Source organism: Nicotiana tomentosiformis, chromosome 5 (genome assembly GCF_000390325.3).
Source record: "Nicotiana tomentosiformis chromosome 5, ASM39032v3, whole genome shotgun sequence".
In the NCBI taxonomy this organism is placed as follows: domain Eukaryota; kingdom Viridiplantae; phylum Streptophyta; class Magnoliopsida; order Solanales; family Solanaceae; genus Nicotiana; species Nicotiana tomentosiformis.
The window spans coordinates 34,469,582-34,541,670 of NC_090816.1; the positions used below are offsets into that span (position 1 = coordinate 34,469,582).

At 38.3% G+C, this 72,089-nt stretch overlaps 1 protein-coding gene across 2 annotated transcripts; it reads right to left on the reverse strand.

Moving 5' to 3' along the window:
• Positions 1-13,821: 13,821 nt before the first annotated feature.
• Positions 13,822-34,819, reverse strand: LOC104120003 (laccase-7-like). Of its 2 annotated transcripts, none has more exons than XM_070174817.1 (7): positions 34,609-34,819; positions 17,206-17,357; positions 16,294-16,538; positions 15,972-16,100; positions 15,557-15,859; positions 14,476-15,132; positions 13,822-14,158 (listed from the first exon to the last, which is right to left on the reverse strand). In XM_070174817.1, the coding sequence occupies exons 1-7, from the start codon at positions 34,648-34,650 to the stop codon at positions 14,019-14,021; spliced, it is 1,668 nt and encodes a 555-aa protein (XP_070030918.1). In that variant the 5' UTR covers positions 34,651-34,819; the 3' UTR covers positions 13,822-14,018. The 2 variants fall into 2 exon arrangements, with proteins under 2 accessions (XP_070030918.1, XP_009629941.1); XM_009631646.3 differs by lacking the exon at positions 34,609-34,819 and adding an exon at positions 18,119-18,252.
• Between the last annotated feature and the right edge of the window lie 37,270 nt (positions 34,820-72,089).

Genomic DNA, 72,089 nt, shown 5'->3' on the forward strand with positions numbered 1-72,089 from the left:
TAGGTTACATATGTCTCACGAGTCTTGAGCGAGTTTAGTAGAGTCTTGCGGATCGATACGAAGACGTCTGTACTTATCTTCGAGAGGCTGCAGAACCTTTAGGAAACTCCACATTCTTGAATTCTTGTCGTGTGAATCTGTTGATTCTAGTAACTAAACATCTGTTGTTTCATTCTCTCATAGATGGTGAGGACTCATGCTACCGGACAGGAGGGTCAGCCACCAGTACCACCAGCCAGGGCCGTGAGAGGCCGAGGTCGTGGTAGAGGCCATGGTAGGGATAGAGGTACAGCCCGTACAGTAGATGGGGCAGTACCTGCAGATCCACCGGTTGTCCCAGATCAGGACCAGGTTCCAGTTGTTGATGCAGCAGCTCAGGCACCACCTGTGCCTATTGTGATTCCAGGCCTTCAGGAGGCCCTAGCTCAGATTCTGACAACGTGTACTGGCCTTGCTCAGGCGGTCTCTATTTTGACGGCCGCAACCACTTCTCAGGCTAGGGGAGGCACTCTGACTCTCATCGCTCGCACACCCGAGCAGATTATTCAGGGACTTCAGACACTAGAGGCACCACCAGCCCAGCCAGTTGTAGTTGCTCAGGATTATGTGGTTCCTGCTATGCCTGAGGATGATCAGCGTAGGTTGGAGAGGTTTGGGAGACCACCACCGTTCAGTGGCACAGAGAGAGAGGATACTCAGGACCTTTTGGACAAGTGTTAGAGGATACTCCGTACTGCTGGTATTCTGGAGACTTGTGGGGTCTCATTCACTACCTTTCAGTTTTCTAGGGCTGCATTCAAATGGTGGGAGACTTACAAGAGGCGTAGAGGCATAGGCCTGTTGGCACAACACCCCTTACTTGGCAGCAGTTCTCCGTGGTCTTTTTGGAGAAGTTCGAGCCTCGATCCCACAGAGAGGAGCTGCACAGACAGTTTGAGTGGCTTCGCCAGGGTGATATGTCTGTGACACAGTATGAGATGTGGTTCTCTGAGTTGGCCCGTCATGCGATCTGGTTGGTTCCCACGGACAGAGAAAGGATCATGAGGTTTATTGATGGTCTCACTTATCAGCTACAGTTGCTCATGACCAGAGAGAGGGTTTCGGGTGCTACTTTTGATGAGGTTGTCGACATTGCTCGGCAGATTGAGATGGTTCGTGATCAGGAGAGGGCTGAGAGGGAGGCCAAGAGGCCTCGTGGTCAGGGTGGATTCAGCGGTGCTCCTTTTGTGGGTCAGTTCCAGCACGGTAGAGGTCATCATTTCAGACAGGCTTAGTCAGCTCGGCCATTTCATCGAGGTGCATCATCTGGCCATGGTTCTCACAGTTCTTAGCAGGGCCACTCATCACTTAGTGCCCTTCCAGCTCAGAGTTCGCCCCGTGCTCCACCTGTTTAGGGCTCTTCCATGCCAGGTTCTTCTACCAGTCATCCCGGTGCTAGGGGTTACCTTCAGTTCCCGCCACCCGCACCAGGGAGTTGTTTTGAGTGTGGGGAGCTTTGGCATATGTGGAGGCAGTGTCCTCATCTTCATGGAGGTCTATCTCAGCAGAGGAGTCAGCCTCCGACTATAGCACCAGTTACCTCAGCACCCGCCTAGTCAGCTCGGGGTGGAGGTCAGTCAACTAGGGGTCGCCCTAGAGGGGGAGGCAGATCATGGGGTGGTCAAGACCGTTTCTATGCTCTCCCTGCCAGACCAGATGTTATTGCTTCAGATGTTGTGATTACAGGTATTGTCTCAGTTTATCACAGAGATGCCTCTGTATTATTTGACCCGGGTTTCACGTATTCATATGTTTCCTCGTATTTTGCCTATTTTCTGGATATGCCCCATGAGTCTTTAGTTTCATCTGTGCATGTATCTACTCCTGTGGGTGATACTATTATTATAGACCGCATATATCGGTCATGTGTGGTGACTATTGGGGGTCTGGAGACCTTAGCGACTCTATTATTGCTTAATATGGTTGACTTTAATGTGTTATTGGGTATGGATTGGTTATATCCATGTCATGATGTTCTATATTGTCACGCTAAGACGATGACGTTGGCTATGCCAGGAATTCCGAGGGTTGAGTGGAGCGGTTCTGTAGATTATGTACCAAGTAGGGCGATTTCATATTTGAGGGCTCAGCGCATGGTTGAGAAGGGTTGCCTATCTTATTTGGCTTTTGTGAGGGATATTAGTGCAGAGACTCCTGTCATTGATTCTGTTCCGGTGGTACGTGATTTTCCGGATGTGTTTCCTGCAGACCTGTCGGGCATGCCGTCTGATAGGGATATTGACTTTGGTATTGATTTGGTGCCGGGCACTCAGCCCATTTCTATTCCACCGTATCATATGGCACCAGCGGAGTTGAAGGAATTGAAAGAACAGCTTTAGAAACTCCTTGATAAGGGGTTTATTCGGCCTAGTGTGTCAACTTGGGGTGCACCGATTCTATTTGTGAAAAAGAAGGATGGTTCCATGAGAATGTGTATCGATTACAGGCAGTTGAACAAGGTCACAGTCAATAACAAGTATCCTTTGCCTCGTATTGATGATTTATTCGACCAGCTTCAGGGAGCGAGGGTGTTCTCCAAGATTGATTTGAGGTCCGATTATCATCAGCTAAAGATTCGGGATTCAGACATTCTTGAGACAACTTTCAGGACCCGATATGGCCATTATGAGTTCTTGGTATTGTCTTTTGGGCTGACCAATGCCCCAACAGTGTTCATGCATTTGATGAACAGTGTATTCCAGCCCTATTTGGACTCATTCGTTGTTGTATTCATTGATGACATCCTGGTGTACTCTCGTAGCCAGGAGGAGCACGCTCAGCATTTGAAGATTGTATTACAGAGATTGAGGGAGGAGAAGCTTCATGCAAAGTTCTCCAAATGTGAGTTTTGGCTCAGTTCAGTAGCATTCTTGGAGCACGTGGTGTCCAGTGAGGGTATTCGGGTGGACCCGAAGAAGATAGAGGCGGTACGGAGTTGGCCCAGACCGTCCTCAGCCATAAAGATTAGGAGTTTTCTTGGTTTGGCGGGTTACTACCGTCGCTTTGTGGAGGGATTTTCATCTATTGCATCACCCTTGACCAAATTGACCCAAAAAGGGGCTCCATTCAGGTGGTCGGATGAGTGTAAGGAGAGCTTTCAGAAGCTCAAGACTACTTTGACCATAGCTCTACTGTTAGTTCTTCCATTAGCTTCAGGTTCTTACACCGTGTATTGTGATGCCTCGAGGATAGGCATTGGTTGTGTTTTGATGCAGGAGGGTAGGGTAATCACCTATGCCTCGCGCCAGTTGAAGACCCATGAGAAGAACTATCTTGTCCATGATCTTGAGTTAGCAGCCATTGTTCATGCCTTGAAGATTTGGCGTCATTATTTGTATGGGGTTCATTGTGAGATCTATACTGATCACCGAAGTCTGTAGTATCTATTAAAGCAGAAGGATCTTAATTTGCGTCAGCGGAGATGGTTGGAGCTTCTTAAGGACTATGATATCACTATTTTGTACCATCCGGGGAAGGCCAATGTGGTGGCCGATGCTTTGAGTCGCTGGGCAGAGAGTTTAGGGAGTTTAGCATATCTTCCAGCAGCAGAGAGACCTTTGGCATTGGATGTTCAGGCCTTAGCAGGCTAGCTTGTCAGATTGGATATTTCGGAGCCTAGTCGGGTATTGGCTTGTGTGGTCTCCAGGTCTTCTCTTTATGACCATATCAGGGAGAGTCAGTATGATGACCCCCACTTGCTCGTTCTTCAGGACAAGGGTTCGGAGAGGTGATGCTAGGGATGTGACTATTGGTTATGACGGCGTACTGAGAATGCAGAGCCAGATATGTGTGCCTAATATAGATGGGCTTCGAGAGTTGATTCTTGAGGAGGCCCACAGCTCGCGGTATTCCATCCATCCGGGTGCCACAAAGATGTACCAGGATTTGAGGCAGCACTATTGGTGGAGGCGGATAAAGAAGGATATAGTTGGGTTTGTGGCTTGGTGTCTCAACTGTCAGCAGGTTAAGTATGAGCATCAGAGACCGGGTGGCTTGATTCAGAGATTTTAGATCCCAGAGTGGAAGTGGGAGCGGATCACCATGGACTTTGTAGTTAGGCTCCCACGGACTTCGAGGAAGTTCGACGCTATTTGGGTTATTATGGATCGGCTGACCAAGTTCGCGCACTTCATTCCAGTTGGTACTACTTACTCTTCAGAGCGGTTGGCTGAGATTTACATCCGAGAGATCGTTCGCCTGCATGGTGTCCCAGTTTCCATCATTTCAGATAGGGGTACTCAGTTCACATCGCAGTTTTGGAATGCCGTGCAGCGAGAGTTGGGTACTCAGGTTGAGCTGAGCACAGCTTTTCACCCTCAGACGGATGGGCAGTCCGAGCGCACTATTCAGATATTGGAGGACATGTTGCATGCTTGTGTCATTGACTTTGGGGGTTCATGAGACTAGTTTCTGCCACTCGCGGAGTTTGCATATAATAACAGTTATCAGTCGAGTATTCAGATGGCTCCGTACGAGGATTTATATGGGATGAGGTGTAGATCTCTGGTTGGATGGTTTGAGCCGGGTGAGGCTAGGCTCTTAGATACAGATTTGGTCCAGGACGCATTAGATAAGGTGAAATTGATTTAGGAGTGGCTTCGCACGGCGCAGTCTAGGCAGAAGAGCTACGCGGATAGGAAGGTCTGTGATGTGTCTTTTATGGTTGGGGAGAAGGTCTTGCTGAAGGTATTACCCATGAAGGGTGTTATGAGGTTTGGGAAGAGGGGCAAGTTGAGCCCCCGGTTTATTGGGCCTTTTGAGGTGCTTCAGAGGGTAGGAGAGGTGGCTTATAAGCTTGCCTTTCCACCCAGCTTATCGAGTGTGCATCCAATGTTTCATGTTTCCATGCCCCGGAAGTATAATGGAGATTCGTCCCATGTTTTGGATCTCAGCACAATTCAGTTGGAGGGTGATATGACTTATGATGTGGAGCCGGTGATTATTTTGGATCGGCAGGTTCGAAGGTTGAGGTCAAAGGATATAGCTTCAGTGAAGGTACAATGGAGAGGTCAGCCTGTGGAGGAGGCCACCTGGGAGACCGAGCGGGAGATGCGGAGCAGATATCCACGCATATTCGAGACTCCAGGTATGTTTCTAGACCCGTTCGAGGATGAACGAATATTTAAGAGGGGAGGATGTAACGACCCGGTCGGTCATTTCGAGAGTTATAGCCCTATTTCCCAATTTCTACTTCGTTTTATATTATTCAGCTATATTATGTTATATCGGGTTAGTTGGTTCGGGACCGGAGTGGTTTCATAGTGAATTGAGACACTTAGTCTCTTAAGTAGAAACTTAAGTTGGAAAACGTCAACCGGATGTTGACCTATGTGTAAACGATCTCGGATTTAAATTTTGATGGTTCCTTTAGCTCCGTTAGGTGATTTTGGACTTAGGAGTGCGTCCGAAATGTGATTTGGAGATCCGTGGTAGAATTAGACTTGAATTCGCAAAATTGGAAATTTGGCGATTTCGGTCGGCAGTGAAAATTTTGATATCGGGGTCGGAATGGACTTCTAGAAGTTGGAGTAGGTTTGTAGTGTCATTTGTGACGTGTGTGAAAAATTTGAGGTCATTCGGATGTGGTTTGGTTGGTTTCGGCATCGGTTGCCGAATTTGGAAATTTAAAAGTTCTTAGGCTTGAATCCGAGGGTAATTTGATGATTTGATGTTGTTTTGAGTGATTCGAAGGTTCGACTAAGTTGGTATGTTGAAATATCACTTTTTGGCATTTTTGGTTGAGGTCCCGAGGGCCTGGGGGTGATTCCAGGTGGTTAACGGATTTGTCAAAGTTGGAAAATGCTGCTGCTACTACTATTTTTGCACCTGTGGAAGAAAGACTCGCAGGTGCGAGGCCGCTGGTGCGCGTGGGGAGTGCGCAGGTGCGGGCGATGCTGGGCTAGACAGGTTGTGCAGGTGCAAGTTGGAGGTCGCATCTGCGAGCCCGCAGGTGCGAAACCTGGGGCGCAGATGCGGAAAGTGCAATGCTGGGCAGGCTTCGCAGAAGCAGAGGAAACGTGCAGATGCGCCTTCGCAGGTGCAACGGGTTTGCCGCAGATGCGGAGTCTGGCGTGTAAGTGAGTTGCGCAGGTGAAGCTCCTTGGACCGCAGGTGCGGTCGCACGGGTGCCAGAAAATGGGTAGAGGGTACATATTGCACACTTCGCGAATTTTTGGGCATTCTTCACGATTTCTATTCGGATTTGGAGCTTTTTGGAGAGTTTTGAAGAGGGAATCAAGGGGGATTTCATTGAGGTAAGTTACTTGAGCCTAATACTCGTATATATGATAATTTTCCCGTTGTTTAGTCATTGTAATTAGTGAAAATGAGGGGTTAGGGCTTGGAATATTTGGAGAGTAATTTAAGGATTTGAAGGACCAAACGATGTTGGATTTTGATCAATTTGGTATGGTTAGACTCGTGAGTGAATGAGCTTTCTACTTTTGTAAATTTTGTCAGATTTTGAGACGTGGGCCCGGGGGCCGGGTTTGAGCCAATTTTGAGTTTTGGTCTAATTTTGTAGCTTTTCTTGTGGAATTCATTCCATTAGCGTATATTGATGGAATTGTGCTGATTGTGGTTAGATTTGGAGCATTTGGAGGCCGAGTCCAGAGGCAAGAGCATTGCGGGGTAGAGATTTGACCGGTTTGAGGTAAGTAACGATTGTAAATCTAGTCCTGAGGGTACGAAACCCCGGATTTTGTATCATTTTACTATTTTTAGTGACGTACATACTAGGTGACGGGCTTGCGGGCGTGCACTGTTGGGGATTGTGACTTGGTCCGTCCCGTAACAATTGTAAAGTTGCATATTTTGTTGAAACTATATGATACTTATATGTTTTAGAAAGAGTTTCTGTAAATTGGGTTTAATGCCATGTTTGGGCCTTGCGCCAGTGTTGTTTGGACCCTTAGGGGCTTTTTCTTGCCATTCTCTCATTGTTTTCGATTGAAAATCTATACTCAGTCATGTTTATACTTGTTTACCGCATAACCCAGTTTTATGACTCTATTTTGATGCATATAAATATTTTGGGCCGAATGCCCTGTTTTACTGAAATGCCCGAGTAGCTCGAGAGGTTTATGACTGAGTGAGGCCGAGGGCCTGATTTGTGAGGAAGAGTGTGGATCGGGGCTGCCCGCCTGCAGCATACTTTATTATTATAGCACGTGAGTTATCCGTGCAGCACGTGAGTTGTCTGTGCAGCACGTGAGTTATCCGGGCAAATTATAGCGCTTGGGCTGAAGGAGCCCCTCCGAAGTCTGTACACACCCCCAGTGAGCGCAGGTACCTACTGATTGCGATTGCCGAGTGCTGAGTGACTGGGAGGCATGAGTGATTGTGAGGTATGCCCGAGTGACAAAGAGTGATTGTGAGGTATGCCCGAGTGGCACGAGTGACTGTAAGGTTTTCCCGAGGGGCTGTTTATAATTTCATCATTTTGCTCACCTTTGCATTGAGCCATTGTTTGAAAACTGATGGAAAAATATCTTTAAATAATTTTTACTGGAACCGGGTTTAAACGAGATGATTTGATTCAAACACTGATTTTTAAAGCATGATATACTTTACTGAGATTTCATGATATGAATGCTATATGCTTTATTGCTCGTCACTACTGCTCAGTCTTTATTTATTGTTGTTACTTACTGAGTTGGCGTACTCACGTTACTCCCTGCACCTTGTGTGCAGATTCAGGTGTAACTGGACACGGTAGCGGTTATTGATTGTTCTGGTTGCAGATTTTCTTGGAGATAGCAAGGTAGCTGTTTGGTAATCGCAGCCCTTGCTCTTCTCCCTCTTGTCTTCCTCTAGTTGTATTTAGCTATTTTTCAGGTTGAGTTAGCCTTGATATTGTTAGATAGATTGTAGTAGATGCTCATGACTAGTGACATCCCGATGTCGGACTTTTCCTTCCGCACTTTTATTTTTATTTGAACTCCTTTACGAAGGTTTTATGTTAAATACCATTTAAATTATCTTTGAAATAAAAATATCGGTTTGTTTTGGAAATGAGTCGGCTTGCCTAGTTTCATGATAGGCGTCATCATGACAGGGGTTAGTTTGGGTCGTGAAAAAACTGCTCCAACTAATCCAAAGAAGCAGAAGAAGTCTTATGGACCAAACAACTATCCCAACAAGAAATAATTCAAGGAAAATTTCCACAACTGTGGAAAGTTTGGACACAAAGCTGCGGAATGTCGTGCTCCAAAGAAAGAGAAGAAAAAGGGTCAAGCAAATATGGTTGAAACAAATGATGATATTGATGACTTGTGCGCTATGTTGTCTGAATGCAACTTACTGGAAAATTCTAAGGAGTGGTGGATTGAGTCTGGTGCCACCCGCCATATTTGTGCTGTTAGAGAAGCATTTGCTTCATATGCTCCCGCTTGACCCAACGAGACCATTTTTATGGAAAATTCTGCAACGGCCAAAATTGAAGGTTATGGAAAGATATTCCTGAAGATGACCTCTCGCAAGGTGGTGACTCTGAACAACGTTTGTCATGTTCCTGAAATATGGAAGAACTTAGTTTCTATTTCACTTCTCGTCAAGAACGGGTTTAAGTGTGTTTTTGTTTCAGACAAAGTTGTAATAAGTAAAAACGAGATGTTCTTAGGAAAATGTTACGTTACTGAGGGCCTTTTAAGCTGAATGTAATGGTTGTTGACAATAATAAAATTCCAGCTTCTTCTTACTTATTTGAGTCAAATGATTTATGGCATATACGTTTGGGACATGTCAATTATAAAACCTTGCGAAAAATAATTAATTTAGAAGTATTGCCTAAGTTTGAATGTGACAAATCAAAATGTCAAATATGTGTGGAATCTAAGTATGTTAAACATCCTTATAAGTCAGTTGAAAGGAATTCAAACCCTTTAGACTTAATTCACACAGATATTTGCGACATGAAGTCAATACCATCTCGCGGTGAAAAGAAGTATTTCATTACTTTTATTGACAACAATACTCGATATTGCTATGTTTACTTACTTAATAGTAAAGATGAAGCAATAGATGCATTCAAACAATACAAAAATAAAGTTGAAATGCAACTTAACAAGAAAATCAAAATAATAAGAAGTGATAGGGGCTTTGAATACGAATCTCCTTTTGATGAAATATGTTTAGGATATGGAATTATTCATCAAACAACGGCCCCTTACATGCCCCAATCCAATGGGATTGCAGAAAGAAAGAATCGATCATTAAAGGAAATGATGAACGCTTTGTTGATAAGTTCTGATTTGCCATATAACTTGTAGGGGGAAGCCATTCTTACGGCTAACCGGATATTAAACCGAGTACCCCATAGCAAAACGCAATCCATTCCATGTGAAAAATGGAAAGGAAAGAAGCCCAACTTGAATTATTTTAAAGTGTGGGGACGTTTGGCAAAAGTGCAAATTCCTGAACCCAAAAGGGTAAAGATAGGACCAAAAACTGTTGATTTTGTTTTCATAGGATATGCAAGAAATAGTAAAGCATATCGATTTCTGGTTCGTAAATCAGAAAATCCCGACATTCATAATAATACGGTTATAAAATTAGATAATGCTGAATTTTTTGAAAGTATATATCCGTATAAAAAGGAATTTAATCGATTGGTGAAGGATCTAAATGACTTTGGGAGGAAACAAAAGAAAGTACGCATAATCAGGAGGATCTAAGATGTAGTAAACGTCAAAGAACGTCCACTTCATTTGGACCAGATTTTGTGACTTTCTTATTGGAAAATGAGCCTTGAACATTTAAAGAAGCTATGACTTCTTTCGAATCATTATTTTGGAAAGAGACAATCAATAGTGAAATAGAATCCATACTGAACAATCATACATGGGAATTGGTTGATCTTCCTCCAGGCAATAAACCATTGGGTTCTAAATGGATTTTTAAGAGGAAAATGAAAGATGATGGTACTATTGACAAATATAAGGCAAGACTTGTGGTCAAAGGCTATAGACAACGAGAAGGTCTTGACTATTTTGATACATACTCTCCAGTTACAAGAATTACGTCCGTACGAATGTTAGTAGCATTAGTTGCAGTATATGGTCTTGAAATTCATCAAATGGACGTTAAAACAGCCTTCTTAAATGGAGATTTAGAGGAAGAAATTTACATGGAACAACCTGAAGGGTTTGTGGTTCCAGGTAAATAAAAGAAGGTATGTAGACTTGTTAAGTCACTTTACGGACTAAAACAAACACCCAAACAATGGCATGCGAAATTTAACCAAATAATATTGTCAAATGGTTTTAAGATAAATGAATGTGATAAATGTGTGTACATTAAAAATGTTACAAATTACATAGTCATTATTTTCTTATATGTTGATGATATGCTGATAATGAGTAATGACATTGCCAACATAAATGCGACTAAGCGTATGCTAACTAGCAAGTTTGATATGAAAGACTTAGGAGTTGCCGATTTAATTCTGGGTATTAAGATCCATAAGACTCCTCAAGGCCTGACATCGTCGTAATCTCATTATATTAAAACAGTACTTGAAAACTTCAAGCACTTAGATTTTAAAGTTGCAAAGACTCCAATTGACGTGAATCTTGCACTTGCAAATAACAAAGGCCAAAGCATATCACAATTGGATTATGCTCGTGTGCTGGGATGTATAATATATATTATGAATTGTACTTGATCAGATATATCTTGTGCTATAAGTAAATTTAGTCGATACATGAGTAATCCAGGTCAATCTCATTGGATGGGGATGAAACGAGCTTTGGGATATTTAAAACAGACCCCAAGACTTTGTTTTGCACTATAGTAATTATCTTGCGGTGATTGAGGGATACTGTGATGCAAATTGGATCACCGGTTCAAATGATTCTAAGTCCACAAGTGGATATGTATTCCCTATTGGTGGAGGAGCGGTATCTTGGAAGTCATCCAAACAAACGTGTATTGCCCGCTCTACAATAGAGGCTGAATTTATTACCTTAGATAAAGTCGGTGAAGAAGCTGAATGGCTCCGAAATTTCTTGGAAGATATTCTATTTTTGCCCAAACCGTTGGCACCAATATGCATACATTGCGAAAGTCAAGCGGCGATTGGAAGAGCTGAGAGCGTTATCTATAACGGTAAATCTCGTCATATACGACGAAGACATAAAAGTGTTAGGCAGCTACTCTCTAGGGGGATCATCACAATTGACTACGTAAAGTCAAGCGATAATGTGTCGGATCCACTTACAAAAGGCTTAACTAAAGAGGTAGTTGAAAGATCATCGAGGGGAATGGGACTATGGCCGAGGACAAGTCATTATGGCGGTAACTCTACCTAGAAGACTAGAGATTCCAAGATCTAGGTTCAACGAGATCAAACAAAGTCATTAATGACGGTTCAACATTGTCAACTAAATCTTTGGTCCATTCTAGTGATGAGACAATGTTCAGTACCAAGGATAAATCAGTAAGACTTTTTAATGGTTTCTAAATTTGGTACGGGGTATATAAAAAAAAGTGTATCTACAGGATGACACATTTAGGAATTACCTATGTAAGTGAGAAGTGTTAGTCACTTCAAAGAGAATTTTGCAAGGCCAGTTCTCTATGCACTTATGAAACCAGGCGGTGTTCAGGGCTGAAACGAACACAACAATGAGAACCAAAGACGGTTAAGGGTTGGTTATGTGACTTATGGTTGTCTAGGTATACACCAAAGTTCGACGGTTTAAAAATATCAAATCTACCGATTGATCGAGTATATCCGACATAAGTTCACTACGAAAAGTTCAAAGGAAAATCTACTTATCCAGATGCGATTAATCCTTGCTTATAAATCATACAGTTTTCATGCATATTTCCGTGATATAACCATTTTCCATTCATGTGGGGGATTGTTGGGTTTAAGCTTCTTAGAGCTTAAAAGATAGTGAATAGGAAATGGAGGAAAAATAAAATTTTGATTTTTCCTCTTTGACAAAGGGACATTGTCCCATATTGGAGGAGGAAAAGACTTTTGATGGGTATATATATACAATTGCTCTTCTTCTAACTCTTAAAGAGTTAAGAAGAAGGCAAGCCTCGCGCCATCGTCGTCGTCGCTCGCTCGGCTTCGGCTTCGGATTTGGTCAAATGATTGATTGATTAATTTTTTGGACCAAATTTATTTGTTAATATTAACGCAATATTAATTAATCCAAATTAGACCATTTCTATAACGGTAATTCAATTTTTCTCCGTTTTAATTTTTCCGTTATAATTTGAATTTGGCGGTTTGCATAAATGGTCGTTTTATGAAACAACCATTTTAAGTTGCAACCTTACATAAAGAGTTGTAACTCTTCATTATAACCCAACGTTTTTTTGGCTATAAATACATGAACTCTCCCTCATATTTTTCTTACTAAAATTCTGATTTATCCTTCTTTTTTCTGTAATATTTTAACAGAAAAAAAAAAAGCAGTAATTATGATTTATTACTGCTTTTTGCGTTCGTTGTCACTGGGGTTTGAAATACCGCTATACCAGTGAGGGTAATCTGTTCTATTCCGGAAGAAAATAATCCTAAATCTCGGGTACTAGGAGAGGATTAAGTTCCTTAAGGAAATACTATGAATTAAGTGGGCTCAGAATAATTCTGTTCTTCTACATTTCTGATTTTTTATCGTTTTAATTTTTGAAAATATTTTCGAATACAGAATACTAACTGTAATCTCTGGTGTGCATCTCCCAATCACTTTAGACACCATTCTATCCCTGCCAATGATTCTACTATTTATGGTAGCTACAGTGCAAAGACAGTCCTTCAAATTATACTTAGAGTTGAAAAATATGACAATTTGACAGCATAAGTCTTGTGTCTTGAGCAAATATGTGAGAATCTTCAAAAGGAAAACAAGCAGAAGCAAGGTGTACAAGATCTGAAGGTAAGCAGTTCAAATCTTTCACTGGAGTAGTAGCATGTAAACTCAAGAAAATAAGGTTAAATGATAGTAGAAAAAAAAAAGCCAAAGTTGAGATTTTGAAACCCATTTTTGAGCAATCTTTAGCATATATGGGCAGTTCAAGATTATGAAGACAGAGGAAAACAGAAAGTTTAAGTTAAATGATTAAATGAAGTGTATATATTACTAGTAGCTAGAGATATGTGCAATTCAAGAACCTGGATACCACACCTACCCCACAAAAAAGAAAGGAAAAAGATAAAAAAGAGAAGGAATATTAAGAAGAAAACTTTCTTTTTTAGTCCTAAAGTTATAGCTTATTCCTATTTTGGTCCCTCTATGTTCATTGTTTACACATTTTGCCTCCAATTAATGTAGAAGAAGTATAATTAGTTATTTCTGCTAATAGAGTTAACAAAAATTGAAAAGAAATCTAATGATCTCATAGGTCTTTTTACGCATTAAGCCATTCTAATATACTAGTATAAAATTCTGTGCGTTTCATGATTGCACTCCTGCACTCCCGCGCGGTTATAATTGGCATTTACTAATAGTTTATAAGGTATCCAATCTTTCGTCCACGAACTTGGAAAAATCTAATAGGAAAATGAGAACTCCACCATTTGTAATAATATATATATATATATATATATAGCTATACAACCAGCTATAACCCCCAAAGAAGTAGAGTGTTACTCTTTACCACATATAGAGTCTGTTCGAGTTAGCCGACTCATTATTATAGCGTTTGTTTGGATTAGTCGATTAAAAATAGCCGAAGAGTGAAGATCATCAAATGATGAACAACAATTTTAAGTGGTTACCATCCGAGGTTTATTTTTTACTGCTTTGCCAAAAAGTAGAATAATTTTGAAGTATAGCTTCACAATCTTGAAATAAGAAAGATTCAGTACATTGAACAAAATCTTAAAGAATGATATAGCTACATACAAGTACAACCCTTGTCATGTTGAAATGAGAAAAAGGTAGCTGATCCGACTCTTAGTACAATTGGAAATAACAAGATTGAATAAAATAATAAACTAAGGAAAAAGTAAAACACTATCATGGGGATGAGCATTTTGGTAGATCTGGTGGAGGTGGAGGTAGCCTAGTTGATAGTGTTGGTCCATTCTCAACAACAAATGCTGTTGCTAAACCCCAAGGCAAATGAACATCCAAATGACAATGCATCAACCATACTCCTGTTAATAGCCAAATAAGAAGTTAAAAAAAAGGTCAATCTTCACCAACATGACTCTTGTTATTTATCCCTTTATAAAGTTTAATTAATTCTTATTATGTTAGTTCGTATCTAATGTTTACAGTCAAAGAAAAATTTAATACTCTCTCTGCTGTGCTGCAATGTATCTGGCACAACTTAAGTTGTTTCTAAATATATAAAGATGATTCTTTTTTGGACGAACTAAAAAGTAAAGCGGGAGATGGTAATAAGTTTTTTGATAATTAGATTGTCCCTTTTGCAAACGGAAACAAGTAAATGTTGAAGTGTATATTTTACCTGGATTGTTAGCTCGGAATCTTACAACAGCCCATCCTCCAACGGGGACAGCTATAGTGTTGCGCTCTTGTGGATTAAAAAGGTTAAATTTCTTTCGGTCAATTGTAGGGTTGTAGTTGCCAAAGCCTTGAGCCAAGACATGAAAATTGAATCCATGCAAGTGAATTGGATGGTTTTCTACACCAATCAAAGCAGTATTTTGCATTACAATCTCAACTGTGGCATTGAACTTTAGTTTCTTCACCTTTGTGGACTTTGTAGTCATTATAATAGCAGGATTAAAGCTATTATTAGGATTTGTATAATCAAACTTCAATGGTGGTTGGTCTGGAAAATCAGTAGTGTAAATTCCATTCACATTGTTGAAAAATGCTTCTAACATTGACATTTTAGTGGGGAATTGGAAAGATGCATTGTTCATGCTTGCAGCTAATCGTTGCCCATTTGGGCCTGCACATGTTGCATTTCCTGCTTTTCCACAAGCAACTAGGCCCAATCCAATAGTTATAAACATTTGCTCGTCTACTTGGCGAGGGGGAGGAATCCAAAATGGCCCACTTACGAGCCCAGTCAGATTGGTGAAGAATTTATGGGCTGTTGGTGTGTCGTTGAAGGCTGGCAAGATTGGCATTTTTGGAGTTGATGATGGGTTTGCACCTTCATACAAAAAACAAATCTTAATAAAACAACTCTAAGATGACAAAATTTATTTATTTACCGATGGTTTAGAAAATATTTACAAAATCTGGTCAATTAGAAGACAATTATAGGCTTTCTATAATACTTGAAAAAGGACACGAAGTAGCCTCTCTAATGGGCGGCTATTAGGAATTAACCAATATGTCATGAATTTCAGTTTTTCGGTTCAATTTTCAAGACATTTGTGTCCTGAAATTAAAAGTTTTATTTCAATTTTTCATGACATAATAAGTACTGGCTAATTCTTAAATAGTCCTAAGAATGACTATTTGTATACTTCCCCCAATTACATGATATAACATATTAAATTACGTTAGCAGTTAAAACAATTTATACTGTCAATGTATATAACTTAAATCTTAAAAGATGACTAGATCAATACCTTCATAGACAATGATTCCGGTGGTAGTAGTGTTGTCGAATGGTACCCCGGCGACGCTAACATAGGGATTTGCAGCCATGTAGTAGGATGCAGGTGCTTGATTGGCAGTTAGGAGGACATCAGTCGTTTGGCCAGGTGCAACAACAACTACATCAGTGATATATGGGTTGGTATAAGCAGCATCTATCGCGACAACTTTCATGTTATGATTGGCAATCTTGAAAAAGAGCTGGTTATTGAGTGCAGCATTGATGATGCGAAGGAGATATGTTTTTCCTTGTTTCACTATTAGCTTATATGTTTCTAATAATGGAAATGAAAAACAAAACCCAAGTTAGCCACATTGGAAAAAAAATACTAACAAGATTATGTTCTAAAGAAAATGAAATATTTATTCATGGTATATATTTCTTACTATTAGAAGAGCAAGGGTAAAGATCGCCTGGCTGGCCATTAATGGTGTAAGCATCTGAGTTATTAGGTGCAGCTCCAGTAGCTAGCCCTTCATTCTCCACATCCACAACATTGGAATTCCACCATTCTCCTACAACCACATTTTTAATACATAATTTTTATCAGAAAATAATTTATAGGATCTGATTCAATCAAGTAACATATATAAACTAAATTAACTTTTACGATGTAAAATTGCTTTCAAATGCCCGTGCATATAACTTAAACCCGACATCATATAAGCTAATTAAAAAAAAAATCGGAGTAAAAAAAGGGTTAAGTACCTAAGAGGATGGGGACTTCTCTGTAAGGTTTAGGGAAAGGAAAAGAGCGACCATATTTGGGGCGAATTATAAGGGCGCCATGAACCGTGGCTCGTAGCCATGACACGTGTGCGTGCCACCACAGAGTTCCTTCCTGTCCCGTTAGGTTAAACCTGTACGTGTAGCTTTTCCCGGGTCGGATCGCGCACTGGGTCGCAAACTCGGGTCCATCTGCCCACCCACTCAATAGCTGGAAAACTCCATGCCTACATACGTATAACATACATAAATAAAACAGCTGTTAAAATGTTTTCTTTTTTTTACTATCAAGTTATTTACTATTCATAAAAGTTAATTAACTACAACCATGTTTGAATCAACAACCAGGAAAAGAACCAAAATTGGTTACACAACACTAATATATATAGTTTTATTAAAATCTTTTAAGCATTTAATACATATTAAATTAATTAAATAGTAAGTGATACAAATAAATTACGTCAGTCCATGCATGTAACAAGATAGTACTTTTAAATTTGGTTCTTTTTTAATAGTTTCTTTAACTAACTATAAAGTAAATTATTGATGAGTGACGTTATCTTAGATGGTATTTTTAAATTTCAACACCAAGATTTGATTCCGTGAATCCACCGTGTATCAATGAATAAGATCAGTAATTAATAATATAAATGTTCAAATTCTCCTTGTTTTTACATGTATAAAAAACCAACTACTTTGCACGATTGAGACATCACGAGACCAAAAATTAAAACTGATGGTGAAAAGGAAATTTGAAGGGGAAAAAACAAACAAATTTGACATGTCAAGATCCTTACTGTGGACACATGTTTTAAACTGTAGCAAGTAACTTATTACAACTAGTTAAATTATTTACATTTGGCAAATTTCTTAAGTTAAAAGTGAAGGACAAACCAATGAATGGTGAGATCGTATGGTGATTTATTGAAGACATGAACGACAAGGGTGTCGCCCTCTCGAACACGCAGCGTTGGGCCAGGAAGACTTCCATTTACTGCAGTGATCACTTGTCTACGGCATAACCTGTTTACAGTAAGGTTTTGCACCTACAACAAGGAAACACATAAACATATCATTCAGACAATTTTTACCAAATAAACGCAAAAGTTCCCATATTTTTTCTTTTCCTTTGTACAGTTAAACGAGCCTTGACGTAATTAGTAAAGTTGCTGTCATATGACTAGGAGGTCATGGATTTAAGCCATGGAAACAACAAATGATTGTATTACACCAGGCTGCCCTTTGTACAGTTAAACGAGGTGCAAAGAGTATGACATGTATATTGATGTAACAACAAATGATTGTATATATAAACTGGATGCATGCATCCAAATTAGTATTATGAAGAAATTTTTTATATAGGGTGGAAGAGAAAGGAAAAAAAAAAGCTTTATGAAAGAAATGTACTTATTAAACCAACAATTTCATGCCTAAGATATCGATGCTTCGTATGGTGCAAGGCTAAAAAACCAACATGCCGATCGAAGAAGGCAGTTTTGATTGGAGACAGGGTTTAAGAACTAAAGAAAAAATACTTTAGGCACATATCAAAGGTACCCTTAAAATATGTAATTTTAAACATGCATGACATTTGTATGATGTCATTAAGAATAAATTTTGAAAAAAGTTACCACATATAAAAAGTGTCATCCGTTTTAAAACAGAAAGAGTGACATATAAGATAGAACAAAGGCCAATTTCTGTGAACACAATGTCCAATATTCATGCTTGTTTTCTCAATACCAGAGGATGATCATGAAAAATGGAGAACCTAGTTTGCATGGGAATAGAGAAGAGAATTAGTTACATGAAAAGAATGCTCGATAACTTCAGAAGAAACCATTGATAAAGAAGCCACAAGAGCAATGGCGCATGCAAACAAGAAAACCTGATGAGGCGCCATATATTGCCAAAAACAGGAAAAATCACAACTCTATGAGTTAACACTTCGAGAATATGACGGAGACAAGAATCAGAAGTGTTCCTTTTATATAGTAATGGTCTTGTAAACTTAAGAAAGCCATAAGAAAGCCACAAGGCGGCAATATTTTATTTCATTTTTTGTTAAAAAAAAAAAAGATTTATCATCTGTCTTAGCTAGCTATTCTTTTTCTTCTATTTATTTAAAAATATAAATAATACATCTTTGAATATGGTCTCTAATTATTGTCCAAAACTCATCCTCACGATTGCGTGAAAGACTAATTTAAGGCAAAGAGGAGAAGTGTTTGAAACATGGATCTGCAAAATGTGGTGACGGCAAGTTGGCACAAGGTTCGTTATAAAACAGCTTGAGTTGGCCATCAAATAAATAGAATGAATAAGACTTTCAAGTCCCACACGAAATTTTAATGATAGATAACCTTTTCTATATATTGTTAGTAAATTTAAATTTTAGCGCATTGAACTTCTAAGTAATTGGATTTGACTGATTATATCTATCTTCGACTCAGTTTTCTAAATGTTAAAGCTATCTTCGTTACGCAGGCTATTTCAATTTTCATCTGTCCTAAAGATTTAATTGACATTATGTTAGGATGTGCAGTTAGTTAGTTACTGGAATGTAATGTGACAACTAGATTACAGCTGTCATATCTAGAGATGAGCTAAGTTAGATAATACACGTGTATATATACATTGTATTGTATTCATTTTAGCAGAAATGGAATCAGATATTTTCTCTCTCAATTCTTTCTCTATCTGCTTCAGCCATGTGTTTCCTTCATTGAGCGAGCTTGCTTCCTCCATGTGAGAAGCTTGAGGACGACACACACGCTGTAAATTCTCTTGGTATCAAAGCAATAGAGACTGGAATTTCAGCAAATTCAGCTCGTTTTTTGAGTAGATTCAGAGATCGTCATCTTCGAAGCTCAATTTCTGAAACTTAACAATGGCAGCAGAAAAAATCGATCACTCTCATCCTCTGTTCGTACATCCTTCAGACACACCAGGTTCTATTCTGATTCCTGTCAAACTCACTGGATCAGAGAATTATGGTATTTGGCGTAGATCGATGCGAATAGCTTTACAAGCTAAGAAAAAATTAGGGTTCGTATTAGGCACATGCAAAAAGGACTCGTTTAAGACTGAGCTCTATGAAGATTGGGAAACATGCAATGCTATTGTACTTTCCTGGATCATGAACATTGTGTCACCGGACCTTCTTAGTGGTATTGTCTATGCGTCAAATACGCACCTAGTCTGGGAGGATTTGTGAGAAAGATTTGATAAGGTGAATCGAGTTAGAATTTTCCAATTGCATAGGAAAATTGCTACAATAACTCAAGGTACGTACAGATTCAGTTTCACATACTTCACAAAGCTGAAGGAATTGTGGGCAGAGTACGATGCCTTGGTTCCTTCACTAGGATGTGGTTGTGCAAAATCAAAGGAAAACATAGAGCATTTTCATACGCAGAGGTTGCTTCAGTTTTTGAGTGGACTTAATGACTCATATGATCAGGCAAGGAGACAAATACTCATGAAAACTGTTGAACCAACCCTAAATCAAGCCTATGCAATGATTGTTGAGGATGAAAGCCAAAGGTTTAATTCTGCTGGTCTTGAGAAGTCTGATCCTTTGGAAATGCAAGTAAGTCGAGGACAGCCCTATAAAGGAAAGAAACCTTTTATGCAGTATGAATACTGCAATATGAAAGGGCACCTGAAGGAGAATTGTTACAAATTGGTGGGATACCCTACAGATTTTAAAGGAAGAAAGAAGTACTCAGCCAACAATGTAATCAGTAATGTGGATTTAGACAACAAAGCATTCGTAAAGGAAGGTAACAACACTGGAGATGGATATTTCTTCACCAAAGATCAGTATGATCAGATACTCACCATGCTGAACAAAAGAGCTGATGATTCACAAGGAAGCAAGACAGGTATAATCACTACACTTATGGCAGATTTAAAATATAGTAAGTGGATAGTTGACTCAGGTGCCTCACATCATATTATTGCGAGTGTAGAACTGTTAAACACAAATATGAAGCTTAATCCACAAAATAGAGAACAAGTTAATTTACCTACTGGTAAGAAAATAACTATTACTCATATAGGAGTTGCAGAATTTTTGGATAACATGAGTGTGCAGAATGTACTGTTTGTTACTAATTTCAAATTTAATTTGCTCTCAGTCTCAAAACTGACCAGGGATCTCTCTTGCTTTGTCAATTTCTTTCCTAACTTTTGCATCTTTCGGGACTTTTACAATGGCAGGGTGAGGGGGATTGGTAGAGAGAAAAGAGGGTTGTACATAGTAAAGAATTTTCTCAATAAAGTGGCAAAAGAATCAGTCATGGCTGCAGCTGTGCAAAGTGAACAGACAGATGGAATGTTGTGGCATGCAAGACTTGGACACCCTTCAGTGAGCACTATGAAGCATATAAACTTCTTATAAAATACAATAACAGATGTTAGCTCAATCACTGATTGTGCAATATGCCCACTAGCTAAGCAGAGTAGGTTGCCATTTTCTAGCAGTACTTCTAAGAGTTCACATGTTCTAAAACTGTTACATATAGATGTTTGGGGACCTTATAAGATCCCTACTTATCATAAGAAGCAGTATTTCTTAACCATTGTTGATAATATGTCAAGATATACTTGGGTATTCTTGCTACAATTTAAGATTGATGTGATTGTTATTCTAAAGAAATTTCTTCCTATGCTTAAAACACAGTTCTCTGCCATTGTAAAGATAATTAGAAGTGATAATGGTACTGAGTTCCTCAATGTCAAGTGCAATGAACTGTTAGATTCTTATGGAATCATACATCAAAGCAGTTGTGCTTATACACCACAACAAAATGGAGTTGTTGAACGTAAACATAGACACATACTTGATGTTGCAAGAGCACTTAAGTTTCAAGCAGGAACTCCCACCAGATTCTGGGGATAATGTATAGAGGTTGTTGTCTATGTCATCAACAGACTTCCAACTACTGTGCTCAATGGGAAATGCCCATTTGAAATGCTGTATGGAAGATCACCTTCCTTGGAACATTTAAGGGTATTTGGCTGCTTGTGTTATACAGTCAACTTGCCTAAACAGGACAAATTTTCACTTAGAGCCACATCTATTGTGTTCCTTAGCTATTATACAACTCAAAAGGGCTACATGTTGCTGGATTTGGAGTCCAAAAATCTTCTTGTGAGTCGGGATGTTGTGTTCAAAGAACACATTTTTCCATTCAAGAAGGACATATCTGTCTCTTTTCCATTCAGTGTTGAACTGCCTGCATTTACAAGACCTCATGATAGGGGGTGACTGGATGATCATGAGGAAGCTGGGCACTATGATGATCATGAAAATCAGCAAACTCAAATAGCTCAAACTCAAACCCCCTTGGATCCTGCTCATGATTCAACAGATACTCTAGATGAGCACACTCAAAATACATTGGCTGACCATGATACAACAGGTAATGCAGAAGAGAACAATTCTTCTTCTTCTGATGAGCTTGAAGACAGTTTTCTAACTGCTTTAGACTCGGGATCAGATGAAGGGAGACACAATCAGACCTTGCTGCAGATACAACACTACAACTTAATAATCTTGATACATAAATTGTTGGCCTTACTCCTACAACTACAGTTGATATTTCTAAGACCTTGAGGAAATCAGGAAGAACTACTAAAGCACGATTGTGGCTTCAAGATTACATGACCATCAAGAAGGCAAATAGAGAAACACTTTACTCTATAGTTGATTACATGTGTTATGATAATGTGACACAAAAATACAGGTGCTTCTTAGCCAAAATCTTAGCACTGACAGAGCCACGGAATTTCAAGGAAGCCTCAAAGGACAGGAAGTGGATGGAAGCAATTCAGAAGGAAATTAAAGCAAATAGAATACAACCATACATGAGAGGTTGTTGACTTTCCTAAAGGGAATGTTGTTGGATCAAAGTGGGTTTACAAGATCAAATACAAAGCAAATAAAGAAGTAGAAAGGTTCAAGGCTAGATTGGTGGCCAAAGATTACAACCAAAATGAAGGGTTGGACTATCGTGAAACCTTTTCTCCAGTATCCAAAATGGTAACTATTAGAGCAGTCATTGCATTTGCAGCCACAAAAGAATGGATTATGTATAAGATGGATGTATTCAATGCATTCTTACAAGGAGATTTGGAAGAGGAAGTATACATGGAACTTCCTCAGGGATTTAGAAGACAAGGGGATACCAAGGTTTGCAAGCTTATGAAGTCACTATATGGGCTAAAACAAGCCTCAAGGCAGTGGAACATAAAGCTCACAGAAGCAGGATACAAACAGAGTTTATATGACTATTCATTGTTCACTAAAAGAAGTGGAGATGACTTTGTGGCAATTCTAATTTATGTGGATGATTTGCTGATTAGAGGAAGTAGCAACAGATTCATACAAGAAGCAAAAGATGTTCTGCATCAGAAGTTCAAGGTAAAAGACCTTAGAGAGTTAAGATATTTCTTGGGAATAGAAGTTGCAAGATCAGACAAAGGAATCCTATTAAATCAGAGAAAGTATGCACTCCAACTAATCTCAGATCTTGGATTATGAGGTACCAAACCAGCTGCAACACCAGTAGATTTGAACCAGAAGTTCACTTCTCTGGAATTTGATGCAAATGCAGGAATAATAGGAGATGATGCATTAGATGATATAACAGCTTACCAAAGATTAATTGGGAGGCTATTGTATTTGACAATAACAAGACAGGACTTAAGCTAAATAGTGCAGACATTAAGTCAATTCATGCAAGCATCAAAGAGGTCACACTGGGATGCAACTGTTCGAGTGGTGAAGTACAAAAGCAAGCATCAGGAATGGGAGTTCTTATGAGCAGCAAACAGGCAGACAGTTTGACATGCTTTTGTGATGCAGACTGGGCAGCTTGCCCCAATACTAGGAGATCAGTGACTGGTTTCATAGTAAAATTTGGAGAATCTCTTATATCTTGGAAGTCGAAAAAATAACAAACTGTATCAAGAAGCTTTGCAGAAGCAGAGTACAGAAGCTTGGCAGCAGTTACATCAGAGGTAACATGGCTACTAGGGTTGTTTGCAGAACTAAATGTATCAATTAAACAACTAGTAGACTTTTTTGTGATAGTAAAGCAGCACTACAGATAGCAACAAATCCTATATTTCACGAGACACTACTAAAAATCTGCTAAAAATCGACCAACTATTTCCGACCAACGTTGGTCGGTCAAAAAAAGCGACCAAAAACCGTCCAGGTTGGACGGAAACTGGGGAATTTTTTTTATATATTTTTTAAAACTAAATACCGACCAACGTTAGTCGGTAAATTGGTCAACGAATTGACCCAGCTGGTCAGACAAGAAAATTTTGAATTACCGACCAACGTTGGTCGGTAATCTGGATCCAATTTTTTAAATTTTAATAATTATTTTATTATTTAAAATATTTTATAATATTTAAGAATTTATATTTAAAATTACCGACCAACGTTGGTCGGTTAATGTAGGGGAAGCATTTACCGACCAACTTTGGTCGGTAATTGTTATTTTCTGCAAAATAACCGACCAAAGTTGGTCGGTTATTACGTCAACATTGATCAAACTTTCGAATTACTTTTATATTTACTATCTAAATAATATAAATGTAATTCGTTAACACTTTTGTAATACAAATAATGAATACACTAACATATACTATATATAACATGCTATTTGTATATTGATTCATCGACTTATAACTTACTTAGATGCATCGATGAATATTAAAAATAAAACGTTTGACCTATATCGACTAATAGTAAAAACAAAACATCTCGACTTATATCGATTAATCTAGCTATGCCATGCATTATTAGTGATGAATGAATGAAAAATAAAAGAATTAATACTAAACATATATATATATATATATATATATATATATGGATCACAAATTAAATAAACGAAAGAAGATATTAGTATTAAGTAAACGAGTTAAATTAATAGGTCAAACATGGTCAAACTTTAACAAGCTATATATATACGCACTAACATATACTATAACAAGCTATATATATAGTTAAAGTATTACAGCGAAGTGTGTTTGTGTGTGTATATATATATATATAAGAACACGAAGCGCTAGGACCACAGGGTCGGGTTCTTTTAGGGATAGACTTGGGAAGATACTAATTAGTATATATACTTTATCATCAAATATATCTATTTGTAAATTGATTCATCGACTTATAACTTACTTAGATGTATCGATGAATATTAATCGATGATTCATCAAAACGTTTCGACCTATATATCGATTAATCTATGTCATGCATTATTAGTGATGAACGAATGAAAAAAGAAGTTATTAGCATCAATTACAATATAATGTATGTGTGTGTGAGAGAAATTACTCACATACTTAATTATAACTTAGAAAATTTACTTAGATAGATGCTATTATAATTTATTAAAATTAAATAGTTAATATAATTATTTATAAAGATTATGCTTATAGTTTATAATTATTTATAATTATTGCATAGTTAAATAAAATAAATACTTGTAGTTTATAATATTTTTTTATAGTTTATAATATTTTAAGAAGAAAACACACAAAAAAAAAAGAATTTAATTTTTTTTTTTAAAAAACCGACCAAAGTTGGTCGGTTTTTGGTCAAACGGTCAACACTTAATGTACCGACCAAAATTACCGACCAACTTTGATCGGTAATTCTGAAATCAGAGAATTGAAAAACGGGAAAAACCCCCATTTCTCTGAAATTTTTCCCTCTTCACTCAAAACTTTCCCCTCTCCTTCTCCCAGCCCTCGCCCTCGCCGTCCAGCCCTCGCCATCGCCGCTGCCACTGCCACTGCCGCCCCTCTCCTTCTCCATCTCCTAAAAATTCTAGGTTTGAATTACAACCCATTTATTTATTATTTCTAGGTTTTGTTAATTAGTTATGAATTAGTTTCAATTGATTAGTGTTTCAATTATTTGAACATTACATTTTATTGAGGATTAGGGTTTAGGTCTTGTTTTAATTAGTTTTGTTAATTAATTTTATTAACTAATTAATTTTGTTAATTAGTCAATTAGTTATGAATTAGTTTAGTTTAGGGTATGGGTTGAATTTCTTTAGTTTAGTTAGTTTATATTTAAACTCGTAGGATATGAATTGAAATTTTAGTTTTTAGGATCTGTTCTTGTGAATTGAACTTTTAGGATATGAATTGAACTTTTAAGATATGAATTGGACCTTTTGGATATGAATTAAAATTTTAGGATATAAATTGGTATAATTAGGAAAAAATAATTTTCTTGAATTAACTAAAAAAAGATATAATTAATTTATAATTATAGAATAAATTAATTTGTTCTTGTGAATCGAACTTTTAGGGTATGGGTTGAATTTCTTTAGTTTAGTTAGTTTATGTTTAAACTCGTAGGATATGAATTGAAAATTTTAGTTTTTAGGATTTGTTCTTGTGAATTGAATTTTTAGGATATGAATTGGACCTTTTGGATATGAATTGAAATTTTAGGATATAAATTGGTGTAATTAGGAAAAAATAATTATCTTGAATTAACTAAAAAAGATATAATTAATTTATAATTGTAGAATAAATTAATTTGTTCTTGTGAATCGAACTTTTAGGGTATGGGTTGAATTTCTTTAGTTTAGTTAGTTTATGTTTAAACTCGTAGGATATGAATTGAAATTTTAGTTTTTAGGATTTGTTCTTGTGAATTGAACTTTTAGGATATGAATTGAACTTTTAAGATATGAATTGGACCTTTTGGATATGAATTGAACTTTTAGGATATAAATTGGTGTAATTAGGAAAAAATAATTATCTTGAATTAACTAAAAAAGATATAATTAATTTATAATTGTAGAATAAATTAATTTGTTCTTGTGAATCGAACTTTTAGGGTATGGGTTGAATTTCTTTAGTTTAGTTAGTTTATGTTTAAACTCGTAGGATATGAATTGAAATTTTAGTTTTTAGGATTTGTTCTTGTGAATTGAACTTTTAGGATATGAATTGGACCTTTTGGATATGAATTGAAATTTTAGGATATAAATTGGTATAATTAGGAAAAAATAATTATCTTGAATTAACTAAAAAAGATATAATTAATTTATAATTGTAGAATAAATTAATTTGTTCTTGTTTTATTTGTATAGATGGAACATCGTACTTGGATGTACAATAGAAATTATCCTAATCGGCGGGGATTGCGGGAGGATTTTGTAGAAGGGGTTGATGACTTTATTAGACATGCAATGTCACTTCCACCATACCAAAGTGAAGGAGTAATTAGGTGCCCTTGTGTCAGGTGCGATTGTATGAAGTTTAAAAAATCGGAGGAAGTTAAGCTTCATCTTTATAGGAAGGGGTTTATAGAGAATTACTTTGTGTGGACTAATCATGGAGAGATCGATGGTAGCCGTGGGATATTTCATAACATGGTTGTTGGTGAAAGTAGTAGGTCGGTGGAGAATACAAATCTTGATTCTAGAATTCAGGATATGGTTGCGGATGCTTTTGGGGGTGAGCCCAATAAAAATATTGAACAAACTCCTAATGATGATGCAAAACGTTTTTATGAACAGTTAGAGGAAGCTAGTCGTCCACTACGTGAAGGAAGTTCGTACTCTGAGCTGTCTGTTGCAGTTAGATTAATAAGTATCAAATCTAATTGGAATATTTCTCAAGCAGCCATGGACTCTTTCATTGACCTTATGAGTGAACTAGTTGACCCTAATATCAACTTACCTGGTGATTTCTATAAGGCGAAGAGATTGGTTTCTAAGTTAGGACTTTTGTCAATGAGAATTGATTGTTGTGAAGATGGTTGCATGTTATATTATAAAGATGATACAACTTTAGACAGTTGTAAATTTTGCGAAAAGCCTCGTTTCAAGAGGCTTTCCAGCGGGAATATGGTCGGTGTCAAGGCGATGCATTATTTACCTCTTATACCTAGGTTAAAGAGGTTATATGCGTCGATGAGTTCTGCTCCTCATATGAGATGGCACTTTGAAAATAGAAGACCACCTGGTGTTATATGTCATCCTTCAGATGGAGAAGCTTGGAAGCACTTTGATACGACATATCCAGATTTTTCTAGTGAACCAAGGAACATTCGGTTAGGTCTGTGTGCGGATGGCTTCACGCCTTTTTCTATATTTGAGACACCATATTCATGTTGGCCTGTCTTTCTTACACCTTATAACCTACCACCTGAGTTGTGTATGACTAGTCCATATATATTCTTAAATTGTATTATCCTCGGTCCACGTAATCCGAAAAGTTTGATTGATGTATATTTGCAACCTTTGATTGATGAGCTAAAACAATTGTGGTATGATGGTGTTGAAACATATGACATATCAACCAAGCAAAATTTTAATTTGCGTGCTAATTTAATGTAGACTATTAATGATTTTCCTGCGTATGGAATGTTGTCTGGGTGGATGACTACTGGGAAGCTAGCTTGTCCTTACTGCATAGAAAATAGTAAAGCGTTCACTTTGAAACATGGCCGAAAGCAATCATGGTTTGATTGTCACCGTCAATTCTTGCCTGATGATCATGAGTTTAGAAGGATGAAAAATGCATTCAAAAAGAATAAAGTGGAATATGATTCTCCACCTCCGATACTTTCAGGTGAGGAAATTTGGGAGAGGGTCCAGAACTTCAGTAAAGTTACTGAGGCTCCACCTTATAGATTCCCCGGATATGGTGTTAATCATAATTGGACGAAACAGAGTATATTTTGGGAGTTGCCTTATTGGAAGGATAATCTTCTCCGACACAACCTTGATGTCATGCATATTGAGAAGAATTATTTTGATAATTTGTTCAACACAGTGATGGATGTTAAAGGTAAGACAAAAGATAACCCGAAGGCTAGAATGGACGATGGTAAGGTGTTCAAGCCCAAAGCAAGTTACACATTCACTTTGGAGGAAAGACGACAAATTTGTGATTGGGTTACGAAATTAAAGATGCCTGAGGGTTATGCGTCGAATCTTGGAAAAAAAGTAGATATGGAGGTAGGGAAGTTGAGCCATTTGAAAAGTCATGACTGCCATGTTTTCATGGAGACCTTAGTGCCTATTGCATTTTGTGGTTTGCCTGAAAGAATCTGGAAACCCATCACAGAGATTAGTTTGTTTTTCAAAGACTTGTGTTCTACCACATTAAGGGAAGAAAACCTACTTCGGATGGACCAGAACATCCGTGTAATTTCTAGTAAGATGGAAAAAATATTCCCATGTGGTTTCTTTGATGTGATGGAACACCTTCCAATACACCTTGTACACGAGGCACGACTTGGAGGGCCTGTTCAATGCAGATGGATGTATCCCTTTGAGAGGTAATATTATAAGTTTGATGTAATATTCTATTTTATTTGAATGTTCTTGGCTAACATGAGATTATGTAGGACAATTGGCAAATGCAAATAATTTGTTAAGTAGAGGAATAAGATTGAAGGATCTATATGTGAAGCCTATCTTGCAAAGGAAACTGCACATTTTTGTTCTTATTATTTTGAGAGTAACGTGCCATGTTCTAGGAATAGGCCCAATAGGCATACGGTCGAATGTGTGAATGATCCATTATATCCACCAATGTCCATATTCAATCAACCAGACCGATGTTCTAAGGATGTTAGAAAGAGAAGTTTGAGTGATATGGAGTAAAAGTCAGCTACACTTCATGTGTTGCTAAATTGTCCCGAAGTTGTACCATTTCTCAAGTAAGTATTGATTTATTAGTTATCAAAATATAAAATTTACTGTGACTACATATTGATGCAACTATTAAAAATATTTGGTATGTCACAGTCACTTCGTGGGTCAATTTGGCTATGATGCTGTATATACGAGATTTGATACTTGGTTCAAACAGTTTGTAAGTGTGTGTATATATATATATATATATATATATATATATATATATATATATATATATATATATATATATATATATATATATATATATATATATATATATGTAGTGAATGTATAAAAATTGATTCATAAGTTATGCTAACTTATGAATTTTTTTAACTCTATGTAGGTAAATAATCCAAATAATGGTGTAAATCAATTTTTGAAAGATATATCTTGGGGACCTGGGCTTCAGGTCACAACAATGTCTAAGTACGTAGTGAGTGGTTATAAGTTTCATACAGAGGATTGCTCTAAAAATAAAAATAGCAACAACAGCGGGGTGTGGGTTCAAGGTGGTGATGGCAACCAAGTTGGAGATATTGATTATTATGGTGTGGTCAAAGAAATATTACAACTAGAATATACAGGTTGGCCATATAAGAAATTGATACTCTTTAGATGCAAGTGGTTTGACCCAAATCCAACAAGAGGTACAAGAGTACACAACCAATACAACATAATTGAGGTTAATCATACGAGGGAGTATGATCGCTATGATCCTTTCATAATTGCACATAACGTTAGGCAAGTGTATTATGCTCCTTATCCATTGCGGCGGAATAAGTCCGATTGGTGGGTTGTAATAAAAACTAAGCCTGTAGGTAGGGTGGAAGTCGAGAATGTGTTAGATGTTGCATATCAAAACGATATCTCCAATGTTCACCAAATAGTGGAAGATCAGTTAGAAAATAATTTGGAACATCCTGAACGCATATTGGAAGAAGTTGATATAAATGAAGTAACAATTATAGAAAATGTGGACGAAGAATCAATTGATGAAGCTCAAACAAGTGAGGACGAAGAATTCTCGGACGACGAATAATACGTCGATGAGGATTAAAAAGTTGGTTTTTTAAAGCACTCTCATTTTATAGCTAGTTTCTTATATGTTTCAATCTAAATGTGTATTATATTATGCAGATGGCAGGCAAGGGTCAAGGTAACAATGACCTTACTAGTTCTCGGGGTCGAGAAAAGGGTAGGAAGGGAAAGAGGAGGGTAGAAAATAATACTCCCTCTTGTCCACCCTTTTCAGAGATGCCTATGTCTTATCCTCTACCATACGGCTATACTGAGCTGCCACAGTATCACGAGCCGTACACCTTCATTCAGACACCCAGTCTTCCATTACAGGGCCATAGGACTATACGTCCGACATACAGTCCAGCTGCCTCACAGCCATCTGCATCACATCCACATGGATCACATCCCTACATATCACAGCCACATGGATCGCATCCATCCATGTCACAGCCACTCGGGTCACAGCCACTCGGGTCATAGCCATCGGTATCACATCCACTTGGGTCGTATCCAGCTATGTCGCAGTCACAGGGATCGCAACCATCTTCATCATCGACTCCATCTATTGCAGGCCTTCACCTGCGAGGCATTAGCTCTGACCCGCCTACACCGTCTTCACATGCCTCTGATACACATGCTTCGGATGGTGATGACGAGGTAGTGCATTATGATCGATATGGCAGGATCATGATAGTCCCTGAGGGTGATGGGTAAGTGTTATTCATTATTTTTGCGTCTATTGATTTGTAACATTTTTACTAAGATATTAATATGTTTTTATTATTAAATTACAGGTTCAGGCTGGGTAATAAGACTACGAGGATAATCACCAATGCCATCAGAAAGCTTTATGATGACCCTTATGCGACTTGGACTGATTGCCCATTCTCACTGAAGGAGCAAATTTTCAATCAATTTAAGGTATGAATGTTCTTTTAAACAGTTTAATAATTTATATTTATGATGTTTCCATCTAATATTTAACTTTTGAAATACAGAGCAAGTGTGTATGGAAAGACCGCTATAGCGCGGAAGTGGCTACAAATTTTCATCATAAAGCTCGCAAGAGATTGGCGGATGCTTTCTCGGATGCTAGAAAGAAGAACAAGAGGCCTGGCTGGTTAATTGAGAATTTGTGGAATGATTTGCAAAGGCAATGGCTTACCGCAGAGTTCTTAGAGAGGAGCGAAAAAGGAAAGAAAGCTCGCGCATCCGAGAAGGGAGGCTCCTTGCACACTGAAGGTGCGATCGGCCTAGGGACAATAAAAAGAAGATTGGTACGTAATTGCTTAAATTATTTTACTTTTCTAAGTATATCTATTCTGTTTATTAACTAAATTAATTTGTTTTCAGGAAAAGAAGTATGGGCATCCAATGAGTCATGATGAGTTATTCAAGGAGACACATATTGTGAAGAAGAAGAAAGAGGGGGATCAAGATAAGTGGGTCGAGGACCGGGCCTCGACTGCATATGTAAGCTTTCAATTTTCTTTAAGTATTATAATTTACTTTTATAAAAATTTTGAAATACTGATTTAATTTAAAATAATATAGGGTCACTACCAAAGTAACGTGGAGGAATTCATCCGTAGTCATCCAGCTGGTGAATCGGTTGAGCCAACCCAACCTTCGGACGAGGATGCTGAAAGAATATGGTTGGAGTCTGTTGGCGGTCCAAAATGGGGAAAGGTATACGGGCTTCCTACTAAAACCTTCCATCGCTATAAGTGTGGAATGCGAGGAATAGGGACTTCCTCGCAAGGCGAGCAACTTAATAGGGAGAGCCTTTCCGCTATGCGGGAGACAGTGACAAAGCTCACATCAGAGCTAAAAGTGGCCAAGGAAAGAGAAAGGCTTAGAGATGCTCAATTCCTTGGCATGCAAGCTCAGATCAGAACTCTCCTATCTAGTGGAGCTTTTCCGTTGCCCCGATCTCGTGAGTCATCTCCAGAGGGTCGACCTCCACGTAATCGTTCCTCCCGTCCAGCTCATGATCGTTCCTCCCGTCCTCCCCGTGATCGTGCTTCCCGTACTTCACAAGACCGTTCTCTATATCGTCTTGTAAATGAAAGTTCATCAGACGGTGATGATGATGTTGTAGAAAACACCCCTTGACTTTTATATACTTTGAACTAGACAAATAGAACCAGTTTTGAACTAGTTGTAATTAGTTTTAACTTGGTTTTGGATTTTTATGTTCAATTGAACTTTAATTTGTTAGTTTTAAAGTATTTATTGAATGTTTTGGTTGTTATTGTTGTTGTTGTTGTTGTTGTTGTTGTTGTTGTTGTTGTTGTTGTTGTTGTTGTTGTTGTTGTTGTTGTTGTGTTGTTGTTGTTGTTGTTGTGTTGTTGTGTTGTTGTTGTTGTTGTATTGGTATGCTGGCAGGTGGTGTAGCTGCCAAAACAGGCATTTTATGCCAAAATTAAACCTAGAAAAACCGATCAAAGTTGGTCGGTTTTTAATAAAAAAAATAAATTATTCCAAAATACCGACCAAAGTTAGTCGGTTAATGAACATTGAATTCCCAGAATTCAACATTACCGACCAACTTTGGTCGGTATTTTGCTTGCACTATTGAGATTACCGACCATAGTTGGTCGGTAATGTTTAATTTTAATTATTTTTAAAAAATATATATTTTCAATTACCGACCAAAGTTGGTCATTTTTTTTTAAATTTTAATAATTAATAAAAAAAAATATAATTTAGTTAAACCGACCAACTTTGGTCGGTAAAATTAAATTAATAAAATATGTTTTCGACCAAAGTTGGTCGGTAAGTAATTAAACTTGTCAGATGGTCGTTTTAATCTACCGACCAAAGTTAGTCGGTAATTTCCTACCAACTTTGGTCGGTAAGCCATTTCGACCATCAAAATACCATCCACATCGTAATGGTCGCGTTTTGGTTGGTAATTTGCCATAACCGACCAACGTTGGTTGGCTTTTTTGGTCGGTTTTTAGCGAATTTCTAGTAGTGAGAGAACTAAGCATATAGAAATTAATTGTCATTTTGTGAGAGACAAGAAGGGGCAATCGTTACACACTGTATTGCATCTAAAGATCAGCAGGCTGACTTGTTGATAAAAGGTTTAGGTAAGGTGTAACATTGTTCTTAGCTTGGCAAGCTGGGAGTTATTAACATTTTACACCCCCTAGCTTGAGGGGGAGTGTTAGGATGTGCAGTTAGTTAGTTACTGGAGTGTAATGTGACAGCTAGATTACAACTGTCATATCTAGAGATGAGCTAAGTTAGATAATACACTTGTATATATATATTGTATTGTATTCATTTTAGCAGAAATGAAATCAGATATTTTCTCTCTCAATTCTCTTTCTATCTGCTTCAGCCATGTGTTTCCTTCATTGAGCGAGCTTGCTTCCTCCATGGGAGAAGGTTGAGGACGACACACATGCTATAAATATAAATATATATATATATATGGTAAAATATGTTCATATTTAATGATCACATGAGAAAACGACACGTGGAAGACAGTCGGGTCCAAACACAACGATCTCGAAGAGAATGGTATTCATAAAGGCGAATTAAACACTTGCGGCCACCCGGTAACATTTAATGAAGAATATTCTATATCATTAAGTGCACGATCTGTTACATAGAATATGGCATTCACTGCCTACCGTTACACATTTTTCAATGGTCCTAATAATTGTTATTTAAGAGGGGCTTGATCCTAGTACATTGTTCCCTAGGTGCAGCTATAAATAGTGAGCTCCCCAACCATTGTAAAGGACATGAATTTTTTGACAAGCATACACTATATTCTATCAAAAACTCAATAATATTTTACTTTCTTGCTTATTCATATTGTTATTACTGCCCCCGGAAGCTCTGCTCCCGGAACCAAGATTTCTGTTATTTTATCCCAACTTCAAGGCTAAGTCTTACATTTCTATCTAATTTATTTATTATTTTAGGATTAAATCGATTCACTTGTCTATAAATCACGTACAAATTCAACTGTACCGTTTTATGGAAAAACGCGAATATACTTCTATAAGAGAAGGTGCAAGGTCATTCGATGTTTTCGATTCAAACTATTGCTAATTATTTTGAAATCTACCCCCTCCCTTCCACTTTATGGGACGAGGTTCAGAGTACTTATTTTTCGGCTTAAATTTGAACATAATATTTTGAAGTAAAATATACGAACCCACGCCCATTCTCACGGAGTAGTAATAGGACCAGATTGCACCTCCTAAGCCAACTCAAACTTAAGTGGGACAAATTGGTTATTACAAGTACGGTAAAAGATACTTGCATAATTTATAACTTTAAATGAAAGGCGCGATGCAAAGAAGTGCTCTTACCTGTTTTAATGCAGAAGTTACCTTCCGTCGTCGGTGGATGATCAAATAAAAGATCGTCGCATTACAAATAGGGGGAGAATGCCACAAATAGGATATTTTTTGTAACAATTGATTTTTCGGAAAAGGACCAAAAATGTCCCTAACGTATTGAAAATGGCTCAAAAATATTATTTGTTAACCTTTTAGACTATAAATGCCCCTAACGTATTTCTTTGGCTCAAGTATACCCTTACCTCTAACAGACCAAGCTGATTACTTTTAAAAAATAGCCCCATGGCACGACCCCATATTTTTTCTTCTTCAATCAGGTAAACTTCGTTCTTCCTCTTCTTTCTTCCAGCATGGTAGTGCTTATACTCATGCCATACGCTTAACACGGTACATCATATATAAGACCAATATTTCATATGTTTTTAAGTATTCAGCTAGAATGCTAAAAATTCGGGTAATCCAAATTTTTTCAGTATTATGGCTGAAATTTCTGGTGATGATTAGGATTTTGCCACAAATTCTAATGGATCAACATAAGTTACTGAAATCTTGACGAACGCGCTTTAAATTCTAGCGTCGACTACTTTTTCAACACTTTTTGTTATCGAGGTAAAAAATATCAACGGAAAAGGACCAAAAAATGTCCTTAACATATTGAAAATGACTCAAAAATACCCTTCGTTAACCTTTTGGGCTATAAATGCCCCTAACGTTTTTCTTTGGCTCAAGTATACTCTTACCTCTAACGGACCAAGCTGACTACTTTAAAAAATAGCCTCATGGCACATTATAAGTCTGCCACGTGTGTTTCTCAGCAATAAAATTAAACTCACCCATTTAATTAAAAATACCCAAATCATGACCATTACCAATCCGATGCGTTTCCCCATTAATAATTTTAAGTTCGACCCCTATTTCATTTTAGGCGAAACAGTGTTAATTCTGCTGTTTCTTGTCTCAATAGAATTGAAACTATCACCACGTTGCTGATATATAAGAAGCCTAAACTTTCTTAGTTGGGAGCACATTATCAGTTCTTAAATTTTTTGTTCTTGTCTCAATTGTGTTGTTCTTGGCTCATGCTTAGTTTAAAGGCAGAAACAGTTGTTTCTATCTAATATTAAAGAAGGTGTTCTTATTTAGGGGTACATCTGTTTCTCTTTTTTCTTTATCGTCTTGTGTCAGCCATAAATTATCATATTTGTTAGGACACAAATGAGATAGCAAGCACTGCAGGAAATGGTATATTTGTGCTTAGAGTACTGGCGCTTACCATGTCCACTTCCCAAAATTCTGGCCAGTGTACTTCAATATTTTGGACGAAGCTTATTTTCCTAAGACTTTCTTAACGGTGATCCTAAGAAGGTTCGTCCAGCATTATTTCTTGTTACAAATATTAAGTCAGAAAGCCACAGAAATAACAATAATTAAAAAGAAAAGAAAAGAGAAAAAGAATAGTACTATTGTTATTATTGTTGTAATATTATTTTCATTCTTATTGCGGTTAGAAGTGGTTTGTTAGCTGACATACCCAAAGCAGTCCATTTATTTAGTGATGGTTACTCTCTATGCTCCGCAATAAGTGATCATTTTACTTTTTTATTTTAGTCCAAAATAAATATTTATTTACATAATAAATAATAAATTAATTTTATTTTTTTAAAATTTGCCCTGATTTACTTATTCTAATGTATCAAGGTAACAATTAATTAAGGTTAATTTACTGAATATATTTCTTTTTTTTAGGAGTTCGTATTTCTTTAATGGATGTGCCAAAGATAAAATGATCACTTATTGTGGACCGGAAGATTAATGATATTTACGCATTTTTGGGGGGGTGGGGGGGGGGGTGGGCTTTGAATATTGGACCGTGGCTTATTCTTATATTTGTATTCCAAATTTTGGAGAGATCTACCAGGAAGACAGTTGAAATATCAACACGTTGCTCCCACTTCTCAATCAATCACAATTTTCTTTTCCCACCAAAATAAAATAAAAGAGTTGACAATTATGTAAAATCAGAGAAAATCGAAGTTAGGTACGAAAATAATTGTAAAATAAATAAGGAAAGAACAAAATAACTTGATATCCTAATTCCAAATCTCACTCCAAATCTCACTTATTCTTAAGAGAGACTCAAAAGGAATTGTTGGAACACATCATTCCAGCTGTTCATTTTAATCAGCAACTTGGCAAAAGTCATAGGACCCCAAAAATTAATAAATAAAAATATAAACCTATAAGATTAAATTTGAACACTTGGGGTAAGGAAATTGCATGATTGCATATGTTTATGGTGTCACACGCTTTTCGGGTAAATCCTGAGTACCAGAAAAATACGGTAGATAATACGCCTCCACTTTATCTTCTCGTTTTGTTGAGCTCCAAAATGTTTGACGCAATTATATTTTTCAAAATATTTTACAATTTTCAAAACTTTAAATTCATTAAATCATTTATATTGTAACTTTGATGTGATGTTAACTTTCAGCTTCTACTTTATATTCTCTTTCATTATATATGTGTATGTGTGTGTGAAATTAATATCTTACACTTTGTCCATAATCAAATATCATCACATAAAATAAATTGAAAAGAATTACTTTTTAAAGGAAAACCGTCTTATAAATGGCAGAGGTTAGACAAACTTCTACTAGTACTATAATAAGAACGAGAAGTGCTTGTCAATAGAAAATAGCAACATGAGGAAATTAGGACTAAAGGTGAGAAAAAAATACTTGTTTAGTCACTTAAAAGTTCATACGTTATTTTCCTATACCTTTTATGAAGTAATTAATCAGATAACGGTGTAGGGCTTCATACTAGCGCGTTCGACTTTTATTAAGTATTTTATGGGGTAAGAAAAACAAGTGTTAATATTTTTGGTTAAAGACTTTGATGTTCCTCCTTTTCTTTTCTTTTCTTTTCTTTTTCATTCCTCCACCAATTCCAAAATAAACATTTGTATTTCGTCCTTTGAATTTGTCAAGCATCATAAAAGAGAGATTCAAAATCGTAGAAATGCATTCTCAAGGCTCATGTATGGCGCAAATAATGCTGATCAAATTAGTTTAGATCTCTCAATTAAGTCGTTAATCTATTTAGAGACTATAATATATTAAGCCTTGCATGCAAAATAAAGAGCTAAAAAGAAAAGCAGACAAGACTATAGGATAAATTTGCCCGATTGCTCCTCATACAGAAAGTAATAACTAAAGTTTTCTGTTTTCATTATATACTCACGATAGAATTTGTATAGGGTAAATTTGGTTTATAATAAATAATCGAATGATAGCATGACACGTGAAACCCAAGATAGGTAAAAGGCAAATCAAGTAACAACCAGTACTGGGAACAACAACTGCCATTGACATCGGATAAATCCCGAAGGGAGCGTAGTCAACGGGAGCAAATCAAGTATTTGCCGTCAGATAGCATTCAATGAAGAATATTCTCCAACATTAAATGGAAACCATTGCAAAGAATATTTGTATTCATAACCTGCCGTTACATATTCATCAGTGACTCCTTTATAGCTATAAATATCATGCTCAACAACCATCGTAATACATAAAATTCTTGGAGAAACACATGTCATATTTTACTTTCGCTCTCAATTAAACAACTTTATTTGGTCTTTGCCATTGCTTTTATTTCTGTCCTCGGAGATATTGCGCTCGGAGACAGGCTTGTCATCTTCTTCAATTTCTATTGCTAAGTCTTATCTTTACCTTATTTCTTTATTATTTTGGGATCAAATCAGTTCGCTTGTCTGTAAACCACGTAACAAATTTAACTGTACCATTTTACGGATAAACAATTTAGTGTCCACCGTGGGGCTTAGACAATTACGTAATTGCTTTGATCCTTGTATTTATTACTAACTTATTTGATTTTTCCTTAACAGGAAATCAGAACTGGCAGTTGATGATGTCAACATCACGTACAACGTTGAGGGACACGAAGATTTGCCTCAACATGAAGATTCCATCAGTGACATCCGTAATGAAGGGGACGAAGCAACCCGGTTCGTGAAGGGCTGTACCCCGACATGTGTGAGAGCCAACTCCTAATGACGCGGAGGGAGAACATGCCATGAAAATGGTGAAAATCTTAAGAGAACAACAGAAGGCAATCACGAGTCACCTCTTAAGGCAGGATCGAGTAATGACAAAGTTAAAGCGAGCGTTGTTAGGTGCTTAAACTAATGCATACGAAAGGAGCCTGCTTCCTCCCAGCGCTCCTGCAAATCAAATGGCTCAAAGAGTGATAATAACACCCCAAGGGGGAGGTCGGTTTCGATGGTGTCGGAAGGACCGGTGGCGGATTTGGGAATGGCAACGAGAGTGACCCCTTCGAAAATCGAGCTCATGATGTTTATGAGGGAAATGAGCGAATGGATGGATCAAAATGCAAATGAGTTTCATGCCCGAATGGATTAGATTTTGGGCGCACCACTAGTTTTGAAAGGCCTAGATTTTGAAAAAATACACGCAATTTCCATTTAAGCCGAGTGCAACACTAGAGTTAATTTCGAAGAGGTTCAAGATGCCGGACTTACCTAAATGCGATGGAACTTCGGATCCACAAGAGCACATCACAACCTATACCACAATTGTGAAAGGGAACGATTTGGCTCAACATGAGATTGAATCGGTCTTACTGAAGAAGTTTGGTGAAACCCTCACAAAGGGGAACCTGACATGGTATTCACTCTTACCCGATCATTCACTTGACTCTTTTAAAATGCTTGTAGATTCATTTTTCAAGGCCAATGCCGGGGCACGAAAGGTCCAAGCCAGGAAGGCAAACATATTCCGGATTGTGCAAGGTGAGTCCGAGTTGTTGCGAGAATTCATGATCCGGTTCTAGAAAGAGAGGATATTGCTGCCGGCTATACCAGATGAGTGGGCAGCAAAGGCGTTCACAAAGGATTTGAATCCGCAAAGCTCTGATGCCTCCCAAAAGTTGAAGGAAAGCCTACTCTAATTCCAAGAAACCACATGGGCAGATGTCTATAACCGTTATGATTCAAAAATAAGAATAGAAGATGATTAACTCGGGTTCCTGACATCAACCAAGGTACGGGACCGAGATAAAAATCACCTTCACGGATGAAAACATTGATGGACTCATTCTTCAACATAATGACGCTCTGGTAATTTCTTTTAATGTTTTAGATTTCAAAATTAAGCATGTTTTGGTTGACCTAGGAAGCTCAGCCAACATCATCCAATGAGAGTGTTGTAGCAAGCAAAGCTGATCGGAAGCATCATACCGACGACAAAACTCTTAGCTGGGTTCAACTTGACAAGTGTGACAACCCGAGGTGAGATCCTTCTACCTACGAACGCTGAGGGGGTAACCATGACCACTTTATTCGAAGTGGTAGATGTCAACATGGGATACAATGTAATCCTCGGGAGGTCGTGGATACATGAGATGAAGGATGTGCCCTCAACATATCATCAACTATTGAAATTCCTAAACTAGAAGGAATTAAATAGATAAGATGAGACTAACTGGTGATAAGAGAGATGAACGCAATAACTATTTCCAGCAGCAAGGGAAAAGTGTCCAACAAATAGCAATTATAGGAGTTAGTGCCTTCTCCCTCTTCGAATGAAGACGATAAGAGTGAGGAGTCATCTGAAGTCTATTTGGTTCTGAGATACTTTTAGGTACTGGAGGAGACAGATGCAACTAAGTCAACCGCAGAAGAACTCGAGCATGTGGCTTTGTTTGAGTAATTTCTAGAAAGGAAGTTCCATTTGGGAATAGGGTTAAATCCCGAGTTCAGGTCAAGATTCATAAATTTCCTTAAATCTAATGTCGACTGTTTTGCATAGTCACACTTAGATATGATAGGTATACCATCAGAGGTGGCCGTGCACAAGCTAAGCCTGGATCCGAACTTCCCACTAGTAAGGCAAAATAAATGCCCAATAGACAAGGTCAGAAATATATTTGTTAAAGAAGATGTAACTCGACTACTCGACATCGGTTTGGAAGGTAAATAATCCAGAATGGTTAGCTAATGTAGTTGTAGTTCCAAAGAAGAATAATAAGTTTATAATATTTGTAGATTATAAGGATTTAAATAAGGCGTTCCCTAAAGACTCATTCCCATTGCCAAACATTGAACAAATGATTGATGCTACGGACGGGCAGGGGTTAATGAGTTTCCTTGATGCTTACTCCGGATACAATCAAATCAAAATGAACCTGAAGGATCATGAAAAAACTTCTTTCATAATGAATTTTGGCACATACTGTTACAATGTGATGCCATTTGGGCTTTAGAACGCCAGAGTTACTTATCAAAGTCTCGTTAATAAAATGTTTGAGAAGCAAATAGGCAAAAATATGGAAGCATATACCCATGACATGTTAGTGAAGTCTTTGAATTTAGGAGATCATTTGAAGCACATCCAAGAGACCTTTGACATTCTGAGGAAATTCAACATGATGCTTAACCTAGAAAAATGTGTGTTCGGAGTTGGTTCTGGTAAGTTCTTGATGTTCTTGGTCTCGCAAAGAGGGATTGAGGTAAATATAGATAAAATCAAAGCTATCTAAGACATCCCAGACCAGCTAACAAGCATAAAGGAGGTACAAAGGTTAACCGAAAGTTTGATTGCTTTAAGCAGGTTCATTGCAAGATCCTCTAAAAATGTCATCACTTCTTCTCACTTATCAAAAAGAAGAAAAATTGCTAGTGGACCCTAGAATGCCAACAAGCATTGAAATACCTAAAAAGATACTTATTGATCCACCTGTTACTGTCAAAACTGGGGGAAGGCGAACAATTGCTAATATATCTAGCGGTCTCGGAGGTAGCGGTAAGTGCCGTTTTTGTCCTAGAGGAAGAAGGTACGCAATTTCTTATTTCTTATGTTAGTAAAATATTATCGGGAGCGGAGACTCGCTATCCACATCTCGAAAAATAGGCCTTAGCTATCGTAGTCACCTCTCGAAAGCCTAGGCCTTATTTTCAGTGCCACCCGATAGCCATTGTGACAACCTTTCCCTTAAGGAATGTCCTTCACAAGCCTGAGTTGTGAGGCCAATATGCTAAATGGGCAGTCAAAATTAGCAAATTCGACATTAAGTCCAATCCCAGGATTGCGATTAAGTCATAAGTTTTGGCCGACTTTGTGGCCGAGTTCAATCCCGGATTAATGTCCTTGGATGCTAAGGAAGCAGTGTTGGTGTCGAAAATGACATAGGGAATTTGGACCTTTTTTTACAGATTGAGCTTCCGATGTAAAAGGGTAAGGTCTCGGGATAGTTCTAGTCACACCCTTAGGAGAAACCTTGAGGCAGGCCATTAAGACTGTTCCATTAATTAACAATGAAGCCGAGTATGAGGCTTTGGTTACAGGACTTGAACTGCCTAGGGACTTGGCTCTGAGGTCATTGAAATCAAATATGATTCCCAGCTGGTAGTAAACCAAGTGTACGAGATTTTCGACACAAAGGGAGGACGCATGCAACAATATGTGAATAAGGTTCAAGAATTGTTTGCACGATTCAACGAATGGTTGATCATACACATTTAGAGAGAAGAAAATGTGGAAGCAAATGCATTGGCTAATTTGGGGTCATCAATAGAGATGAAAGGTTCTGATTCCGGTACAGTAGTACAACTTCTGCACTCGGTATTGGACGTGGACGGTTACTGTGAGGTTAACTCAACAAACTTCATCTGGGACTAGAGGAACGAGTTCGTCGAATATCTTCGGCATGGCTAATTTCCCGAAAACTCAAAGGCATCACAGGCACTATGAACCAAAGCAGCCCCCTACTGCCTCGTGGATGGGCAATTATATAGAAGACCATACCTAGGGACATAGGCTCAATTTTTGGGAGCCTCGAACTACGTGATGACAGAAGTCCACAAAGGGATCTGTGGGAACCATTTTAGTACAGATTCGTTAGTTCTAAAGCTGGTTAGGGCAGGTTACTATTGGCCTCGGATGGAGCAGGACACAAAGGCATTACGACAAATGTCAACACCATGTGGAGTTGGTGCACCAATAGGAAGAACTCTTGCATTTGGTGTTGTCTTCGTAGCCATTCATGAAATGTGGAATAGACATAGTCGGTCCTTTGCCACCGGGCCCCAAAAAGGTAAGATTTCTGTTAGTTTTAACTGATTACTTCTCTAAATGGGTCGAAGTAGGTCCTTACCAAAAGATCGGTGAATGAAAAGTGATGGACTTCATATGGGACCACATAATCTAGCGATTCAAAATATCAAAGGAAATTACTTGTGACAACGGGCCACAGTCCATAGGTTCAAATGTCACAAAAGTTTTGGAAGATTTGAAAATCAAGAGAATTTCATCTTCAGCATATCACCCAAGTGCTAACGGACAAGCGGAATCAACAAATAAGGTGATTATCCTGAACCTTAAGAAGAATCTAGAAGTTGCTAAAGGAAAGTGGCCCGAAGAGCTACTGGGTGTACTATGGGCATACTGGACAACGGCGAAGTCGAGCACGGGAGAAACACCTTTCTTCCTTGTGTACGGTACGGAAACACTGATATCGGTGGAAGTAGGGGAACCAACTCTAAGGCTTTTCAGATCAAACTAAGAAGCAAAGAATGAAGCATTGTTAATGAGACTGGACTTGCTAGACGAATACAGGGACTTGGCGTACATGAGGATTGTGGCCCAAAAGCAAAGGATGGAAAGATATTATAATCGGAGGGCCAATCTCCGCTACTTCAAAGTAGGAAACTTGATTTTTGAGAAAGGTGACTCAAAGCACTCGGGAAGTCAACGTCGGGAAGCTGGGTCCAACATGGGAAGATACTTACCGGGTCTTAGCTGTTAAAAAGGATCGTATGAATTGTAGAATCAAGATGGAGTCAACTTGCCCAGTAATTGGAACGTGACTCACCTCAAAAAGTAATACTGTTGACGGATCCTATTAACATTGAAAGTATGTGCTGCACCCTTTTTTCCTTCGACTAGTTTTTGTCCCAATTGGATTTTTCTGGCAAGGTTTTTAAGGAGGCAACAACGGATAGCATACTAGGAAGGGAGCATCATCGGTAACAATAAGACCTTTAAATGACAAGGCATTGAAATATTCACGTCCAAGATAAACCACTATGGGATGGTTAAATAGTCTTTGGATAGATGGCAAACCGTTGATGGAAAAAAAGCTTGCCATCGAACCAACGACTATTTAACCATTCACGAGTTGTTTCCACCAATGAAGAAAGACATCCCTTGTTCCAATTCGTATATTTCGCATTCGAACACTAGGGGGAGGATATTGTAAGATACGACACTAAGAATGCCACAGAAATAGGGACTGCTAGAACCGGGAACAATAATGTCTCATAAGAACCGGGGACTACATGACCAGCCCTGTAGAAATAAGTTGTACAAGTTAGCCACATGTATTGACATTTTTTGTTTACCTTAGCAATTGAATACTTGTGTACTCTTAAAGATAGAAGGAATAAAATAAAGTCCATTTATTTTTATCTTATTTCTTGTCTAAATGATGAGTTAATTTTATCATTTGAAAGTTAACAAAAACTTCAAATTCTTTTGCCAGAATGAACATGAGACGTCCTCTTCAAGAGTACTGTAAACATAAAAGAGACCTCTCTTATGAAACTCTCAAAGTTAAGGGTTGATTTCGGAAGAATTTATTACCAGAATCAAAAGCTATCGAATGAAACCATACCCGAAGATTTATCTAATCCAACGCAAAAGGAATATATTTTTCACAACACTTAAGCAAAAATATTCTTTATTCATCAAAAGTGTCAAACTCGGTAAAAAGTTTGACATAATTACAAAGTACAAAAAGAAGAAAAAAAAGAAACTAAGCATCGTTGCCACTGGAGACTGAAGGGAGAGAGGGATCTGCGTCTCCCCTGGTGGAGAAAGGCAGATCAGCCGCCAATTCTTGGCCTTCATCCTCATCTTCTTCAATCTATCCTTCGGTTCCTGAGTACTTAGAACCGTTACTCGAGGAGTCAGTTGTAGCGGGTCGAGCGGGAAGGCGTTCTTGAGCAGAAAACTCCAGTTCTCGGGCCTGGGCAATGAAATTATCTATGTTAGGAATGCCCACTTTGGCCTCTTCCAAGGTCTTCCTCCTCATATGGTATATTTCATAACTCTTCTCAAATATGAGGGAATATTCTTGGTCCTAGAGCTTTGCCTTAAGTCTATCAACTTTGGACTGGAGGTCATCCCTATCGAATCTTAGGGTACCGAGGTAAGCATCAAGCTCAACATTCGTAGCCGAATGAAGCTGTTTTTGGTCCATCGACCCCTTTAGCCTCTCCTCCAATCCGGCCCTCGTCTCCTCGACATCATTAGCCTCTTTAGTATTGGAGCTTAAGCCTGCCTTCAAATTATTCATTTATTCCTCGAAGGTAGACTCACGCTGGGCAGCCGCAAGCACAGTATCATAGAGCTCGGCCCACTAAGCCTTAGCCTCTTGAAGATTTTTGTGCAATTGAGCAGCTTCTTGACTGTGGGCCATTTTATCTTAGTCACTCTGCTACAACTGAACCTCGAGCTCATCCATCTCAGCAGCTTTTGCCTCTAGAACCGGGAGGTGCGCAGCAAGTTTGTTCCGTTCAACCAACAGTTGATCCCCCTCAGAAGCGAGTCCTTGCTTATCAACGATCAATCTCTGCAGGCCTTCGGAAGTGAGAAACTTGGACTATAAAAACAAGAAGCACATCAAGGTTAGAATTCCCATTGCAGTAGATAAATGGAAAAGAGAGTGGTGCTTCTCCTCACTCGAGCATTCCCATAGCATTATTTAACAAGCATTCCCCGGAAAGGGAGTGCATTTTCTTCCAATCTTTCTCCTAAGCCAAAGGCTTCAGATAGTTCGCAAGCTATGCCGACTTAGACAAAAGATGACGCCCTTTCAAAACTGAGAGAGTGGTGCTTCTCCTCACTCGAGGATCTGAGAAAGGGGTTGAGTAATTGTTCCCCAAATTCCAATGGTCAGGAGACCGCGGAGGAGAAGCATCTATTTCTCTGTCATCTGTTACTGGTAGAGGAGATACAGTTGGTGCTGGCAGCGAAGGAGCGACTAGTGACGATGGGCGTGAAGTTATTGGTGTTGAAGGATGAGAAGTAGCTGTAGCAGAGGCGATGTTGATTATTTCTTGCTCAGTTGTCGAAGGCAAAAGAGGCCCAGGGTCCGAACTCCTTAGATCGGAGAAAACAACATGGGCAGGAAAGTAAGAATCAGCGTTATCTACTATATCCATCTCACCCCATAGTACTTGGACCTCTTCTATAGTTGGATTTTGAAGTTCTCCCAACTGAGCTTCTGATTGAGCTGATGAAGATATTTTTCTCCTTTGAAGGGGAGCCGCTTCATCACTGAAATTCCCTTCATCTACAACAACCATTGTGTCATGTACAGTCGTTGTCTTCCTCGGGGTCAGCCAAAACGTCAATCATGGGGCAGGTGACAGAGCACTGCAGAAGTCCTGAATCAACCAAAAAATGGAGTTAGCAAAGTTACCTATCTTCATTCAAAGATAAAAGGAAAAATAACTTAATTTACCATGGTTCTTGGCCTTCCACCCATATTTGAGGGCCATTTCCTTCCATCCGCAGAATTCTGGTGTTGTGATTTTCAGAATCTTCTGAACCCAGTGGTTTAGGCCTTACCCCGTGGTGGTTCCCACCAGGTATCTGGAATAAATAAAACAAGGAGGTCAACAATAACGGAAACTAGTCTTTTCACAAAGGAAGGAAATGAATAAATTGTAAACTTACGAAAGCAGTTCCATGATTCATGAAAAGATGGAGCTATGGCTGAGATGATGTTCCTGGTAGCCATGATGAGAAACCGCTCCATCCACCAACTATCATTGGCATCATCTACGCTGGTGAGAAGAGCGTGTTCGCCACGTTTGTTGAAGTTTATTACTCCCTCACAAAAACTTTTGGGGGAGTAGAGATTTATCATGTGTGTAAAGGTTAGGAGTTTCCCAGTCCCCGTGCACAGTTGGCGAAGGCAAGCTACCATTCGCCATATAGATGGGCCTACTTGTGCTAAGAAGACCCGGTACCAGTGGCAAAACTCCAATATTACGGGGTTGAGCCCTGAACTCGACCCCAAAGAAAAAGAACCCAAGGTAAAGGGATACGTATAAAAATACGTAAAACTATCCTGGGTGAAGGTGACCTGCTCTATCATATCCGGAGCAAGGATGTCAACGTTGGGGCAGTTGCATTCCTCCTTTATGGTGGGGATACTAGAAGCCTAAATAGAGAAGGAATACCTACTAACAACCCAAGTTTGTGAACACGTAGAAAAGGCCTTCTCTTGGAAGTCATTAACAATGCTGAGGTTTTTTGTATAATGGTGTTTACAGTGGGAGGTTTAGAATCAACATCAGCGTCCTTGTTTTTCCTTGAGCCTCCACCGAAGAGAAGGCTAGAATTTCCAAGGTTGCAGGGTAAGAAGCCATGATAGTAAAGGGTTAGTAAAACTTTTGCTGAGGAAATTGGAAGAGATGGAAAATTTTCTAAGCAGAAGAGTGCAGAGAAGAAGGACTTATGAACATTTTGGAAGTAAAATGATGAGTAGAGGTGAAGTTATAGAAGAAAATAATCATGGTCTTGATTACCTCAAAAATGGGCGAAAATATTTGTTGAATCGTGGGGAAACACGTGTTCGGGATATTAAATGCAAGAAGACGTGTGTCCTATCAAGCGTCAGAGACTGTTTAGGAGATTTTCAGCCAAGAAAGGGATCTTCTCCAACTTTCTGGTAATACAAAGATATGTCACCGGAAAGCAGGGGGACTATCTGTATAGGGTAAAATTGGTTTATAATAAATGATCGAATGATAGCATGAAATGTGGAACCGAAGACCGGTAAAAGTTGAATCAAGTAACAATCGGTATCGGGAAAAGCATCTGCAATTGATATCGGTTAAATCCCGAGGAGCGTGGTCAAAGGGAGTAGACCGAGTATTTGCCATCGGATAACATTCAATTAAGAATATTCTCTAACATTAAATGGGCAACCTTTGCAAAGAATATTTGCATTTATAGCCTGCTGTTACATATCATCAATGACTCATTTATTATCATTTAAGTGGGGCTTGATCTTAGGATCTTGTTTCCGTAGGTATGGCTATAAATAGTAGGATCAACAGCCATTGTAATACACGAAATTCTTGTATAAACACATGCCATATTTTACTTTCGCTCTCAATTAAAACTCTTTATTTCCTCTTTGCTATTGCTTTTTGTGTACGGATAAAATTGGGGATAAAAGTTACCCCCGATTTCCTGTTGAGAAGCAAGGAACAACGTTACTTGTTACTAGCTCGAGTAAGGCCAAAAGTGCCTGCAGATCAGAAGCAGGAGCGAACAGATGATACATCGGGAATCGATCATGGCCGTACCCGAAGAGATACCAGCTCGAGCAATAAGAAGAACCAAGGGTAAAGGAAGAAATGGTTAAAGAAGACAAATGATGAGCCGAAATATCCGCCATCAACCAGATATTACAGCGCGAATCACGCTCGATATTGGCTATAGATCGTGTTTTCATGAGAGAAAAAGAAGAAAAGTATTTTTACCTTATTTAGACTTGTATTGTGGTTAAAACTCCCCTACTATATAAATAGGATAACATTTTCATTTTTTGGGTCACCGTTGGGATGCATATCTAGTTGCAACCAAGCTTCATTCCGAGGGCTCGATTGCGACCGGTCCTTAGCATTCGAATCTAACACTATGTTTAATTATTTTGTCACATTTTGTTTGATTTTTTTGTCTCCTTTTAATACAATTACCTACTGTTCTTTGATAATTCGTGTTAAATTAAACTACGTATCCTTTAAAATGCGTACAAATTTAATTGTTATTCTTTTTAAGGGTAAACTGTTTGGTGCTCACCGTGGGGCTAAGGATAGTAGTGGTGATTTAATATGAATCTTTATAACACACTCTATTTTACACTTGTTCTTTGAAGTTTGATTTCAGAATTATTTAATATATCAAACTCCCAATCTGCTCGCTTAAGTGTTGATGCCGAATCAGGCCACCACGGTGAAAGCAACAACGTGCCAGCAACAGCGTACCCCCTGTTGACCCTAATGGCATTTTGATTGTTGCACCCTGTTTTGCATGAATCAAAATAATATTCAACTAGTGGTTTCCCTATTGATAATAAAAGAGTCGCCACCTAATATTTAAAGGTATATTAGAGTACCTATTTAATTACTAAGATCATTACCTTATTAGTCTGCTAACTTGTGAGATTAGGGTAAGGTTTCTAGTTCTTCTAAAGGGAAGGTCTTAGGCACCCCCTAGAATCTACCTAAGGCAGCTCCATATGACTTAGACTAGGTTTAAAGAATTAGATATCTATATTCTACTTAGTTAGAGCTTAAAGGTTTTATAGCTTACTCTATGTCTTGTTTTGAGCTTGTCGTTTTGAAAGAAAATAATATATGTACTTTTAAAAGAGGGCGTAGGTTTCACTTATAAAAGCCTTTGAGAAAATTCTACATAATTGAAAGAATTTTGGAAGTATATCTATCCGTTTAGCTTTGTAAAATATGGCTAGGTTTAAGTACTTTATCTTTAAAAAGAGTATGGCTACTTGTATAGCTTTAGTAAAGTAAAGGTTGTTTAAAGAAGTAGGCTTTAGGTATACCTTGAAGATTGATTCTCAAATTTTATACTCGAATTCAAACCATTTAAAAAGTCCTTAATTGCAGCAGTGTTTGATTTGCAGAAATAGCTAGCTTTTGGAAATCATTTTTGGTTCGTTTCGGTTTTTGCTTGTTTTAAAAAGAAAAGGCTGTTGACTTTCCAAATCTGTCTTAGTTCCAAAATTTCATAAAAATCATTAGTGAAAATAATAACGGAAGTTAAATCATAGAAATGATTAACAATTGGAATTAATTATTACTAAGTTGCGGTACTATTCTTCATTTTCCAACTATGTTCTGTAAGGCTTGCCTACGTTGTGAATATAACTCTAAGATTTGGAATAAAAGCATTCAATCAATATCATCGGTGTTGTATACACCACAAACAACAAAAAATTATTAAAAGCAATAGAGAAAAGAGATGGACTCTTGGTTTGGGCCTGAAGAAAATTAGGCCCAGCAGATAGCGAAGACAAACAACAGAAGCTCCGATGACTCCAAGGTTCAGGCAAAGAATTTGGGCCTGAGTTCCTTGAGAACTCGGCAGACCCAATTTAAACGCATGTGCAAAAAGAAAGAGAAAGACATTAGATATGATGCCCAATATACTATTCAAACATGAGTAACACCAATATAGGCCCAAGATAAATTATAATGATCGACAATTATAAAGAATGCAAAATTAATATGAAGCCACATATAGTAAAGTAATTTACAGTGAAAACCTTTATTTTCATTGAACACTAAACATAAAGAGATTAACAAATGTCAATAGATTAAAGGCTAAGGGTAAAATTCCGTTCATAGCCAAGATACCCTTGGGATCCCTAGCACTTCAAAGTTCACAAGGGTCTTAAGGACCCCGAGCAGTGCTTGTGTCAGGGAGAGCAACTCAACCAAGAACTAAATTATGTTCCCAAATACCCCTAACTACTCACACTTATTCTTCTCTGCATATTTAAATTCTTATTCCTCAATGTAACCCCAACACCACAGTGGTGACTATACACAAGGAGAGGTATATTCCTTACGAATAACTGCTCATAACACCAAAACATCATCAAATCTATCATAGTTTGCACACAAGCATACATTGTTTATACTTTAATCAGGCCTACGAGTACGCAATTGGATCAACATAGGTGCTGGCAAGAAATGGTAGCATACAACACATTAATATAAGAACTCAAAATAAGTAAGTCATGTAGTTCAAAGGAGTATAGAAGGTATCAGGTGTGTCAACCTCAATAATCCTACTACTAGGTTCATGCTTATGAAATCATTTACCGTGATCATGTACTTAGTTATGTATATAATTAGAGGAACTCTTATAATACTTCACTCCTCACTAAGTATGAGAGTTAACAATCCACTTCAAAGTTCTTTAAAAGGCAAGGGTAGGCAATTACATCAACTAGTGACCTCTAAAGAGATTTTCATTACATCTAGGTTGGTTAAGAGTTAGATATACAATCCCACATTCAAACATGGTAGATAAATATTAAGAGGATCTCCTAATCCCATGGATAAACTGCAGTGAACTCAGTAGGTTTCAATGATATGAAAATCCAGTCACAAACATGATATACAAGCAACATTTCCCTTCTAAGACAGGGATGAGTAAATAACTCCCAATAGATGGAATTTAAACATGTACATATTATATTCTAACCAAATTACAACATGATTGGGTACCAAACACATGGAATTAGACTAACATTGTTATTATAATGGTCCTGAATAGTGAATGTTTATACTAGGCAAGCATCTTTCAGTTGTAAGCTAAGTAGATTAGTCTGTCATAATGAAGTTCTGCAACACATGATTCCATCAGATGGTATTCAACTATAGTAGGTAAAAATTTCAATCAGATTTCTAGGCATGACTTGAACTAAGTAGATAGCAACAGACAAACTAAGTGCAGAGGTTCATTATAGCTTAATTCGATTATTTTGAGACATTGTCTCATAAAGTGAAGTTCACAGGTGTGATAAAACAGTTATGGGAGTTGACAGAAGGTTCTTACACTGATTTTCTAAAGTCACAGATCCACATAAGAACACATTGAAGAATTAGACAGCTCAAACATTGTAAACTACCATACTTAGATTAAGTGACAACCCTATACTTAACATCATGTATTCATATCCACTTAGGTTAGATATCAAGTGAATCATACCAACAATACTAAGACAAACTAACATAGCACATATGAGAGCTACAACAAAACATCAGAAGATTAAGACAACTATTAAGGTCGTTTGGAAGTTCTTTATTATTCTCAAAAGCTATACAAGTCACCAAAAGACATGTCCATTAGGATTATCAGAATAACTAACTAGCACATGGCTCTAATTTCAGAATATTAAGGAACTTATAATTCTAGAGTTTAGTGATTAGTTACTGATTAACAACAAACACATAGAGATGACCAACAATAACATATTAGAGATAAAGCTATTTAACAAAAGATAACAGAACAAACATGCTTCCAATTAAGCATTCAAAAGAGAAGAAAGATTGAGGTTCTATGACCTTCTTTTGGGCAGCAAACCAAACAAAACTTCTTGTTTTTAGCCATTAAGAATCTGAATTCAAGCTTGAACAGTAGTCAAACTCAGAACCGGAAAGGGGAGGGATAAGAAATTGATTAAAAACTAGACCTTTGAAATTGTAAACTAATAGTTGTGTGTAATATTATTTTTTGGTGTATTTCTCTTATGTTAGGTGAGAGCATTGAAAGCTCTAATTTATAGTGGCATTCAATGCCTTATGAATTCAATGGATTCAAAAATAATAGTGGAGAGTGACGAAGCTCAGATGATGCAAGCAAACGAGTGAAGATCAAAGAAATCACTGGGGAAAATCATAAGAAGATTTACCTGAGTGGGGAAGCCTGACCGTTGAAGGCTAAATTAGCGGACAAAGCTCGATAACCCAGAGGTCACTACGTTTGACCTCTGGGGTATAGAATCTTCATTATGAGACTGAGAAGAAACCATGCATGCTTCGATTTAGCATAACATCAGAGAAATACGGGGATTTGATATTTCATGGTTAAGCTAGGGTTTTTTGGATTTGAGCGTTTGAATCCTAAAGACAGAAATGGGAAAGAGTTCAGCGGGGATCGTGGGTTTGAAAGATAGAAGGCATGATTCTGTAGGTGATTTGAGACCCTTCATGAATTCGTGCAAGGTTCTTGTGATAGTCATGGTGATGGGAGTGGAGAGAAAAGAGAGGAAATGGGAAAGGGCGGAGGCTGGGTCAAAGGAGAAATGAATTAGGGTTTGAGGGAGGGGTTGGTCGTCTCTAGGGATAAAAGTGGGAGACAGAATGGGAGCCATTGGATCATTTGATCAATAGCTCCGATTATTTTGAGAGTTAGGCATTTCAAAATAATTTTATGGAGAAATATCGATGGCCGTTGGATTATTGTGATCCAACGGCGGAGATAGAACAAGACGGGATTTTAAACTAAATGGAAAAACGAGATTAACCCAGGTCCGTTGGTGATATTAATCAACAACAAGGATGGGCTGTGTTTGCTTTGTGAGGGAATGGAACGGGCGACATGGCAAGCTCTGATTGGTTCGTGGGGATAGAGGTAGATTGCCAAGGTGGATAAGATGGCGTTGTTTAGATTGCGTCAGATCCGTTTAGGCTTGGGTATTGGGCTAAAAATAATTTAAAATATAGCCCTTTTGTATTTAACTAGGTATTTGCAACTGTAGCCTTTTTGGTTTTAACCCTTTTATAAATAATTTAAATGAACTTAAATGATTTCGATAAAATTTAATAGAAATTATAATCATCAATACACTATTAATTACTGCAATTAATTAATTATCTATAAAAATACTTTATTTTCCCAATCATGACATTAATTTTAAATTATTGAAATAGTAGGCTCATTAACTAAAAATTAAGGAATAACTTATTAAATTAATTATAAAACCTATGTAATATATATAAAGGTTATATTAATAGTCTCAAAACAGTAAGTATGATATATCTTGTAATTATATAATACTAAATTATTAATTTCAATACTATTAATTACTAATTCTTATAAAAATAGGTATTATTGATTAGAAAATATTTTACAACACATTTATTGAAAATAATTAAGTAAAAATAAATTAATTTAGAGGGAGGGTCAAAATTAGTCGTCAACAGCTGCCCCTCTTTGACCGGAGACGATGAAAGAGTTTTCGGGCAAAGAAATTGAACCAAGGCCAATTTTGTCCCGATCTCAGGTATGCATTGCATAAAAAATATATAGATTTAAGGAAGATTATGAGTTGTAGAATTATGAGTTAAGGAAGATTCTGCTATAATTTTGGGGAGTTGGTGCCGAATTCTAGCTTTGAATTGCTTACATACCTTGGGCTTAACGAGGATTAGGCCTCATGTAGTTCTCAAATGATGATTAAGATGAGGCGATGCTCGCAGAAAATGCCTCAGTATCGTATTATGATGATAATGCGAGATGGAAGGTTTGGTACCCATGATAACTCTGAATTGCGGCTTGATTTGAAAGATTTGAAGAATTAGAGTTCCATTGATCGTATTTCGAGTTTGAGCTCGGAGCCTTGGCCCGCATATGAGTTTGTTGTCCCTCATAGCATTGTACCTTGGTTTGCTTCTTAGAGTAAGTTCCATGTCGCGATGATTGATCCTACAAAAACGAAATACACACATATCCATATATCATAATGCAGATATGTTAAGATGCAATGTAAATGATTCATGAATGATGATGCATGGTTATTGGCTAGTCGTTATTTGGGATTGGGACGGCGGGATACTTGAATTTGACTCAATTATTAGCCGGGCTATGTACCGTTCCGCAACTATCGGAGCATTAGGCCTCTTCAGGTTGGGAGTGTCTCTGCGCGATGGGAGTAGTTGACTTGTAATGTAGAATGTATCTCCGCGTGATGGGAGTAGTTGTATTGTAATGTAAAGTATCTCCACGTGATGGGAGTTTCTGACTTGAAAATGTAACCATGCATGTAAGCTAAATAAGCAAAACGTCAAAACATTCGAGATACAATAAAGAAATAAGGGGCATGCCCAAGAGATACTCTTGATTGCGAAATTAATTACGGTCATCAATCGGCAGAACGTTGGTGACAAGGTTTGCAGCTATATATTGGTAATCTCTGATGTGGTGGAGTAACTGTGCGAAATGCTCCCGTTGGAAAATCACATAGTTTTCTATATACATGGCTTTGATTGGCAAAGCCGATGACTCAATTTGTATAGGGCGCTCTGATTGATTAAGCTGACAGTTTTCTATATGCATAGCGCCTGTTGGCGAGGCCAGCGGGTCGCTATATAAGACATGCTCCACTTGGTTAAGCAGTGATTTGCTATTTATATGGATCCGGTTGGTGGGGCCAACGACTCGCTATATACAACATGCTCTACTTGGTTGAGCAAACAGTTTGCTATTTACAATACGCTTGCATCGGCGACCTGGTTTCGAAATACATACAAAGGGTTTGAGAGTTAGTTTTTAATTATATGAGGAAAAATTTGAATAGTGAGAGAGAGAGAGAGAGATGATAGTTATGAGAGAGTGATGGATCCGTCATTGCTCCAGCATTTCCTTATGTTTTGTTGGTCCTGCATTCGAAGAAAAATTCTTAGCGGGGGGGTGTTGGTTTGCATTGACCATAGCCCTAGCTTTGCCCCGTGCCTCGTGAGGTTAAGCCATATAGTTCGGTTGGTGGAACAGTAGTTGTTTTTAGGAAAACATTTTGAAAATCGTTTATCTTATGGCAAATGTCGTCGTTCTGAATTATGACATGTTTAGATAATTCCTCAGATGCGAACGTTGTTTCTGGAAGACTCTGCCCCGTTGATGTCGATTTTCTAAGATGCCTTTGATGATGTAGCTCCTTGCTGCTGCAATTGCATCCTAATCTAAACTAATGTGTTTCAAAGGTTTACTTATGGTTATGAACGAACCTTTTCAGGTTACCTACGTATCCGAAATGGAATCAGGTCTGAACGTAGTTCGTGGATAATGATAAAGAAAATATGATGATGAAGACCGAGCCTTACTCAAGCAGCCTAAGTATCCAAATGGAATCAGGTCAAAACGTAGTTTGGTTATAATAGATGCAAACTGGTGAGATTGAAATTGAAATGGCCGAGTCTAACTCAAACTGCCTACGTATCCAAATGGAATCAGGCCAGAGTGTAGTTTAATTGCAAAATATGACTTAATCCGATGAGGATTGCGTACGTATTCCTTCCAAATGAAATCAAGTCGTACCATAGTTCCAAGTACATACAAAATGTTATTGGGATTTCCTATTACAAAAGAAGAGGGGGAGAGAAACCGTACCTTATGTGGGTTGCCTACGTATCCCTTCATGGGAAGTCAGGTCGGGTGTAGTTCTGGTATAACCAAATCCTAACTTTACTATCTTCAAATGTAGTATCTCTTGATTATGTCTGAATTTAAAGGCTTCGTGCTGCATTTTCCGTCCATCTCTTCCAAGATCAGAGCTCCCCCCGACAACACTCGGTGGACCACGTAAGGATCTTGCCAATTTGGCGCAAACTTTCCTTTGGATTCTTCTTGTTGTGGGAATATTTTCTTCAAAACCAACTGCCCCGGTATAAATTGGTGATGTTTCACCATTTTGTTGAATGCACTGGTGTCATGACCCAAAATCCAACTAGTCGTGATGGAACCTAACCCCAACCCGCTAGGTAAGCCAATTAACAATAAACCAATTCCAATGAGATTCATTAAGAGAAGTAATGATAGTACAACTGTGCTTTTATACAAAGAATTCCCAAGGACTGGTAGTACAAATCATTAGCTTCTAAGATTTAGAGTTTACAAAGCTGGAATGATAAAAATACATCATCGATATGAAATATACATGAACAGATTAATAATTCTATAGCTACCATGAACAAGAGGCAGCTATGACCGAAACACAGGTACATCTTCAATGTCGGCTCCCTCCATACACAGCAACATCAACATCCAAAACTCTGCACGCAAGGTACAGAAGTGTAGTATGATTTCAACCGACCCCATGTACTCAATAAGTAACAAGCCTAACCTTAGGTTGAAAGTAGTGACGAGCTAGGACAAAGGTCGGAGTCCAACACCAGTAGCTAACAACAGTTCATAACAATATAATAAAAGTGGTAAAAGAAATAACTCAGAGATGTGATGCTCTGCTCGTTAACAGTTACAGTAAATTGTCATACTTTTCAGGTTTAACAGTAAAACCCTAATCCTTCACCGAAATTACTAAAATATGAGTGAGTCAGAAAATTGTGATTTTTCCCAAAAACCTTTCAACAATAAATAAGATATTTCATTATCACATAGCATGAGGAAATTACTTCCCTATGCCTAGATATCAATGTGCACGTGAAATCATGAATATTAGCAAACCGCGTAGCATGAGGAAATTCATCTTTATGCCTGTATGTCAAGTATGCATGTCAATTGCAATGCATCATAGTGATGAAATCATGTACTCACACTTTCAGAGTACTCAATCTCACTGCCTCGCACTTTCCACTCATCACGTTCAATCACTCAAAACACTCAGTCACTGAGAACTGAACAAGGCAGATCCAGCCCTTAACACACTTAGTCACTCAGCACTGTACAGGGTAGATCCATCCCAGGGCAGATCCAACCCTCATGAATCAATAGCAATTGCGCTCACTGTGGGTGTGCAGACTCCGGAGGGGCAGATCTAGCCCAAGATATATAATAAGCCAATCATGGCATGAATCAATAAAGCTTGTTGGGCATGCATCCCGATCCCATCATGAATCAATAAATACCTGCTGCGATGTGCAACCCGATCCCATCAATATCACTCACAATCCAACTCTCAGGCCTCAACTCAGTCATCAATCTCTCCAATCTATCTGGCTCACAATGTCATGAAAATCAACCCAAAAATGATGATATGATGTATCAATAAATGGCAACAGAGACTGAGATATGATATGCAAATGAATGAGTATGATTGAGTATGTAATTGCAATGTAAGAAAATAACTCAACAGCAGAAATAACCTTAGTGGGTCTTAACAAGATTAGCATATAGCCTAGACATGGTTTCTAACATGGATCACAGCTCAATTACTCTAGCGCGTAGAAATTTCATGAATTGAAACAAGATTGGGTCACTACACAGTACCACAGAATCAATCGAGTCATAATTCACACGGTGCACGCCCACATGCCCGTCACCTAGCATGTGCGTCACCTCAACACCAAACACATATCATGTAGATTCAGGGGCGCATACCCTCAACATCAAGTTTAGAAGTGTTACTTAGCTCGAAGGAGCCAAATCCAATACCGAGCAAGCCAAATGATACTCCAAAAATTCCATCTTGTGCGTACCGACCACCAAACAGATCGAAACTAGTCATATGCAAGTCAAATACATCAAATAATGCCTAAGGAAACAATTCCAAATGATAATGATCGAATCTTTAATCAAAAGCTCAAAGTCAACCAAAAAGTCAAACTTGGGGCCCGCACATCAGAACTCGACAAAACTTACAAAATCTGATACCCCATTCAATTACGAGTCCAACCATACTAGTTTCACTCAAATCCGACTCCGTATCAATGTTCAAAACTCAAAAGTTCACTCAATGAAACTTTAGATAAAAACACCCCCAATTTCTTTTAAACATTCATAATCCAATTACCAAAAACGAAGATAGATTCACGGAATATAATCAAAACCAAGTGTAGAACACTTACCCCAATCCATGTGATGAAAATCACTTCCAAAATCGTCTCAATCCGAGCTCCATACCTCCAAATATGAATAAAATGACCAAGCCCTCGATTTATAACTTCTGCACAACAATTTTCGCATTTGCGAAAAAGGGCCGCTTCTGCGGCGTCGGTTTTGCAACAAAATTCCCGCTTCTGCAAAAAACACTGGAGGTCTGCTCTTCCGCACCTGTGCAACAGGCCCCACTACTATGCAAGCGTAGGTGTGACACAAAACACACTTCTGCACACACACCCACCTCTACGATCACGCCTTTCGCTTATGCGCACACGCAGGTGCGCCTCTTCCTCTACTTCTGCGATGATCCCCCAACAAGCATGTTTTCACTTCCGTGACAAATTATATGCATTTGAGGACTCACAACTGCATCCATTCTTCCGCAGATGTGGAAACACCAGAACCAGCACTCCTTCAGCAATGCAACATGCGACAAACTGATCTGAACCTCGTCTGAAACTCATTCGAGCCACTCGGGACCCCTCCCAAATATACCAACAAGTCCCAAAACATAACACGGAACTAATTGAGGCCTCATATCACACGTAACAACTTCCAAACGATGAATCGCACCTCAATTCAAACTTAAATGAACTTTGAACTTTCAACTTCCAAAACTCGCACCGAAACATATCAAATCAACCCGGAATGAACTCAAATTTTGCACACACGTCCCAAATGAAATACGAAGCTATTCCAATTCCTAAAACCACAATCTGAATCCGATATCCACAAAGTCAACTATCGGTCAAACTTATGAACTTTTCAAACCTTTAAATTTCCAACTTTCGCCAATTAGCGTTGAAACCTTCTAGAAACATCCAAATGAAAATCCGGGCATATGCCCGAGTCCAAAATCACCATACGGACCTAATGGAACCATCAAAACTCCAATCCGAGGTGAAATACTGAAAAGTCAAACTTTGTCAACTCTTCCCTGCATATATTTCTTCTAGCATCTAGTTGATTCAGCAGTATCTACGTATCTTAACAGACCCTAGTATGGGGTCCTCCTATACAGGACTTCCCGTTTTAGGAAAAGGTGATTCACTAGCCTTCTGAGCGCTCACTTCTGAACATTGGTGACGTTCTCTGGATACTCTCTTATTTTAAGGAACCTTTTGATGTCGTGGTACCACGGCTTACCGTCTGGTTCTTTATCTACATGGAAACAATATGCATGTTGATCCCTGATCTTTATCTCAATAGGGTCGATGTAATTCTTATCTAGATGTTGTCTTTTATCCTCAAACTCAAGTCCGATTTAAATTTTCTGGGTTTTTGTTTGACTGCCGGTCAGGCAGGATCGGTAGGCAATCGATGCAAAATGATATCGGTACTCAATCCAGGAATGTCATTGTACGACCATGCAAATATGTTGATGTACTCTCGGAGAAGCTCGACCAATTCTTCTTTCCGTTCTACTTCTAGATGGATGCTGATTCGAGTTTCTTTCACATCTTCTTCCCTTCCCAGGTTGATTACCTCTGTCTCTTCGAGATTAAGATATTTTTGGCTTTACAATTGTTCGTTCTCTTATGGGAGATTATCTAGCATTATGATTTCATCATATTCCTTGTAATCTGGATCACTGGTAGTGTTGAGTGGCATGTTCACTCCACTTAACACTTTTATCAAGGCATCTTTGTGACTGTCAGAACTCATCAGTAGATCCATAATTGATATTTGCGTAGAGGTATTCTTTAATTGTTTTTCCACGGAGTATTCCCCAGTTGACATCTTCTTCCAGAATTCTACAGCCTCCTGATCTATTATATTTCTTCTCTGAATCTATTCCCTTCCTGAATTCCCTCAATTTACTTATTTCGGAGTGTAACACCTCCCTGACATGGTCATTCCTTGAGCCGTTGCGGAATCCGTCATCTTGACTTTCCCTTTTTATTAATATGGCCACGAGATTGTTTTGTATTCCTGATCCTACTTATCCCTGATAATAGCGATGGAATGTTGCAGGTATGTCTGGACCATCACTGTAGGTTTTAACTGTATGATGATCATCGGAGTCCTTCAAGGTGGAACCCTTGCAGCCTCAGTATTTTTGATTGTGATGATGGTTTCAAGCCATACTCTTTATCCAGGGTGATCATATTAGCTCCATGATTTTGATGGTTTGTTAATGGGTTACGGTTCATATTGGGCGGAGATGGGGTGAACTGAATGGCTCCATGTTTTATTAGTGACTCAAATTTATTTTTCAGTCTAAAGCAATCCTCGGTATCATGCCCCAGTACGCCTAAATGGTAGACACACCATTTGGTTGCATCAAATTACTTTGAAGGATGCTCAAGGACCCTCCCTTCTATTAGATGTATCAAGCCAACTCTCCTCAGTCTTTCCAACAGTTGAGCCAAAGGTTCAGCAATCGGGATATAGTTTCAGGGACCTCTTTCTTCAAAATTTGGGCGAGGTCAGGGTGCATAGGTGGGTCGATTTTGATGAGTGGTAGTTTGAACTAGAGTGTATGGTCCTGGTGGATTTGGATTTGTTTGGGCGCAAGGTAGGCTATATTGAGGTTGGGGATTATAGTATAATTGTGTGTTGTATATTGGAGCATAGGTATGTGGGTTTGGGGAATGGGTATTTGGAGAGTAAGAGTTGTTTCCATGGTGTGGATTGGACTGGTAATAGGGAACGAATGCTGATACCTCTTCCTATTTATTCTTTCCACTGCCTATTGAGTCAGATTAAATTGCTTTGCTAGCTGCTTGCAATGCAACCATAGATTGTACCTTGCCGTACTTTATGCCTTTCTCTAAAACGTCTCCCATCTTAACAAGTTCAGGGAACTTCTGCCCCATCATGCCCATAATTTTATCAAAGTAGACTCCTTCCTTAGCTATGATAAAATACTTATTCAACTCGCTGTCATCTAACGGGGGTTGTGCTCTGGCGGCCTCCGACCTCCATCGACGTGCATACTCTTGAAATGATTCTGACGGCTTCTTCTGAAAGTTTACCAAGGCAAATCTATCAGGGATAATCTCTGTGTTGAACCAAAAATGGTTCATGAATTTTTCTTCCATATCCTACCACTCCCTCCAATTTATAGGGTCTTGGCGAGTGTACCAAGTAAGTGCCTCCCCTGTCAAACTCCTTATGAATAGCTTCATTCTCAACTTCTCAGTTCTTCCTGCTCTGACTAGCTTATCACAGTAGGCTCTCAAGTGTGCATGGGGATCACCTGTCCCATCAAAGATATCAAACTTCGGGAGCTTGTACCTTGTTGGCATATCCACATCAGGGTATATACGTAGATCCTCTTAATCTAGACTTTTGCTCCCTCGAGTGACCTGAAGGTTCTTCATTTCTTGCCTTAATGCCTGCAACTACTAGGATACCGACTCTTCCCCCTTATACTTAGCTTCCCTTTCCATTTCAGCATATGGATCAACTTTATAAGGCAACCTAACTATGACGGGCCCTGTGAAAGTGGGTTTTGAAATGGCATATATGAGAGAAATATATCGCTCGTGTGCAACAGTATGTGCCGCGGGTATTTGCTAGTTTTGATTGGTGGTGAAGGTTACGCCATCACGAGGATGGGTATGAACTATGTTGGTATAAACTGGTGGATTTTGAGGCATTTAATTGTAATTTTGTATGTAAGGGGTGTGTATAGGAGAGTTTGGTGGGTTTGCAGGGGTTACTAGGGGTATAATCTGGATATTAGGGACTAAAGTTAGAGTATTGTTTGCTTGAAAAGTAGTTGAAGGAAAGTGGTCGGGGATCGAATCTAGAGAAGGAAAACGGGGTGGCTGTAGGAGCGTTGTCACGGCCAGATATGCCAATTCCTGAATGTGTTGTACTTCCTCCCTTAACGATTCCATCTCTTGGGCTATCCTAGAAACATGTTCATTATTTCGAGTATCATCCTTCTCTCCTTATTGCCCCGGGCTATCAGCTATTATTTAAGCATGTTCGGTCGGGTTATCTATCGTAGACATCTTCCCTTTTGATCTCAAGTTGTACGGTAGTTCTGCCAGTTTTAGGTCAACACAAACCAACTTCTTCTTTTGGGGAATAATAAAGTAATACAGGAAAAGAAAATAAAAGAAAAAGAAAAAGAACAGAAGTCAGTTTCAGTGTTTGTACAAGTATTAGCACACAGAACAGTTAGTTCACGTGTTCGAACAAGCGCGTTTCCTAAAGTTGGAGGGACATCTCTTTGCCGGAGGTAGGCCTAAATTTTGAATATTTGACAAACAATTAGATTTGACACATTCAGATTTGAAGCAAATTTTGGTTTTCATAAATAATATTTGGATTGTAACAGGCGGGAGAAAATGTTACAACATTGTTTTCAACATTCATAAGATTATATGGGCTCAACAAACTTTCCCTTAGGGAAATGGAAGGGTTCGAGAAAAATGGTACAAGATGGGAAAAGGGGTGAAATCAACCAACTTCTAGTAACCATCCCCAGAATCATTCCCCATTTTTTCTTCTTCTTCTTCTTCTTTTGGTTCCTATTCCAGGTCTTCTTCAAGCTCTTTTTCATCATCATTGAGCTCGGGCTCTTCCTATGGGTCTTCTTCTGGTTCTATCTCAAACTCAATTTGTATACACTCAACTGCTCGATCGTCATCCTCAGGAGGTGGCAGCATATGAACAATTGACCCTGGGACAACTTGACGGTGCATGGAGGTAGTCACAAGGTAGTGCAAAAATATTTCATGATAGATTTGTAAAGCCGCCACTGCATCTTCCAGCCAGGCTATTCCTTCCCTGCTTGGTCGAGCTAGATCATCCTCTTTATTGATCTAGACATAGTATTCTGGAGTGCACCACAAATTTTGACCCATTTGCATTGTGATTAGATCGTTCCACTCCTACTAAAGACTCCTTATCCTTGATATCAAGATATGCCCATTGTACTCGTCTTCATATAGTGTCATCCTCGTCCAGAGAGGTACATCCTAAATCAATCTGAATTGCTTGAGAACTCGTAGGGGTGCATATAGCTGGATGCCCTCAAGTCCTATCAGCTCGATAAAATAATTCTAGGGAGTCGTTATAATCTTCCTACCGCTCAGCCATGATAACTTTCAGTTTACCCACTCTCCTATTAGGTTGGTAAGCATCTCTCTCCATTCTTCCTATCTGTGAGGGGAGACCCAATGCATCATTCTCTCACTGTGACTTCGAATCATGTTTCTAACACCACAAAGTTATCAATTGTGGCCTCTCGCTGAAAGAAGTGCAATGTGCCCCATATTTGGAGTAAACAGTTGTAGTCCTTGAAGAAACCGTACCCCCGGGAACATGCAGAAAATGCTCTGAAAATTTCTGCTAACACCATAGGTATCAAGGTGGCTTGGAGGTTGCCCCGTAATGTTGCGAATACCACAGGCAGCAAGGTCATATTGATCTGTCCTCTTCTTTGTGGGAAGACCAACAATCCTAGTAGTGCAAAAGAGAAGGTTATGGGTCGGAGACTTTCCCAGGTGGACTGATCACACTGAAACTCTCCTAAGTACCATTTATAGCTCTCACGATGTTCAAACTTGTAGAACAATTGGTCTAGGCTTACCCATCCATCTTCAATGTTCCTTATGCTCCCACTACCCACCAAACCCAAAGCATAGAGAAACCTATAGTCGGGCATGGTGACCGGTAGTATTGGCTTCCTCCCTGTAAATGGCAGTTCTGTGAAGCTGGTAACTTCTTCCAACATTGGCACCAACTCATAGTCAGCAAACTGGAAAACCACTTTGGCCGGATCCCAGAATTCTATCAGCAAGCGGGTAAGCACCCTGTCGACTCGGATGTTCAGTAAGGCAGTCAATGCTCTTAGGTGCGTCCTGATTTCGTTTCCATGCTCTCAGTGGATATGCGTCCACCATGCATTTAGCATGTGCAGTGCTCCCATTACCGTATTGATTTGGGGATGTTCTGGTTGATTTTTATTTCTGAAGTGGGTAGAGAAAGGGGTTTGATAAGTATTTGCTTCAGATCTTTAGTGTCTCGTCATGATTAGTTCGTCTTTCCAAAACAGTCATGTCATTGGGTGCATGACCCGTTGAAATTAGGGTGTCTTTCCTAATTGTTGGTCGATACAAAGGACCGACTCGCCTAAGATTTATGTAATATGACCTATGTTTGCTAGAGTAGAGTGTTTCTTGATTTTGAGTTGAACTGAATACTGCGAGAAGTTATGTCAGTTGACTCGACATAGCCATTCTATGAAACTAAAGAAAGAGTGTGATGACAATATATATAAAGCGGTAACAGATAGTGGGATTCTAGTAATAACATTTAAAGTAAGAAGATAAATACATAATGAGCAAGTAAGGCAGGTAAGCACATAGTTGCAAATTAAACACAGTTAAAGCACTGTATGAACATTCCTAAATTCCAAGTCTAGTCTAAGTCTGCTAAGGCAGAACCTAAGTGTGAAATTCCAGCAGAGTCGGCATGTTGTTGCATCTTATTTTACACAAATCAAAACAAGATTCAACTAGTGGTTTCTCTGTTGATAATAAAAGTAAGTCGCCACCTAATATTTAAAGGTATATTAGGGTACCTATTTAATTACTAACATCATTACCCTATTAGTCTGCTAACTAGTGAGATTTGGGTAAGAGTTCGTGTTCTTCTAAGGGGAAGGTGTTAGGCACCCCAAGAATCTACCTAAGGTAGATCCGTAGGACTTAGACTAAGTTTAAAGAATTAGATGTCTATATTCTACTTAATTAGAACTTAAAGGTTTTATAGCTTACTCTATGTCTTGTTTTGAGCTTATCGTTTTGAATGAAAATAGTTAGTATATATATATATATATATATATATATATATATATATATATACTTTTAAAAGAGGGCGTAGGTTTCACTTATAAAAGCCTTTGAGTAAAGTCTATATAATTGAAAGGATTTTGGAAATATATCTATAATGTTTATTTTTATAAAATATGGCTAGGTTTAAATACTTTATCTTTAAAAAGAGTATGGCTACTTGTATAACTCTAGTAAAGTAAACGCTATTTAAAGAGGTAAGCTTTAGGTATACCTTGAAGATTGATTCTCAAATTTTGTACTCGAATTCAAACCATTTAAAAAGTCCTAAATTGCAACCGTGTTTGGTTCGCATAAATAGCCAGCTTTTGGAAATCATTTTTTGTTCATTTCGGTTTCGGCTTGTTTTAAAAAGAGAAGGCTGTTGACTTTGCAAATCTGTCTTAGTTTCAAAGCTTCATGAAAATCGTTAGTGAAAATAATAGCAGAAGTTGAATCATAGAAATGATTAACAATTAGAATTAATTATTAATAAGTTGCGGTACTACTTTTCTTTTTCCACCTATGTTCTTTAATGCTTGCCTACGTTGTGAATACAACTCTAAGAACTGGAAGAAAAGCACTCAATCAATATCATCAGTTTTGGATACACAACAAAACAACAGAAAATTATTAAAAGCAATAGAGGAAAGAGATGGACTCTTGGTTTTGGCCTGAAGGAAATTAGGCCTAGCAGATAGTGAAGAAAAACAACAACAACTCCAATGACTGCAAGGTTCAGGCAAAGAATTTGTGCCTGAGTTCCTTGAGAACTCGGCAGGCCCAATTTAAACACATGTGCAAAACAGAAAGAGAAAATCATTAGATATAAAGCCCAATATACTATCCAGACATGAGTACCACCAATATAGGCCCAAGATAAACTGTAATGATCAACAGTAATAAAGAATGCAAAGTTAATATGAAGCCACATATAGTAAAGAAATATACAGTGAAAACCTTTATTTCCATTGAACACTAAAACTAAAGATATTAGCAAATGTCAATAGATTAAAGGCTTAAGCTAAAATTCCGTTCATGCCCAAGATAACCTTTGGATCCCTAGCACCTCAAAATTCACAAGGGTCTCAAGGACCCCGAGTAGTGCTTGTGTCAGAGAGAGCAGCTCAAACAAGAATTAAATTCTACTCCCAAATACCCCTAAATACTCACACTTACTCTTATCTGCAGGTTTAGGTGCTAAATGGAAAAGAAGTGATAAGAGAACTAGTATGATGTTGCTGCCGCATTGTGCATAGCATTATTTAACAAGCATTCCCTGGAAAGGGAGTGCATTTTCTTACAATATTTCTCCGAATCCAAAGGTTTCAGATAGTTTGCAAGCTCCACCGGCTAGGACAAAAGATGGAACCCTTTCGAAATCGAGAGTGGTGCTTCTCCTCCCTCGAGGATCTGGGGAAGGGGTTGAGTAATTGTGCCTCAAATTCCCGTGGTCGGGAGATCGGAGAGGAGAAGCCATTTGTTGCCGGTAGAGGAGATAGAATTGGTGCTGGCAGCAAAGGAGCGGCTGGTGTCGATGGACGTGAAGTTGCTGGTATGGAAGGATAAGAAGCAGCTGCAGCAGGGGCAATGCTGATTATTTCATACTCAATTACCGAAGGCAGAAGAGGCCTAGGGTCCGAACTCCTTGGACTGGAGAGAACAACAAGGGCAGGAAAGCGGGAATTAGCATTATCAACCAGATCCATCTCACCCCCAGAGTGCTTGGACCTCTGCTACGGTCGGGTTTTGAAGCTCACCAGACTGAGCATCCGGTTGAGCTGATGAAGATATTTTCCTCCTTTGAAGGGGAGCCGCTTCATCACTGGCTTCCCCTTCATCTACAACAACCACTGTGGCCGGTTCGGTTATTGTCTTCTTTATTTTCTTGCTCTGAGTTCTAGCTGAGGAAGAACGTCACCTTTTTGGTTGCTAGTTCTCCGACTGGGGACTCAGAGAGAAAGCACATTTACCTGAAGCAGATCCGCAGGTACAACTTCGAGCAAGGGCACTTTGTAGCACCCTCATAGTTTCCTCGAGGTCAGCAAAAACGTCGACCATGGGGCAGCTGACAATGCCCTCTAGAAGTCCTGAATCAAGAAATAAATGGAGTTAGAAAAGTTACCTATGTTCATACAAAGATAAACGGAAGAAGGACTCATTTTTCCATGGTTCTTGGCCATCCACCCACATTTCAGGGTCATTACCTTCCACCAGCATGATTCTGGTGTTGTGATTTTCAGAATCTTCTGAACCCACTAGTCCAGGCCTTGCCCCGTGGTGGTTCCCATGGGGTAGATGGAATAAAGGAAACAAAGAGGTAAACAATAATGGAAAACAATCTTTTCACAAAGGAAGGAAATGAATAAGTTGTAAACTTACAAAAGTGGTTCCATGATTCATGAAAAGATAGAGTTGTGGTTGGGATGATGTCCCTGGTAGCAGTGATGAGAAACCGCTCCATCCACTCACGATCAATGTCATCATCCACGTTGGTGAGAAGAGCGTGGTGGCCACGTTTGATGAAGTTTATTACTCCCTCACGAAAAATATTTGGGGAGTAAAGATTCATCATGTGTGCAAGGGTTAGGGTTTCTCCAGTCTCCGTACACAGTTGGCGAAGGCAAGTCACCGTTCACCATATATATGGGCATACTTGTGCTAAGCAGACCCGGTACCGATTTCAAAACTCCAAAATTACGTGGTCGGTCCCTGCACTCGACCCTAGATAAAAGTGACCCAAGGTAAAGGGATACGTATAAACATACGTAAAACCATACTTGGTGAAGGTGACCCCCTCTATCATATCCAGAGCAAGGATGTCAAGGTTGGGGCAGTTGCAGTCCTCCTTTATGGTATGGATACTAGAAGGCTGAATAAGGGAGGGATATCTACTAACAACCTAAGTTTGTGAACACGCAGAAGGGGCCTTCTCTTGGAAGTCATTAACATATCTGAGGTTTTTTGGCATAATGGTGTTTACAATGGCATGTTTAGAATCAACATCAACATCCTTGTTTTTTCTTGAGCCTCCACCGAAGAGAAGGCAAGATTTTCCACAGGTTACATGGAAAGAAGCCATGATAGTAAAGGGTTAGTAAGACTTTTGCTGAGAAAATCGGAAGAGAAGGAAACTTTTCTAAGTAGAAGAGCGTAGAGAAGAAGAAGGACTTATGAAAACTTTGGAAGTAAAAGAAGTAAAATGATGAGTAGAGGTGAAGTTATAGACGATAAAAATCGTGTTCATGATTACCTAAAAAATCGGCGAAAATATTTGTTGAATCGTGGGGCAACATGTGTTCGGCATATTAACTACGAGAAGTCATGCATCATTTCAAGCATCAGACACTGTTCATGAGATTTCCCTCCAAGAAAGGGATCTGATAATTGGCTTAATGTATGCATATTTTGATATATATTGCCTCACATTTTGCTCATGTCTCGACGATTTGAGATGTTTAATATGATTATTTGTGCTAAATTTTGGTATTTCTATGTGTAGGGATCATTCGGATGCAATTTGGGACGAAAGGGCGCGAATTGGAGCGAAATCGGGACAAAAACGCAAAAAGTGAAATTTGAGGGCCACAACGAGCGTTGGGCGCTCGCTGTGGCGCAATTTACAGTAGCCAAGAAATTTGAGCGCCAGGGCCAGCGCCCCACGCTGCCCTGGACGCTCAAGACGGGAAAGTGTCCTATTTCGACTGGGACTTGGTTATTTCGGTCCTACACGGTCCCAACTTGTATAAAAGGGGTCCTTAACCTATTTTGGAGAGGGAGGACGTTTAGCACAGAGCCGCCGTGGAGGCCGGAATTCATCAAGTTCCATCTTTCTCCCACAAAACTTAGTAATTTTTATGTTTCTTTGTATAATTTGTTGTTTGGCTACCATGTCTATGTGGAGCTAAACTTCACGTTCTAGGGTTGTGGTTCTTTCATGACTATTGTTATTCTGATATTGATTTTGCCTTCTTGATTTATCATATGGGTTTATTTATTCAATCTTGCACTTAATTATTTAATTGCTTGATCACCAATTGAATACTATCTACGAATCTAGAATTGAACTTGAAAGTGGGAATTCTAGATTGCATATACGATTGAGTAGAGCAAGTTCTTGAACTCGGGCATCGGGGAACGGATTCGTGGTTAGGATAGACATATACCTAATTGCCTTGCTTGGTTGATTTACAGGAATTATAAATGCGTTCTTGTTGATTCTAACTTTATAGACATATAGGCATTAGGTTAGCTTGAATAGGCGAGTAAGAACTCGACAGATTCTTATGAGCAATATTAACTCTGTCAACCAATAAGCTAGATAAATTAGTTGGTTGATTCAATTGACGAATACAATAGGATTGTTAGATAGCCCATAACCCTAGATCGTTTTCATTATATTGATATCATAAAAATCTGCTCTTTCTCTGTTCAAAGTTCATTATTTATATTTTTTTATTTAATTAGTTTAGAATCAAATATTTTTAGGTTTAATTCTTGTTTAGATAATTAGGATAGTCTAATTTAGTTAATAGTTAATCACAAGTCCTCGTGGGTTCGACATTCGACTTTTAGTCACTTTATTACTTGACGACCGCGTATACTTGCGTGTGCGTTTGGCTGCAACAGGATCTTCACAACCTTCCTGGTAACATAAAGATATGTCACTGGAAAGCAGGGGGGCTATCTGTATAGAGTAAAATTGATTTATAATAAATGATCGAATGATAGCATGACACGTGGAACCAAAGAAAGGTGAAATGTGAATCAAGTAACAACCGGTACCGGGAACAACAACTGTAATTGACATCGGGTAAATCTCGAGGAGCGTGGTCCACGGGAGTAGATCGAGTATTTGCCATCAGATAGGATTCAATTAATAATATTCTCTAACATTAAATTGGCAACCGTTGCAAAGAATATTTGTATTCATAGCCTGCTGTTACATATTCATCAATGACTCCTTCATTATCATTTAAGTGGGGCTTGATCCTAGGATGTTGTTTCCCTAGATATAGTTATAAGTAGCAGGCTCATGAGCCATTGTAATACATGATATTCTTGGAGAAACACATGCCATATTTTACTTTCGCTCTCAATTAAACAACTTTATTTGCTCTTTGCCATTGCTTTTTGTGTATGGGTAAAATCCGGGATAAAAGTTACCCCCGATTTCATGTTGAGAAGCAAGGAACAATGTTACTCATTACTAGCTCGAGTAAGGCTGAAGGTGCCCGTAGATCGGAACCAGAAGCGAATAGATGATACATTGGGAATCGAGCATGGTTGAACACAGAGAGATTCCAGCATGAGCAATAAGAAGAACCAAAGGTAAAGGAAGAAATAGTTAAAGAAGATAAACGAAGAGCCGAAATATCCACCATCAACCAGATATTACGGCACAAATCATGCTCGATATTGGTTGTAGATCGTGTTTTCATGAGAGAAAAAGAAGGTAAGAATTTTTACCTTATTTAGACTTATATTGGGTTTAAAACTCCCCTACTACATAAAGGGGAGAAACTTTCATTTTTTTGGGTCACTGTTGGGACGCATATCAAAGAAATAAAATTTACTTTTATCTTTAAGTAATTATTCAAGTGTTCTTCTGATGTTCATCTATCCAGTTGCAACCAATATCAATTCTGAGGGCTCGATTGGGACCAGTCCTTAGCATTCGAATCTAACACCAAGCTTAATTATTTCGTCAGATTTGGTTTGATCGTTTTGTCTCCTTTTATTTCGACTACCTATTGTTCTTTGATCATTCGTGTTAAATTAAACTACATATTCTTTAAACCGTATACAAATTTAATTGTTATCCTTTTTAAGGGTAAACAGTTTGGCACCCATTATGGGGCTAAGGATACTAGTGGTGATTGAATACGAATCTTTATAACACACTCTATTTTACACTTGTTATTTGAAGTTTGATTTCAGGATTATTTAATATGTCAAACTCCCATTCTGCTCACTTAAGTGTTGACGCCGAATTAGGCCACCACGGTGAAAACAACAACGTGGTACCCAGCAACGGCATACCCCCTATCGACCCTAATTACAATCCGATTGTTGCACCCTATTTTGCACGAGTCAAAACAAGATTCAACTAGTGGTTTCCTTGTTGATGATAAAAGAGAGTCGCCACCTAATATTTAAAGGTATATTAGGGTACCGATTTAATTACTAAAATCATTACTTTATTAGTCTGCTAACCAGTGAGATTTGGGTACGGGTTCTTATTCTTTTAAGGGGAAGGTGTTAGGCACCCCCTAGAATCTACCTAAGGTAGCTCCATAGGACTTAGACTAGGTTTAAAGAACTAGATGTCTATATTTTACTTAGTTAGATCTTAAAGGTTTTATAGCCTGTTCTATGTCTTGTTTTGAGCTTATCGTTTTGAATGAAAATAGTATATGTACTTTTAAAAGAGGGAGTAGGTATCACTTATAAAAGTCTTTGAGAAAAGTCTACATAATTGAAAGGATTTTGGAAGTATATCTATAATATTTAGCTTTGTAAAATATGGCTAGGTTTAAATATTTTATCTTTAAGAAGAGTATGGATACCTGTATAACTCTAGTAAAGTAATGAGTGTTTAAATAAGTAGGCTTAAGGTATACCTTGAAGATTGACTCACAAATTTTGTACTCGAATTCAAACCATTTAAAAAGTCCTTAATTGCAGCATTGTTTGATTCACAAAAATAGCCAGCTTTTGGAAATTATTTTTGGTTTATTTCAGTTTCTACTTGTTTTAAAAAGAGAAGGCTGTTGACTTTGTAAATGTGTCTTAGTTTCAAAATTTCATGAAAATCGTTAGTGAAAATAATAGCGAAAGTTGAATCATAGAAATGATTAACAATTAGAATTAATTATTACTAAATTGCGGTACTACTCTTCTTTTTCCACTTATGTTCTTTAAGGCTTGCCTACGTTGCGAATATAACTCTAAGAACTGGAAGAAAAGCATTCAATCAATGTCATCAGTGTTGGATACACAACAAACAACAACAAATTATTAAAAGCAATAGATGAAAGAGATGGACTATTGGTTTGGTCCTGAAGGAAATTAGGCCCAACAGATAGCAAAGACAAATAGTAGCAGCTTCTATGACTCCAAGGTTGAGGCAAAGAATTTGGACCTGAATTCCTTGAGAACTCGGAAGGCCCAATTTGAACACATGTTCAAAAAAAAAAAAAAGCCATTAGATATGAGGCCCAATATACTATTCAGACATGAGTAATACCAATATAGGCCCAAGATAAACTATAATGATCAACAATAGTAAAGAATGCAAAGTTAATATGAAGCCATATAGTAAAGCAATTTACAGTGAAAACCTTTATTTCCTTTGAACACTAAACTAAAGAGATTAGCAAATGTCAATAGATTAAAGGCTTAGGATAAAATTTCGTTCATAGACAAGATACCCTTTGGATC

Excerpts from the sequence above, each read along its gene's own strand:
- LOC104120003 (XM_009631646.3), bottom strand. The coding sequence starts at position 18,214 with ATGGCGCCTCATCAGGTTTTCTTGTTTGCATGCGCCATTGCTCTTGTG. Across the intron at positions 16,101-16,293 it reads AGAAGTCCCCATCCTCTTAG|GAGAATGGTGGAATTCCAAT; the intron begins GTACTTAACCCT and ends ATGTGGTTGTAG. Across the intron at positions 15,133-15,556 it reads CGGAATCATTGTCTATGAAG|GTGCAAACCCATCATCAACT; the intron begins GTATTGATCTAG and ends TTTTGTATGAAG.